This window comes from Scyliorhinus canicula, chromosome 20 (genome assembly GCF_902713615.1).
Source record: "Scyliorhinus canicula chromosome 20, sScyCan1.1, whole genome shotgun sequence".
NCBI lineage: Eukaryota > Metazoa > Chordata > Chondrichthyes > Carcharhiniformes > Scyliorhinidae > Scyliorhinus > Scyliorhinus canicula.
The window spans coordinates 28,514,954-28,587,042 of NC_052165.1; the positions used below are offsets into that span (position 1 = coordinate 28,514,954).

At 47.3% G+C, this 72,089-nt stretch overlaps 2 long non-coding RNA genes across 2 annotated transcripts; one reads left to right on the forward strand and one right to left on the reverse strand.

The window, feature by feature from the left end:
• Positions 1–36,888: 36,888 nt before the first annotated feature.
• Positions 36,889–38,787, reverse strand: LOC119955226. Its single transcript, XR_005458413.1, has 3 exons — positions 38,621–38,787; positions 38,006–38,119; positions 36,889–37,772 (listed from the first exon to the last, which is right to left on the reverse strand). It is a non-coding gene; the product is annotated as an uncharacterized LOC119955226 (long non-coding RNA).
• LOC119955225 lies at positions 38,675–40,886 on the forward strand. Its single transcript, XR_005458412.1, has 2 exons — positions 38,675–38,998; positions 39,397–40,886. It is a non-coding gene; the product is annotated as an uncharacterized LOC119955225 (long non-coding RNA).
• Positions 40,887–72,089: the final 31,203 nt, after the last annotated feature.

Sequence of the window (72,089 nt, forward strand, 5' to 3'; positions counted from 1 at the left end):
CCGCTCAGACACGGGGAGAACGTGCAGACTCCGCACAGACAGTAACCCAAGGTGGGAATCAAACCTGGGACCTTGGAGCTGTGAAGCCATAGTGCTAACCACTAGGCTACCATGCTCCCCACTTTTAAATTCAACATTTTAGATCCCCTCTATTTTTATGCCGTTGGGCCCATTTTGAGACCTCGGGGAGTCCTGATCCATGGTAGAACCCATGCCACAAGTGGAGAACCAAACAAAGAAATAATCACCTGCTCCTAGTATTCCTTCATTGAGGTGGCTTTGAAATAGTTGATAACTATTGATAGTTAGATGCTGTATTGTAAATTTGATGTGTTTTTAACCAAAGTAATTGATTATGGCTCTCAGCCCTCCAGAGGTAAATTGACAATACATTGTTCAACATTTTGTAAATGCTGTGATGTGTTAGAATATTTTCCCATTGTGCAAAGTGCTCTTATGTATTCAAAACTGAAGAAACTACTGGTTAAGATCTCGAGCATAATAACCAGGAGAAAGAGGCCAGTCAGCCCCTCGAACCTGCTCCGCCATTTAATAAGATCATGTCTGATGTGATAGTTACCTCAAATCTGCATCCCGCCTATCTCCTGATAACCTATCACCCTCTTGCTTACCATGAATCCATCTACCTCTGCCTTAAAAATATTTAAAGACTGCTTCCACTGCCTTTTCAGGAAGAGAGTTCCAAAGACTCTCTACCCTCAGAGGAAATGTTGCCTCATATCCATCTAAATGGCGACACCATTTTTTAAAAACAGTGACCCCTAGTTCTAGATTCTCTCATGAGAGGAAACATCCACTCCACATCCACCCTGTCAAGATCTTTAAGGTTTTGATCAAGCCTCCTCTTGCTATCTAAACTCTAGTAAATACTTTTAAAAAATAAATTTAGAGTACCCAATTATTATTTTTTTCAATTAAGGGCCATTTTAGCTTGACCAACCACCTAACCTGCACATCTTTGGATAGTGGGGGTGAAACTCACGGAGACACGGGGAGAATGTACACACTCCAATTCTAATAAATACAAACCTAACCTCTCCAACCTTTCCTCAAGGCAGGCGGCCCATTTCTGCCATTAGTGTATCTTCTCTGGACTGTTTCTGTCTTGATGAGTATAAGATAAAAAGCTTTGACAGTGTGTTATTCAGCAATACTAACTTAATTGCCCAGTCAATGAGCTGGTGCAGACATGATGGGCTGAATGGCCTTCTGTAATGATTCTGTGAAGGTGAGCAGCAGCCTTGCATGGTAAGGCAGGACCAGGATTTGACGAGTGCTGACTGGCTCGAACATATCTGTTTAAAAGAGATATTGCCAATAAAGGTATTTGGGTTCCATTGAAAACCAACAGCCTTGATGTTCACAATACAAGTCAGGCTCACCTGAAAATGTTTTGAAAATTCCATTCTGGTCCATTGCAAACCCTCTTCGCTTAAGCAGCTGTTAATTGGTGTTGGGCATCTTTCTCCCTGTGACACCCCACTCCCCCCTGCACCCCTCCCACCCCCCCCGCCTCAGCAGGATGTGAAGCGAAAAGAACATAATTAATGTATCAGATCAATTACCTGTCATGAGTTCTGTTGACTTGAAATGTTGGGTGCAATTCAGTGGACAGAACTTAAAGTGCATTTTTGGGCACATTTGGTGAGGTGTTTCCCGACTGCTGCAGTGCTGAGAATCACCCCACTATTCAACAGCACAATTCCTTTTCTTTGGCCTCGGCAGAGAGATTGCCTGCTGGCAAGCTGATCTCGCCAGCAGGAACGGCTGATCACAGATCGGAGCGCTATTTTGAGCAGCAGCCCAGATAGAACATAGAACATAGAACAGTACAGCACAGAACAGGCCCTTCGGCCCTCAATGTTGTGCCGAGCAAATGATCACCCTACTCAAACCCATATATCCACCCTATACCCGTACCCCAACAACCCCCCCCCCCTTACTTTTTTTAGGACACTGCGGGAAATTTAGCATGGCCAATCCACCTAACCCGCACATCTTTGGACTGTGGGAAGAAACAGGAGAACCCGGAGGAAACCCACGCACACACGGGGAGGACATACAAACTCCGCACAGACAGTGACCCAGCCGGGAACCGAACCTGGGACCCTGGAGCTGTGAAGCATTTATGCTAACCACCATGCTACCGTGCTGCCCGTTAACATACAACAAAGATTCATAATATACAGAACTGAGAACATTTAACACCCAGGAAAGGCTGGGGCTGCTTTTTTCTGGAAAAGAGAAGACTGATGGGTGACCTGATGGAAATCTTTCATTCACCCTTCCCCCTTTCAGGCCCCCACTGCTTTATTGACCCCCCCACTTCATGGCACGAAACATGTAGAGGCACCTAGGAACCATTCCTCACCCCCCCTCCAATTGGCATGGCCCCCGAGCCCAACACCTGGCAGTGCCAAGCTGGCACCAGGGCACCATGTTACTGCCATCCTGGCATCATGGTGCCCTGGCAGTGCCATTCAAGCACCCTGTCAATACCACTGTGGCACTGTCAGGGTCCCAGGGTGGCACTGCCACAGTGCCAGGCTGGCAGTGACAATGTGCCCAGATGCCGGGGTAGCACTAGGGTACAACCCTGCCCTGTCCTCGACCACCCAGTGGTGTTCAAAGGGCCCAAACCCCTCAATGTGCCATTATGCTTGGTCCACATTCATGTGGACTATTACTAAATGGCACCCTGGCGACGTCTCGCAGGCACGGCCATTGAGCCCCAGGCGCCCTGTGAATCCAGCGTCTGGGTATTTAAATAAGCCAAATGGATCATACCAGGTGGAGCGAGTCAGATGATTGGCAATCGGCCCAGCGTGGACCCCGATTTGGGGTTCTCGCGCGATTCATCCATTGCGCCCGGATCGGCCCCGTGTGCAATGGGGTCGCTGATTCACGTCCATTGACTCTGTTTAATTCTGCATAGATACTGGAAGACCTGAGTATTTCCAGCATTTTCTGATTTTATTTTTCTGTAGACCGCAGACCATCCTGGCTTGGAAATATATTGCTGTTCCTTTACTATCACTGGGTCAAAATCCAGGAATTCCTTCCTTAACAGAACTGTGGGTGTGCTGACACCACATGGACTGCAGTGGTTCAAGAAGGCAGCTCACCATCACCTCCTGAAGGGCAACTAGGGATTTTTACATCCCGTAAAAATAAATAAAAGAAATACAAGTCCTGTTGATATAAAGTGATCAGTAACAATCAAAGACAATTATTCAAATAACATGGGCGGCACAGTGGTAAAGTAGTTAGCACTGCTGTTTCACAGCACCAGGGTCTCGGGTTCAATTCCGACCTTGGGTAACTGTCTGTGTGGAGTGAGCATTTTCTCTCCATGTCTGTGTGTCTCCGGCTGCTCTGGTTTCCTCCCACAATCTAAAGATGTGCAGGTTAAGTGGATTTGCCATGCTCAATTGCCCCATAGTGTCCAAAGATGTGCAAGTTAGTTTTAAGAGGTTATTCGGATAGGGTGGAGGCGTGGGCTTTGGTTGAGTGCTCTTTCAGAGGGGTGGTGCAGACTTGATGAGCCGAATAGCCTCCTTCTGCACTGTAGGGATTCTATCTCCTCTCTATTCTGTCTAACATAAATAACATTACAACATTGCAATTTATTCGATTGCCCTGGTGTGTGAGCAGCTTAATAAAGGAGTAGCCCCAATAGCAGAATTATAGGATTGTTACAGCAGAGAAAAAGGTTAGGGGCTGGTTTAGCAAAGGGCTAAATCGTTGGCTTTGAAAGCAGACTAAGGCAAGCCAGCAGCACAGTTCAATTCCCATACCAGCCTCCCCGAACAGGCGCCGGAATGTGGCAACTAGAGGCGTTTCACAGTAACTTCATTTGAAGCCTACTTGTGAAAATAAGCAATTTGCATTTCATTTCATTCACTGGCTCCTTGAATGAGCTATTTACTTGGTGCCATTCCCTCATCTTGTACCCGTATCCTTGCACATTGTTTCTTTTCATAATAATCCAAAACCCTTTTAAATGCCTCTTTTGAAACTGCTTCCACAGGCAGTACATTTCAGACCTTAACCACTTGTTGTGTTAAAAATTCTTCTTACGCCTCCTTTACTTTTACCAAATATCTATGCCCCCTTATTCTTGATTCCTTCACCATGGGAACAGTTCTCCCTACCTGTTCTGACCAGACACTTCAAAATGTTGAACATCTTATCAAGTCCCCTCTCAACTTTCTCTTCACCAAGGAAAACATCCCAATTTATCCATGTAATTGAAGTTCCTCAGGCGCGATTCTCCGCACTCCCGATGGTGTGGAGAATAGCGTGGCTCGTAAAATTTTACGGCCACGCTGTTCCAACGCCCTCCCGCTATTCTCCCCCCCCCCCCCACGCCCGACTCCCGATACAAATCGCCGCCGCCGTTTTTTTACGGCCGGCAGCGATTCTCAGCTGATGGATGGGCCGAGTTCCCAGCCCTTTACGGCTGTTTTAATGAACGGCAAACACACCTGGTCTGGCCGGTCGTAAAAACGGCTGTAAACTGTCGATTTTTAAAACCATGGCACCGATTGGCACGGCAGTACCACGGCCGTGCCAAGGGTGCCATGGGCCCGCGATCGGTGGGCACCGATTGCGGGCAGCGGGCCCGATGCCCGCGCACTCTTTGTCCTTCCGCCGCCCCGCAGTATCCATTCGCGGGGCGGCTGAGGGGCATCCCGGCCTGCGCATACGCGGGTTTCGCGCAAATGCGCGATGACGTCATCCGCGCATGCGCGGGTTGGAGTCTTCCAATCCGCGCATGCGCGGCTGACATCATATGACGCGTCAGCCGGCGCTAACTCTGGCAAGCGGGCTTAACGAAATTCGTTAAGCCCGCGATGCCGGAGTTTACGGCGTCGGGATGCTAGCCCCGACCGGGGACCAGAATCGGTTCCCGGTCGGGAAGGGGGGGGCTGGCGTCAAACCCGCCCGGATTTGACGCCAGCCTTACGATTTCTCCCCATATGGGAGAATCGCGCCCCTCGTTCTTGGAACCATTCTACATTTTAATATTTATTCTATCTAATGATTAAAAGAAAATATAAATGTTTGTAAAAAAGAAAGATCGAGCAACTTATTCATTTTCACCACAACTGTGAGGAAAACTGATTTTTTTGTCTGCTTTTATCCTTTCATTTTATAATTTTATTATCGAACAGAATAGAATCCCTGCAGAGCAGAAGGAGGACATACGACCCATCGAGTCTCAACTAGTCCTCTGAAAGGGCACCCTACGTAGACCCTCTACCCCACAGCCCCATAACCCTACCTAACCTAACTTTGGACACTAAGGGACAATTTTAGCATGGTCAGTCCACCTAACCTGCACATCTTTGGACTGTGGGAGTAAACCGGAGCCTGGAGGGAACCCACGCAAACAAGTGGAGAATGTGCCAAACTCCACACAGTCACCCAAGTCCCTGCCGCTGTGAGGTGGCAATGCTAACCACTATGGTGACTGTCTTCTTGAACTGCTGTAATCGGTGGTGTAGGTTCACCAGTCTGACAGCTGGTGGTACCTGACAAGTGGTGGTGTTCCCACGCGTCTACTTTCCTTGTCCTTCTGGGTATTTAAGGTCACAGGTTTGGAAGGTGCTGTCGAAGGAGGCCTGGTGAGTTGTTACCGTGCTTCTTGCAAATGGTGAACAGTGCTGCCACTGTGCATCAGTGATGGAGGGGGTTACTGTTTAAAGTGATGGATGGGATGCCTATCAAGCAGGCTGTTTTGTCTTGGATGATACCGTGTTTCATGATGGGCAGCGCGGTAGCACAGTGGTTAGCACAGTGGTTAACACAGTTGCTTCACAGCTCCATGATCCCAGGTTCGATTCCTGGTTTGGGTCACTATCTGCGCGGAGTCTGCACATTATCCCCGTGCCTGCGTGGGTTTCCTCTGGGTGCTCCAGTTTCCTCCCACAGTCCAAAGACGTGCAGGTTAGGTGGATTGGCCATGATAAATTGCCGTTAGTGACCAAAAAAGGTTAGGAGGGGGTTACTGGGTTACGGGGATAGAGTGGAGGTGCGGGCTTAAGTGGCATGTTCTTTCCAGGAGCCGGTGCAGACTTGATGGGCCGAATAGCCTCCTTCTGCACTGTAAATTCTGTGATTCTATGAGTATTGTTGGAGCTGCAATCAGCAAGGCAAGTGGAGAGTATTCCATCACATTCCTCATTTGTTCTTTGTCGATGGTGGCCAGGCTTGTAGGCGTATGGAGTTACTTCTGCAGAATTCCCAGCCTTTGACCTATGCGATACACTGTCTACATATCTAATTTAAGAAGGAATATGATTCTAGGCTTCATCAAATGCTGAAAACAGGGGCTGGGCTTTTGACCCCTGCCTCCATGCCATTTCTGCAGGGGCGAATTAGGACTGGCAATGTTACACATCTCCATGCATTGTGTATCAATTTGGTTCAGCTAGGGCCTAATTATGTCCAACAAAAGGATACTGTGGTGGTATGATTAGCATAGCTGCCTGCCATTGGTGCAGAACACCGGTTTACCATTGGCCCAGGTCGGTCATGTGCCTCTCGACCGGTTGGTTGAGACCAGTCATGTGACGGCTCCCCGATTGGTCGAGAGGCTGAGTTAACCCCACCTCCAGGGCGGGGTATAAATACCCAGTACTCCCGACGGTCGTCCTTCTACTGTAATCAACCGCAGGGCTTAACATCTAGTATATTAAAGCCATACTTTTGTTCAGCAACTCATCTCACGTTCAATTGATGGTACATCAGATAGCAACTTGAATTACCAGTTGGTACCGGTGGGGACCAGCTTAGGTGGCTTGATGTGACCTACTGGTGGTGTGCTTGGGGGAGAAAACATTCGAGGCATGCTTAGAGGCCCCTCCTATCTGCCTGGTGTGAGAGCCGCCACAGCCCCCTCAAGAGGGGTTCCCTGCACTACTCCACACAGTGGTTGCTGCAGCTCTTTCTTCATTAAACATTCAAAAATGTTAGTGAGAAGTTAGTATTGTTGAAGCACTCCCTTCTTTACTTACCCTCTACTGCAGCCTGCTGTGCCTCTCAAGCTGGGAGGCCTCTGATTGGTCTTCCAGTTTTAAGTGTCCATTTGATTTGTGCAAGCAGATTAGAAATGAGAAGAAAATCCAAAAATAAGTTTTTAAAACAATGAATTAAAACTATGAAAAGCCTTTGACTTGTCTGGGAGGAGTCGATGATGAAATGTTGCAGACGTTTGAGATTCATGTTTCCAGTAGTGCTGACTTCAGCAGTTGAATAGTTGGTTTCGAGATTTCTGGGTCCTGCAGTTTAGCTGAGAGAAGTTGTCCTGCTTCCTTTTCAGCTGTGGCTTTTCTGACTTGACTTGCTCACATTTATATTGTCAATTTATGGAAACTGAAAACTGCGCCGCTATGACAGATGAATCCGCCATTCTACGTAAATATCATAACGACTGAATTTGTAGGTAAAGAAATGGATGTATATTCATAATGCTCCTCACACTTTTTTAAATCCCAGCTGGGCCACATTGGTCGACTCCAAAAAGAGGGTCTTTTCTCATGCGTATAATATCAGGTGTGGTCTCATTTAACCATGTCCTTTATCTCAGATGTCAGTATTGAATTTGGATTCAGTGCTGACGAATGGTGTTTACAGTACTTTGAAGAAAGATAATGATTTATGAACCTTGCATAGCAGTGATCGTTAATCATTTTGTCTTGGTCACAACTAATGACTGGATGCCATACGGAGTTGTTTGCTTTCCAACATGACTGTTATCTTTATCTCCTAGTTTTAGTGGTGTAACTCTGAACTTCATATTTTGCTGTACATTAACTCTCATTAGGTTCTTTTGTGCGCATAGGATATGAAAAGAGGAATGGAGGCGGTTCTCCAGTAATCAAGTGAGGAGCCACTCTGTCATTGTGCAGAAAGCAGTACAACTCCTGCTTCCATGACTTGCTTTAGGCTGTGGCTATAAGTGTGAATTTTTTCATTGGATGCATAAATCTCTTGATTTCTCCATTAACCAATTTTTCGATGAGTGAAACCTAGATTTACTGAACTCATTCCTGTGCAATGTGCCTTCATTCTCGCTTCGTACCATTTGAAGGACTCCAAACAACACAAAAAACAAGCTATGGAATCACTACTTTTGTCGAGGTTGGCGTAACTACTTCCAGTCGTCAGTGGCAACAAGCAAGTGCTCACCAGTAGACTAGTCTGCAAAGCCAACATGAACAACAATCCATGGTTCTGGAAGTGGTTCCAACATCTTGAGCAGATCATGAAGATTTGATATTGTGGTTGCTTGGTATGGTGAGCACTAACTGACATGTGGTCAATTTCTGGGAGCCATTCCTTTTCCCTAAGGACAATTTGGTTTTGGCAATCGCCTGGTGCCCTTTATGTGCTGTATTGACAAGACTCCTTTAACGATTGTGGAATACACTTGTGTAAGATGGGATCAGATATGGTTGTAACGATGAGTTCATTTTGAACATTACAAGGATGTTGTAGCGTGTGAATGATTTTGCTTGTACATGTTCTTTCAGTCACATCTTTCGAATTTCATGATTCCATAGCCATCGTGCACAGTTAAATGCTTCATCTTGTTTTGTTGCCACTTTGATGTTGGCTCGTTCTAGCAACTTTGGCACTACATTTAGGCTTGCATAGCTAAAATGTAGTTCTACAACATTTTCCACATGACTAGTAGGACTGGCGGTTGGAAATGGATGTCACAAAAGGCAGTCAGTTGAGCTCCCTGGCTAATCATCATAGAATTCACAATGCAGAAGGAGGCAATTCAGCCCATCGAATCTGCACCGCCCTTGGAAAGAGCACCCCACCTGAGCCCACATCTCTACCCCATCCCTGCGACCCAGCAACCCTAACCCAACCTTTTTGGACACTAAGGGCAATTTATCATGGGCAATCCACCTAAGCTGCACAACTGTGGAAGGAAGTCCAAAGATGTGCGGGTTAGGTGGATTGGCCATGCTAAATTGCCCGTAGTGTCCTAATAGTAAGGTTAAGGGGGGAGTTGTTGGGTTACGGGTATAGGGTGGATACGTGGGTTTGAGTGGGGTGATCATTGTTCGGCACAACATCGAGGGCCGAAGGGCCTGTTCTGTGCTGTACTGTTCTATGTTCTATGAAACCAGAGCACCCGAAGGAAACCCACGCAGGCACGGGGTGAATGTACAGACTCCGCACAGACAGTGACCCAAGCCGGGAACTGAACCTTGAGCTGTGAAGCAACAGTGCTACCCACTGTGCCACCGTACCGCCCAAAATCAAAATTACTCAAATCAAAACTAAAATCAAAAATACTCAAAATCAAAATGACTGAAAATCAAAACCAAAATCAAAAATATTCAAAATCAAACTCACATTCTTGTAGTTTGAGGATACAATGCTCTATCTGAGTAGGCAGTTTTCTATGTGGATTGTTGAACAAGCTTACTGATGGTTTGTGTTAGCTTATGACTTCAAACTCACCTCCATACAAATGGAGATAAAAATGTATTTGCCCCATGTGATTGAGAGCATTTCTCTTTCTGTTTGCAAATAATGTAGCTGTCCCGGTGTTAATGATCTGCCTGTTAACTCCAATCATTTTAAACTGTGAAGGAATATGCCTGAAGCTTGTCTTTTACCGTAGGCATGTTTATTCTCAGTACGGCCACTTAATTCTGTCCCCTCACACGCAGTTGTTCCAGTGGTGTCCATATAGTTGAACTAATGATCACCACCTGTCTTTAACAATGATTGGCCTATTGCCAAAGGACCCCATTGCTGATACATTCACACTGCTCGCCATCAAAACAATTGATGGGTTCTCTGCCCTGTCTTTTTGTACACCAACTGTACCTAAGCTAACAGGTCTTGCATCCATGACTAGCTGGATGGTTTTCTCAGGGTCGAAGTAGACATTTTGCTGACAACCACTGGTTAATTGGTATACAGTCTGTTTGTGTGACGAAGTCCACTCTCGTTGGTGGTCTCTTTTGTCAGATCTCTTGGGGGTAGGGTGGACGAATGGGCAGATGGCATAGAAAAGTCAGGAGTAAAGCAACTACAGTCACAGTTTAGTTCCAGCAGAGTCCAGTTATCCTACACATTTATTGGATCTACAGCATTTGCAATATGCATTCAACTTGCCATGGATCAGGTGCAATATTCCTTCACTGCTAATGCATATGACCAACTAATTTGATTCTGTTTTCATTTAAAAGCACTTTCTGGGGGCCAGTTTAACTCACTTGGCTAGACATCTGGTTCATGATGCAGAGCAAGGCCTGCAGCACGGATCGAATTCCCGTACCAGCTGAGATTAGTAATGAAGTTGCACCTTCTCAATCTTGCCCATCACCTGAGGTGTGGTGATCCTCAAGTTAAATCATCACCAGTCAGCTCTCCCTCTCAAAGGGGAAAACAGCCCATAGTCATCTGGGTCTATGGCAACTTTACCTTACCGTTACTTGTCTTTGTTTAAGGTGAGATTGCACTCTCCAAGAGGTTGTAGGCATGCCTGTAGATGTCTCTTGAATTCGCTTTCTGCGTGATCGCAGGTGAGAATGTCATCACTGATGATCAGTGTGCTTTCAAGTCTTTGAAGTGCAGAGTGAATCCTGAACTGAAATACCTCAGCTGCAGAATTAACTCCAAAGTTAAGCTTATTGCATTGAAAAAGTCTGAAGTGAGTGCAGAATACTGTTGGAAACCTCGATTCTTCTGCAAGTTCCATTTGATGGTGGCCTGAATTGAGGTCAAGTCTAGCTCCATGCGCTTTCTCTATGATGTCATTGATTATCAGTTTTGAGTGTTTTTCTCTCTGTGTGGCTTTTTTTAGTATCCAGATTCTCATCTGGTTCGAACTGTGAGTTTCTTGATGAATTGTATAGTTAAGACCCAAGGGTCTGGCTCATCCCCAACATTCTCAATATTGTAAAGGTCAAGCAAATGCTGAAATTCTTTTTCAGTCTACTTCCTGACACCAACTGTACTCACCGCTGCTGATACGTGACTGGGGAACATCAGGATCATTGTGTAACTTGCGTGTACAGCCAGTAGAAAATTCAAGAATGTTGTTTGTATGCCTCGGAATCACGTATATGACAGCAAATCATGTGCAGATTTATTGCTGTGTAGAAACTGAAGGGTAAGTCACACTCTTCAGGTATGACATAAAATATACACTTCATACATCCCCATGTCAGCATAAGTTTCCTCTGGGTGCTCCGATTTCCTCCCACAGTCCAAAGATGTACAGGTTAGGTGGATTGGCCATGATAAATTGTCCATTAGTGTTCAGGGGTGTGCAGCTTAGGTAATGGGGTGACAGGAATAGGGAGGAAATGAGTATGGGTAGAGTGCTCATTTGAAGGGTCACTGCAGACTCGATAGGCTGAGTGGCCTTCTTCTGCACTGCAGAGATTCTATGATTCATTCTGGTGTCTTTGAATGAGATTGGCGTTTCAAATGTCCTGAGAATTTTCAGTGATTTGTCACTGTTGTAAGGGGGAATTGCCACATTTCCTACTTTGTAGAAAATGGGGCAATCCTGTAATTTCTTGAATGTTTTCTATCCCATGGCTGACAGATGTCCTTGCATCTTTGAGAGCTTCTACATGTAAGGAGCCAATGGTTACTGTCGCACGTGGCTGGTTGCAATGTTTGACAGAGTACCAAAGTATGTTCAAGGTCATCTATCTCTACACTGGCTACAATCTCACACTTTTACATGTTGGTCTTAGCAATTAATTATGTGGGGCGCGATTCTCTGCTCCCCACGCCGGGTGGGAGAATCGCGGGAGGGCCGGGCGACTCACGACATGCCGCCCTGGCACACCCCGCGATTCTCCCACCCCCCCCCCCCCCCCCCCGCTTGGAGAATCGCCTCTCGCCGTTTTTCACGGCGACCGGTGATTCTCTGGCCTGGATGGGCCGAGCGGCCTGATGTTCCCGACCGGTTCACGCCGGCGGCAACCACACCTAGTCGCTGCCGTCGTGAACATGGCGTTTGTGGCTTGTGGGGGGCAGAGAGGGGAGTGAGCACCACGGCCATGCTCGGGAGGGGACTGGCCCGCGATCGGTGCGCTCCGCTGCCCCGCAAGATCAAGCCGCCACGTCTTGCAGGGCAGTAGAGGGGAAGACGGCAACCGCGCATGCGCAGTTTGGAGCCGGCCAACCTGCGCATGCGTGACTGACGTCACTTAGGCGCCGCCGTCGCGTCAATCACGGCACGCCGCCTTGACGCAAGCGTCAAGGCCCGGTGGCCGAGATTTACGGAGTGCCGCTCCTAGCCCCCTTGGGGGGGGGGGGGGGGGCGGGGGGTGAATAGGGTGCGAGGAGCGGCCTCCGAGGCCGTCGTGAAACTCGGCCGAGTTCACGCTGGCCTTCCCGATGCCGCGTGGGAGCAGAGAATTCCGCCCGTGATGTCTGGCGGCGGTCATGGTGTGAGTGGTTGCACACTGGGCATCCCTTGCTCGAAGGCATTGAAAAGAGCTCTTTTTACCCCAAAACAGGAAGAATTTCAATGGAAAAGGGTAGCTGAAGGAGAAGGTCTGCTGGTTACCAAACCCGATAGAAGGCGAAAGACCTGGCCAAGAGGTTGGAAGAAACCTGTGGTGCAGCAGCCAGTGGAAGGATGGCAGAGGGGGAAGGTCCGGTGCAGGGTGGAAAAACTCAGATGGAACAGTTGATGTTCATCAAGGAAGTGTTCCATCAACAAAGGAAAGAGATGTAGGCACACCGATCAAAGGCCATTGAATGGTCTGTGGCACCCCTGAAGGGCTAGAAGGAAAGGGTTGAAAAGTGACTGGAGGCACAGGGGTCGCAGATCCGAGAGATGGAGAGGGTGATGTCAGACCACAGCGATTGGGTGGTGACACTGGAGGCGGAGGCGGTGCTCTTAGGAGACCTTTGTAAGATACTGAGAACAAAGGTGGAAGAACACAAGAATAGGTCGAGAAGGTAGAACCTGCGCATCGTCAGCAGGCCTGAAGGAGCGGAAGGCACGAGTGCCACTAGGTATGTCTCGTTGGCAGGGTTGGTGGTGTAGGGTGTGCTGGACAAGGCACCAGAAGTGAATAGAGCACACAGGTCTCTGAGGTGGAAGCCAAGAGCAGGGGAGCCACCAGGGGCGGTGATTGTAAGACTCCACAGGTTCGTGGAAAAAGAGAAGATCCTGCAGTAGACCTGAGAGAAGCGGAATTGTGAATGGGAGGGGGACAAGGTCCGAATATACCAGGACATTGGAGCTGAACTGGCAAAATGGCGTGCCGGATTTAACAGGGCCAAAGTGGTGCTTTATCAATGGCAAATCAATTTCGGAGTGCTCTACCTGACAAAACTGTGGGTGCCTTATGAAGGCCGGGAATATTACTTTGAGACCCCAGAAATGGCCAATTACTTTATTAAAGAGCACAAACTTGGGGAGAACTGAACTTTATTGGGAGATTGAGGAGGTGGCATTTTGGAGTAACGGAAGAAATGGGTAGAGTGGGTGATGGAGGGTGTGTTTTTTTATTTTCCTCCGAGGTGGAGGGTTTTTTATTGGGTCGACAATGTGTAGTAGGGGTGAAAAATTCGTAAGGGGACAGCCACTCCCCTCTCCCACTATCTGTTGTGGTGTTTTTCCTTTTCTTTTGGAGGAGGTGACCTGTGGTTTGGGATGTGTCCTGGTTTGGGAGCAGGAGTAGGCTCTTTTCAAGGGCCGGTGCAGACTCGATGGGTCGAATGGCCTCCTTCTGCACTGTAAATTCTAAGATCCTATCTGGCTGCTTGAGCCTGCTCCGCCATTCAACAAGATCATACCAGATCTTTTTGTGGACTCAGCTCCACTTACCCGTCCACTCACCGTAACCTTTTATTCCTTTACTGTTCAAAACTCTATCTACCTTTGCCGTAAAAACATGTAACGAGGTAGCCTCAACTGTTTCACTGGGCAGGGAATTCCACATATTCACGATCCTTTGGGTGAAGAAGTTTCTCCTCAATTCAGTCCTAAATCTGCTCACCCTTATTTTGAGGCTATGCCCCCTAGTTCTAATTTCACCCCTACCAATGGAAACAACCTCCCTGCTTCCAACCTATCTATTCTTTTCATAATTTTATATGTTTCTATAAAATCCCCCCTCATTCTTCGAAATTCCATTGAGTATAGTCCCAGTCTACTTAGTCTCTCCTCATAGCTAATTCTCTCCACTCCGGAATCAACCTAGTGAATCTCCTCTGCACACCCTCCAGTGCCAATACAACCTTTCTCATGTAAGGAGACTAAAACTGTACACAGTACTCCAGGTGTGGCCTCACCAGCAACATAACCTCCTTGCTTTTAAACTTCATCCCACTGGCAATGAAGAGCAAAATTCCATTTGCCTTCTCAATTACTTGCTGTATCTGCAAACCAAATTTTTGCAATTCATGCACAAGGACACCCAGGTCCCTCTGCCCAGCATCATGCTCCAATTTTTTACCATTTAAGTAATAGTCTATTTTGCTATTATTCCTAATAAAATGGAAGACTTCACACTTATAAACATTGAACTCTATCTGCCAGAGCCTTGCCCACTCACTTAAACTATCGCTATCCCTCTGCAGTCTTTCAGTGTCCTCTGCACACTTCGCTCTACCACTCATCTTAGTGTCACCTGCGAACTTTGACGCATTACACTTTGTCCCCAACTCCAGATTATCTATGTAAATTATGAACAATTGGGGACCCAACACTGATCCCTGAGGCACACCACTAGCCACTGATCGCCAACTAGAAAAGCACCCATTTATACCCACTCTATGCTTCCTGCATTTTCCCCACTACAGAGGTTAAACTAACCAGCCTATAGTTACATGCCTTTTGTCTACCTCCTTTTTTAAAGTAAGAAGTCTTACAACACCAGGTTAAAGTCCAACAGGTTTGTTTCAAACATGAGCTTTCGGAGCACTGCTCCTTCCTCAGGTGAATGAAACATATATATAGACAAATTCAAAGATGCCAGACAATGCTTAGAATGCGAGCATTTGCAGGTAATCAAGTCTTTACAGATCCAAAGATAGGGGTAACCCCAGGTTAAAGAGGTGTGAATTGTCTCAAGCCAGGACAGTTGGTAGGATTTCACAAGCCCAGGCCAGATGGTGGGGGATGAATGTAATGCGACATGAATCCCAGGTCCCGGTTGAGGCCGCACTCATGTGTGCGGAACTTGGCTATAAGTTTCTGCTCGGCGATTCTGCGTTGTCGCACGTCCTGAAGGTTGCCCTTTTTAAACAGTAGTGTCACATTTGCTGTTTTCCAATCTGCCGGGACCGCCCCAGAGTCCAGTGAATTTTGGTAAATTACCATGAGTGCATTTGCTATTTGCCCCGCCGCCTCTTTTAGTACCCTGGGATGCATTGTTCAGGGCCAGGAGACTTGTCTACTTTTAACCCCATTACCTTGCCCAACACTACCTCTTTCATGATAATGATCGCTTCTAGGTCCTCACGTACCACAGCCTCCTTGTCAACAATTATTGGCATGTTATTTGTGTCTTCTACTGTGAAGCCCAACACAAAATATCTGTTCATGCCTCAACCATTTCCGCATTTTGCATTACTAAAACCCCCTTCTCATCCTCTAAAGGACCAATGTTTACCTTAGCTACTCCTTTTTGTTTTATATATTTGCAGAAACTTGCTATCTGTTTTTATAATCTGAGCTAGTTTACTCTCATGAGGTGGGTTTCTTCATTTTGCCGGCGCCCGGGGGTTTTCTGACGCCGTGGGGCTGCCCCACAATGGGAAACCCCATTGACCGGCCGGCGTAACGGAGAATCCCGCCGGCGGGTCGAGGCAGAAATGTGGCACGGCAGGGCGGAGAATCCAACCCATAAACAATCTTACTTTTCTTTATAGCTTTTTACATAGTTTTCTGTTAATATTTAAAGATTTCCCAATCCTCCAGTTTTTCACTAATCTTTGCCACTTTGTATGCTTTTTCTTTCAATTTGATACCTTCCTTTATTTCCTCAGATATCCTTGGCTGATTATCCTTTTTCCCACAGTCCTTCCTTTTCACTGGTATATACTTTTTCTGAGCACTGTGAAAAATTGCTTTGAAAGTCCTCCACTGTTCCTCAATTGTCCCATCACAAAGTCTTTGCTCCCAATCTACCCTAGCCAGCTCCTCCCTCATCCCATTGTAGTTTCCTTTGTCTGAGCACAAGGCACTGGTATTGGATTTTACTTACTCACTCTCCATCTGTATTTTAAATTTAACAAGATTGTGATCGCTCTTTCCGAGAGGATCCCTAACTATGAGATTATTAATTACTCCTGTCTCTTTACACAGGACCAGATCTGGGATAGCTTGCTCCCTCATAGATTCCATTACATACTGTTCGAGAAAACTATTGCGAATACATTCTATGAACTCATCCTCAAGGCTACCCTGACCAACCTAGTTTGACCAATCGACGTGTAGATTAAAATCCCCCATGATAATTGCCATACCATTTCTACATGCATTTACACCTTAATGATATTATTTGGTGGCCAATAGACTATGCCTATCAGTGACCTTTACTTCATACTATTTCTAATTTCCACCCAAATGGATTCAACCTTTTTCTTTATGGAACCTAAATCATCTTTCACTACCAACCCTGATATCATCTTTAAATATTGGAGCTACACCACCTCCCTACCTTCCTGTCTGTCCTTCCGAATTGTCTGATACCCCTGGATATTTAATTCCAAGTCGTGACCATCCTGCAACCATGTCTCTATAATGGCCACTAAATCATGCTCATTTGCGATGATTTGTACCGTCAACCCATTTATCTTGTTTCAAATGCTATGAGCATTCAGATAAAGTGCCTTTATGCTAGTTTTTACACCTTCTTTTTGAATCCTAACACCTCCATTAATAACATCTCCTGAGTTCTTCATCCCTTTATCTTTTTTCATAACTTTCCATGTGGGCAGCATGGTAGCACAGGTGGATAGCACTGAGGCTTCAGAGCGCCACGGTCCCAGGTTCAATTCCCCGCTGGGTCATTGTCTGTGCGGAGTCTGCATGTTCTGTCTGTGTCTGTGTGGGTTTCCTCTGGGTGCTCCCGCAGTCCAAAGATGTGCAGGTTAGGTGGATTGACCATGATAAATTGCCCTTAGCCACCAAAAAAAAAGGTTAGGAGGGGTTATTGGGTTACGGGGATAGAGTGGAAGTGAGGGCTTAAGTGGGTCGGTGTAAACTTGATGGGCCGAATGGCCCCCTTCTGCACTGTATGTTCCATGTTCTATGTAGTTGAACACATGTGCTAACCTGCTGCTTTGTTTCCCATCAACCACTATATTTCCCGTAGTGTTACCCTTCCATCCCTCCCCCCCACTTGCTAGTTTAAAGTCCTTGAGCCCACCCTATTTACCCTTTTCGCTAGAACATTGGTCCCAGGTCGGTTCAGGTGGAGACCATCCCAACGGTACAGATCCCTCCTTTTCCAATACTGATGCCAAGCCTCATGAAATGGAACCCCTCCTTCCCACACACTTCCTTTAGCCATGTGTTTACTTCCCTAATTTTCTCATTCCTATGCCAATTTGCACATGGCTCGGGTAGCAATCCAGAGATTATGACCCTTTAAGACCTGAGGCGGAATTCTCCGACACCCCGGGGTGTCGGAGAATTGCCCGGGGCCGGAGTCAATCAAGCCCCCGCCGTGTCCCGAATTCTCCGCCCCCGAGATTCGGCAGGGGTGGGAATTGCGCCGCGCCGGTTGGTGGGCCCCCGGCGGCGATTCTCCGGCCCGCGATGGACCGAAGTCCCGCCGCTGACAGGCCTTTCCTGCCGGCGTGGCGTGCCGGCAGAGGTACACCGCCTCTGGTACCGGCGAGATTGGCTGAACGGGCAGGCTCTGGGGTCCTGGGGGGGGGGAGGCACAGGGCGATCTGACCCCAGGGGTGCCCCCTCGGTGGCCTGGCCCACGATCGGGGCCCACCGATCGGCTGGCGGGCCTGTGCCGTGGGGGCACTCTTTTTCTTCCGCTTCGCCATGGCCCTCACCATGGCGGGGTGGAAGAGACCCCCCTCCACTGCACATGCGCCGGTATGACATCAGCAGTCGCTGATGCACCAGCGCATGCGTGGAGTTCCGCCAGCCGGCGAAGGCCTTTCGGCCCCCGCTGACGGGGCTCCAAAGGCCGTTCGTGCCGGCCGGCGGAGCGGGAGCCACACCGGCGCTGGCCTAGCCCCTAAAGGTGCGGAGAATTCCACACCTTTGGGGAGTCCCGATGCCGGAGTGGTGCATGCCACTGTCCCGCTGGGACCCCCCGCCCCACCGGGTAGAGGAGAATCCCGGCCCTGTTTTTAATTTAGTTCCGAGTGCCTGATAATCCCCCAACAGGTCTTCTTTCCTAGGCTTGCCGATGTTGTTTGTCCCAATGTGGACCACACCAGCTGTATCCTCCCCCTCTCACTCCAATATCCTTTCAAGCCGGTCAGAGATGTCCCTCATCCTGGCACTGGGCAGGCAACATACAATGCAGGACTCTCGATCCTGCTTGCAAAGGATGCCATCTATCCCCCTAATCATAGAATCCCCTACAACTACCACTTGTCTGCTTGCTCCCCCTACTTGAATGGCCTCCTGTACCATGGTGTAATGGTCGGCTAGCTCATCCTCCCTACAACCCTTTTCTTCTTCCACACAGGGAGCAATTACCTCATACCTATTAGACAAGGTCAAGAGCTGAGGCTCCTCCATTCCTGAATGCAGGATCCCTCGACCTGCCTCACTTGCAGTCACAGCCTGCTGTCCCTGACTGAATTTGAGGTACTTAACCTACGAGGTGTGACCATCTCCTGAAACAATGCGTCCAGGTAACTCTCCCCGTCCTGGATGTGCTGCAGTGTCTGAAGCTCAGACTCCAGCTCATCAACTCTGAGCCGAAGTTCCTCGGGCAACCACCACTTGCAGCAGATGAAGCCACTGCAGCTCGCTATGGAAGTTGCCAGCTCCCACATCATATAGCTATAGCACACCCTGCCGAGCCATTCTACTTAGTTAAGTTTAGTACTGTTCTATTTCAAATTTAACACAGTTTTCTTACCAGCCAATCAGATCACAGCTTTCATGTGACATCACCGTTTCATTTTTTTCAGCTCAGTGAAATCCCCGAGGTGCCTGACTGCTCCCTGGAAACAAGGCTGCAAATCCCCGAGGTAGAACATAGAACATAGAACAATACAGCGCAGTACAGGCCCTTCGGCCCTCAATGTTGCACCGACATGGAAAAAACTAAAGGCCATCTAACTACACTATGCCATTATCATCCATATGCTTATCCAATAAACTTTTAAATGCCCTCAATGTTGGCGAGTTCACTACTGTTGCAGGTAGGGCATTCCACGGCCTCACCACTCTTTGCGTAAAAAACCCACCTCTGACCTCTGTCCTATATCTATTACACCTCAATTTAAGGCTATGTCCCCTCGTGCTAGCCACCTCCATCCGCGGGAGAAGGCTCTCGCTGTCCATCCTATCTAACCCTCTGATCATTTTGTATGCCTCTATTAGGTCACCTCTTAACCTTCTTCTCTCTAACGAAAACAACCTCAAGTCCATCAGCCTTTCCTCATAAGATTTTCCCTCCACACCAGCCAACATCCTGGTAAATCTCCTCTGCACCCGTTCCAAAGCTTCCACGTCCTTCCTATAATGAGGCGACCAGAACTGTACGCAATACTCCAAATGCGGCCGTACTAGAGTTTTGTACAACTGCAACATGACCTCATGGCTCCGGAACTCAATCCCTCTACCAATAAAGGCCATCACACCATAGGCCTTCTTCACAACCCTATCAACCTGGGTGGCAACTTTCAGGGATCTATGTACATGGACACCGAGATCCCTCTGCTCATCCACACTACCAAGAATTTTACCATTAGCCAAATATTCCTTATTCCTGTTATTCTTTCCAAAGTGAATCATCTCACACTTCTCCACATTAAACTCCATTTGCCACCTCTCAGCCCAGCTCTGCAGCTTATCTATGTCCCTCTGTAACCTGCAACATCCTTCCGCACTGTCTACAACTCCACCGACTTTAGTGTCGTCTGCAAATTTACTTACCCATCCTTCTGCGCCCTCCTCTAGGTCATTTATAAAAATGACAAACAGCAACGGCCCCAGAACAGATCCTTGTGGTACGCCACTCGTAACTGAACTCCATTCTGAACATTTCCCATCAACCACCACTCTCTGTCTTCTTTCAACTAGCCAATTTCTGATCCACATCTCTAAATCACCCTCAATCCCCAGCCTCCGTATTTTCTGCAATAGCCGACCGTGGGGAACCTTATCAAACGCTTTACTGAAATCCATATACACCACATCAACTGCTCTACCCTCGTCCACCTGTTCAGTCACCTTCTCAAAGAACTCGATAAGGTTTGTGAGGCATGACCTACCCTTCACAAAACCATGCTGACTATCCCTAATCATATTATTCCTATCTAGATGATTATAAATCGTATCTTTTATAATCCTCTCCAAGACTTTACCCACCACAGACGTTAGGCTCACCGGCCTATAGTTACCGGGGTTATCTCTACTCCCCTTCTTGAACAAAGGGACCACATTTGCTATCCTCCAGTCCTCTGGCACTATTCCTGTAGCCAATGATGACCTAAAAATCAAAGCCAAAGGCTCAGCAATCTCTTCCCTGGCTTCTCAGAGAATCCTAGGATAAATCCCATCAGGCCCCGGGGACTTATCTATTTTCACCTTGTCCAGAATTGCCAACACTTCTTCCCTACGCACCTCAATGCCATCTATTCTAATAGCCTGGGTCTCAGCATTCTCCTCCACAATATTATCTTTTTCCTGAGTGAATACTGATGAAAAGTATTCATTTAGTATCTCGCTTATCTCCTCAGCCTCCACACACAACTTCCCACCACTGTCCTTGACTGGCCCTACTCTTACCCTAGTCATTCTTTTATTCCTGACATACCTATAGAAAGCTTTTGGGTTTTCCTTGATCCTACCTGCCAAAGACTTCTCATGTCCCCTCCTTGCTCGTCTTAGCTCTCTCTTTAGATCCTTCCTCGCTTCCCTGTAACTATCAAGCACCCCAACTGAAACTTCACGCCTCATCTTCACATAGGCCTCCTTCTTCCTCTTAACAAGAGATTCCACTTCTTTGGTAAACCACGGTTCCCTTGCTCTACCCTTTCCTCCCTGTCTGACTGGTACATACTGATCAAGAACACGCAATAGCTGTTCCTTGAACAAGCTCCACATATCCAGTGTGCCCAACCCTTGCTGCCTACTTCTCCAACCTACACATCCTAAGTCATGTCTAATGGCATCATAATTGCCCTCCCCCCAGCTATAACTCTTGCCCTGCGGGCTATACTTATCCCTTTCCATCACTAATGTAAAGGTCACCGAATTGTGGTCACTGTCTCCAAAGTGTTCACCTATCTCCAGATCTAACACCTGGTCTGGTTCATTACCCAAAACCAAATCCAAAGTGGCCTCACCTCTTGTTGGCCTGTCAACATATTGTGTCAGAAAACCCTCCTGCACACATTGTACAAAGAACGACCCATCCAATGTACTCGAACTATATCTTTTCCAGTCAATATTAGGAAAGTTAAAGTGTCCCATAACAACTACCCTGTTACTTTCGCTCTTTTCCAGATTCATCTTCGCCATCCTTTCCTCTACATCTCTAGAACTACAGTAGTCCCCCGTTATACCGCGCTCCGCAATACCGCGGTTTGCGATATACCGCGGGGGGGCTGATGGACCCCAACTGTCAGTTGTGTCAATTTCAGCGGCCGGCTCGGGAGAAGGAAGCTGCTCTCACTGAAATAATCAGCCCGCCGCTGAAATTGACACTGCCCGCTGCTCTCTCCCTCCAATCCAACTTTTAAGTTTTAATGTTTCTGATTAGAGGGAGAGAGCAGCAGGCAGTGTCAATTTCAGCGGCCAGCTGATTGTTTCAGTGAGAGAGCAGTTTCCCTCTCCGGATCAAAGTGAGCCGTCCGCTGAAATTGACACTGCCGGCTGCTCTCCCCTCCAATCAGAAACATTAAAACTTAAAAGTTGGATTGGAGGGAGAGAGCAGCGGGCAGTGTCAATTTCAGCGGCCGGCTCACGTTGATCCAGAGAGGGAAGCTGCTCTCACTGAAACAATCAGCTGGCCGCTGAAATTGACACTGCCGAGGGGGGGGGGGGTGTTGGGGGGGGGGAGAAGGGAGGGGGGGGGTGTTGGGGGGGGGAGAAGGGAGGGGGGCGGGTGTTGGGGGGGGAGAAGGGGGGGGAGAAGGGGGGGGAGAAGGGGGGGGAGAAGGGGGGGGGAGAAGGGAGGGGGCGGGGTGTTGGGGGGGGGGAGAAGGGAGGGGGCGGGTGTTGGGGGGGGGAGAAGGGAGGGGGCGGGTGTTGGGGGGGGGAGAAGGGAGGGGGCGGGTGTTGGGGGGGGAGAAGGGAGGGGGCGGGTGTTGGGGGGGGAGAAGGGAGGGGGCGGGTGTTGGGGGGGAAGAAGGGAGGGGGGCGGGTGTTGGGGGGGGAGAAGGGAGGGGGCGGGTGTTGGGGGGGAGAAGAGAAGAGGGGGGGCGGGTGTTGGGGGGGAGAAGAGGGGGGAGAAGAGAGGGGAGGGGAGAAGAGGGGGGGAGAAGAGGGGGGGAGAAGGGGGGGAGAAGGGGGGGGGGAGAAGAAGGGAAAAGGGGGGGAGAAGAGAGGGGGAGAGGAGGGGGGGAGAGGAGGGGGGGAGAGGAGGGGGGGGAGGGGGGGGGGAGGAGGGGGGGAGAGGAGGGGGGGAGAAAGGGGGGAGAAGAGAGGGGGAGAGGAGGGGGGGGGTGAGGAGGGGGGGAGAGGAGGGGGGGAGAGGAGGGGGGGAGAGGAGGGGGGTGTTGGGGGGCGGGTGTTGGGGGGGAGAAGAGGGGGGCGGGTGTTGGGGGGGGAGAAGAGGGGGGGGGGTGTTGGGGGGGAGAAGAGGGGGGGGGGTGTTGGGGGGGGAGAAGAGGGGGGGGGGGTGTTGGGGGGGGAGAAGAGGGGGGCGGGTGTTGGGGGGAGAAGAGGGGGGGCGGGTGTTGGAGGGGGGTGTTGGAGGGGGGTCGGGTGTTGGGGGGGTGTTGGGGGGGTGGGGTGTTGGGGGGGCGGGTGTTGGGGGGGAGAGGAGGGGGGGCGGGGTGTTGGGGAGGAGAGGGGGGGGCGGGTGTTGGGGGGGAGAGGAGGGGGGGGGCGGGTGTTGGGGGGGAGAGGAGGGGGGGCGGGGTGTTGGGGGGGGAGAGGAGGGGAGGCGGGTGTTGGGGGGGAGAGGAGGGGGGGGCGGGTGTTGGGGGGGAGAGGAGGGGGGGCGGGTGTTGGAGGGGGGGTGTTGGGGGGGTGTTGGGGGGGGTCGGGTGTTGGGGGGGGGGTGTTGGGGGGGGTCGGGTGTTGGGGGGAGAGGAGGGGGGGCGGGTGTTGGGGGGAGAGGAGGGGGGGCGGGTGTTGGGGGGGGAGAGGAGGGGGGGCGGGTGTTGGGGGGGGAGAGGAGGGGGGGCGGGTGTTGGGGGGGGAGAGGAGGGGAGGCGGGTGTTTGGGGGGGAGAGGAGGGGGGGCGGGTGTTGGGGGGGAGAGGAGGGGAGGCGGGTGTTGGGGGGGAGAGGAGGGCGGCGGGTGTTGGGGGAGAGGAGGGGGGGCGGGTGTGGGGGGGAGAGGAGGGGGGGCGGGTGTTGGGGGGCGGAGAGGAGGGGGGCGGGTGTGGGGGGACCCCCCCTGCGGGTGTGGGGGGGGACCCCCCTGCGGGTGTGGGGGAGGACCCCCCTGCGGGTGTGGGGGAGACCCCCCTGCGGGTGTGGGGGAGACCCCCCTGCGGGTGTGGGGGAGACCCCCCTGCGGGGGCGAGCCGGAGGGTGTTGGGGGGGTAGAGGGGGCGAGCCGGAGGGTGTGGGGCGAGAGGGGTCTAGTTGGAGGATGTGGGGGGAGAGGGGGCAAGCCGGACGGAAAAAAAAGAAATTGACACTGCCGGCTGCTCTCTCCCTCCAATCAGAAACATTAAAACTTAAAAGTTGGATTGGAGGGAGAGAGCAGCGGGCAGTGTCAATTTCAGCGGCCGGCTGATTATTTCACTGAGAGCAGCTTCTCTCCGGATCAAAGTGAGCCGGCCGCTGAAATTTTAATTGGATCCACGATGGGGGTTTTAAATTTATTTAAAAATCTATGCTAGCGCTTCCCATTGTGAGTCTACGGGGGTCTGACCTCTCCCCCGTCCCCCCCCCCCCCCCCCCCCCCCCCCCCCCCCCCCCCCTAGACACTCAATGGGAAGCGCTAGCATAGATTTTTAAATAAATTTAAAACCCCCATCATGGATATCCGCGGCTCGGTTACAACGCGGGTGGTGGTCTTGGACCCCAACACCCGCGTTATAAAGGGGGACTACTGTATTAGGTGGCCTATAGAAAACTCCCAGCAGTGTGACCTCTCCTTTCCTGTTTCTAACCTCAGCCCATACTACCTCGGAAGAAGTGTCCCCATCTTGCATCCTTTCTGCCACCGTAATACTGTCCTTGACTAGCAGCGCCACACCTCCCCCTCTTTTGCCCCCTTCTCTGACCTTACTAAAGCACCTAAACCCCGGAACCTGCAACAACCATTCCTGTCCCTGCTCTATCCATGTCTCTGAAATGGCCACAACATCGAAGTCCCAGGTACCAACCCATGCTGCCAGTTCCCCTACCTTATTTCGTATACTCCTGGCATTGAAATAGACACACTTCAAACCACCGACCTGAACACTGCCGCCCTCCTGCGAAGTCAAATCTGTGCTCTTGACCTCTCTACTCTCAATCTCTCGCACCCCAAAACTACAATCCAGGTTCCCATGCCCCTGCTGAATTAGTTTAAACCCCCCCAAAGAGTATTTGAGTAGGTTTATATACTCACCGCTCCGATGCTTCGCCCTCCGAGACGGCTCCCTGGAAAAGATGTGTGGGTTAGGTGGATTGGCCATGATGAAAAAATTGCCCTTTCGTGTCCAAAATGTTAGGTGGGTTACTGGGTTACAGGGATAGGGTGGAGGAGTGGGCTGAAGTAGGCTGCTCTTTCCAAGGGCCAGTGCAGACTCGATGGGCTGAATGGTGTCCTTCTGCACTGTAAATTCTATGATTCTTCAGGCTAAAACAGACAGACAGCCTAGAATTAAAAGTGTACAAACATAATGGCTTAATTTATTAAAACAGCTTCTTCAGGTTCTGCTTCTTTTTGCTTTTATTTTTTCATTGCATCACTGGCAAAGCCACCATTTGTTGCCCATTTCAAATATCCCTTGAACAGAGGGGCTTTCTGGGTCCTGTTAGAGGCCAGGGCAGTTAAGAACCAACTACACTGCTGCGTGTCTGTGTCTGGAGTCACATTTGATCCAGACCAGATAAGAATGGAAGATTCCCTTCACTGAAAGGGGTTTTTAAAACAATCAATGTTGGTTTCACGGTCACAAACTAGCTTTATACATCATGGGCAAAATTCTCTGACCCCCAGCAGGGTCGGAGAATCGCCTGGGGGCAGCGCCGGCTCTAGGGTTGCTGGCGCCCCGGGCAAGCTGAACTTCGGCGCCCTTGGGGGGGGGGGGGGCTGAGGGGGGCGGGGGGCGGGGCCGGGGGGGGGCGGGGCCGGGGGGGGGCGGGGCGGGGCCGAGGGGGGGGGGGCCGAGGGGGGTGGGGCCGAGGGGGGGGCCGAGGGGGGGGGGCAGGGGGGGGGGCGAGGGGGGGACGCGGGGTCGAGGGGGGGGCGGGGTCGAGGGGGGGCGGGGCCGAGGCGGGGCGGGGCCGGGGAGGGGCGGGGGGCGAGGCCGAGGAGGGGCGGGGGGGGCGAGGCCGAGGGGTGGCGCACCCGAGGGGGGGGCGGACCCGAGGGGGGGCGGGGGGGGGCGGACCCGAAGGGGGGGCGGACCCGGGGGGGCGGGGGGGGCGGACCCGAGGGGGGGGGCGGGGGGGGGGGAGGACCCGAAGGGGGGGCGGACCCGAGGGCGGGGCGCGGGGGGCGGACCCGAGAGGGGGGCGGACACGCGGGGGGGCGGACCCGAGGGCGGGGCGGGGGGGGCAGACCCGAGGGCGGGGCGGGGGGGGCGGACCTGAGGGCGGGGCGGGGGGGCGGACCCGAGGGCGGGGCTGGGGGACTGAGCGGGGGGGCGGACCGAGCCGGGGGGCCGCCCTGGGGGCGGGCGGCCACCGCGCATGCGCTGGTTGGCACCGGCCCAACTGCGCATGCGCGGGACCCGAGTCTCTGGCGCCCCCGAGCACATGGCGCCCCGGGCAGTCGCCCGAGTTGCCGGTGCCTTGAGCCGGCCCTGCCTGGGGGGCACCTAAAATCCCGCCCCCGCCGTGGCAGAGATTCTCCGCCACCCGGGAAGTGGCGGAGGCAGGAATCTCGCCACTCCGATCGGAGAGGCCCCTGCGGTGATTCTCCGGCCCGGATGGGCCGAAGTCCCGCCGCTGGGAGGTCTCTCCCGCCGCTGAGGTTTAAATCACCTCTGGAACGGCGGGATCAGCGGCGCGAGCGGGCCCCGGGATCGAACCCGGGATCGAACCTCGGGGGGTGCCCCCACGGTGGCCTGGCCCGCGACTGGGGCCCCCCGCTCAGACTCCGGTCCAGTGCATTGGCTGCACTATTTTCCTCCGCGCCCGCAACAGCCTTCGCCATGGCGGAAGCGGAAGAGAACCCCACATCGCGCATGCGCCGACAGTGAGGTCAGCGGCCAGCTGCCGCTGACCTCTCTGCCGGCGCATGCGCCGACTGGCGAAAGCCTTTCGGCCAGCCCCGCTGCCGGGGGCGCCGATTTTTTGCGCCAGTCTTCTGGTGGCAACCGCTCCGGCGCGGGGCTGGCCCCCAAAGGTGCGGAGAATTCCCCACCTTTGGGGAGGTGCGACCCCTGAGTGGTTGGCGCCACTCCCCTACTCCGGGACCCTCCGTCACGCCGGGTAGGGGAGAATGCCGCCCCATGTTTTTAAAAATAAATTTAGAGTATCTATTTATTTTTTTTCCAATTAAGGGGCAATTTAGCGTGGCCAATCCACCTAATCTGCACATCTTTGGGTTGTGGGGGTGAAACCCACGCAGACACGGGGAGAATGTAAAAACACCACATGGACAGTGACCCAGATCCGGGTATTCGAAAGCCAGGTTCTCAGCGCCGTATTCCCCTGGCTAACCACTGCGCCACGTGCTGCCCTCCACCATGTTTTGTTTGTTGAATTTAAATTCTACCAGCTTTCATGGTGGGATCATGACCCATTTCCCCAGAGAAGTCAGCTGGGCCTCTGGATTACTAGCCCAGTGATTTTACCACTGCACCACCATCTTCTGCTTGCACACCCTCTGCTGGTACAACTCTCTATGGTAGCTTCAATTGAACAAGCTATACATTGCGGATTCCGGCATTGAGTGACTGTGTAGAATTTGAATCTTCTCCCTATGTCTATGTGGGTTTCCTGCGGGTGCTCTGGTTTTCTCCCACAGGTCAAAGGTGAATAGGTTAGGTGGATTGGCCATGGTAAATTGCCCCTTAGTATGCAAAGATGAGCAGGTTAGGTGGGGTTACGAGGATAGGGCGAGGGCATGAGCCTAGGCAGAGTGCTCTTTTGGGGGTCGGTGCAGACTTGAGGGGCTGATTGGCCTCCTTCTGTAACGATTTTATGATTCCATAATTGCAAAACACCAATACAGCACAAATACTAGATTTTAAGTTTTAACCAACCAAATACCACAGTATTTGGTAGAATCTTTAACCCAGAAATTCCAGCTGGCAATATTTGCAGAAAAATACTTTGAATAGTTGCAATGCATGCTTTTTTGCATTATTTTTGTGGAGAACAATCCATTTAAAGTAAATAAAGAACATCTGTGTTAAACTAATGGACAAAGACATCTCATAATAATGAGTTAAGTGTTTAATTGCTCATTTTAGTAATAAGTGACTAAGAGTAATTACTACTGGTATTTTAGAAGACTTCAAGGGAGTTAAGATCAACTTACAAAACTGGGTGAAATGTAAGGTTGATATTTGATGAGCAGGTGATACAGATTTATTACTGAACGAACTGTAGCCTATGGTTGAATTGCAATATTAATTCAAAATTTAATGATTCTTCCTGCAAATTTTTGACTATTTGAAACAGCAAACTTGATCCAATTTTTCTTACAGAGCAAAAGAGCGTAAAATCTTGGTTATGGCAGAATGGCTATCTGTCATCAATAAACATTGGGGCACCACTAACTGGAAGAAACTGGTGGCTACTACTCAATGATCAGAAACCACTATTAATTAAACTGATTGACTAGAGGAGCATTTAATTTTCCATAGTGATGGTTTCTATACAAAATATTGATGATATTGGCTATCAACAGAATCGTGATAACATAATTCTGCTATTACACAGTGGCGTGGTAACATAAACGAGTAATTCTTAACAAAAGAGATTTGATCAAAGCTTTCAAGATATTAAGAGGAACAGATAAAGTAGATAGGGTGAAACAATTTCCACAGGTTGGGTAGCTTTTGACTAGAGTACAGTCTAAAATAAGAACCAGATCCTTCGCGAGTGAAAATTGGAAACACTTCTTCAAACAAAGGGTGATAGAAGTTTGGAACTCTCTTTTGCAAACAACAATTAATGTCAGATCAATTGTTAACTTAAAACCGAGGTAGATATATTTCCGTCAGTCAATGGTATTAAGGAATTTAGGGTAAAGGCAGGCAGAGGAGTAAGGTTACAGATCAACCATGATCCCATTGAATAGTGGAACAGACACAAAGGGTTGAATAGCCTCCTTCTGTTCCTATGTTTCTTTGCTACCTATTCAACAAGTAAAATTCTGTGAATTCCATGACTTTTCCCAGTAGTTCAGGTGCCATTTAGTGTGTGTGTGTATATAATGTGTGTGTGTGACTTGAATAGAGCTTGTTCAAGTGGAAAATCCCATGATGGAGCAATCTCTGCAGTACATTGTGTTCTGTCACTTGCTGAGGATGGAAGAAACAAACAAAAACTATTCATCTAAATGTGTGTTAAGAACAATAGAAATCCTACAAAGAAATAAGAGGATCAAAACAACCCAGAACAACAACAGCCAATCTTGTCAGTGCAGACTCAATTCGAACAAAGAGTCGACAAACGGTACAGTATAATGCTGCTAGTATTTCATCAGGCTCTTCTTCCATTAAGCAAGAAACACCTAAAAACATTTTACATTAAAATTGTTCAGCAGAATACTTATAGCTTAAAAAATGGTGAGAGATTTGAGTCTCCTGTTGTTTTTAAATGAAATTTACTTAAAATGATCGCAAGGTGAAATTTTTACAAAAGCACATTCAAATAATAATTCATAAGAACATAAGAACTAGGAGCAGGAGTAGGCCATCTGGCCCCTTGAGCCTGCTCCACCATTCAATGAGATCATGGCTGATCTTTTGTGGACTCAGCTCCACTTTCCGGCCCGAACACCATAACCCTTAATCCCTTTATTCTTCAAAAAACTATCTATCTTTACCTTAAAAACATTTAATGAAGGAGACTCAACTGCTTCACTGGGCAAGGAATTCCATAGATTCACAACCCTTTGGGTGAAGAGGTTCCTCCTAAACTCAGACCTAAATCTACTTCCCCTTATTTTGAGGCTATGTCCCCTAGTTCTGCTTTCACCCGCCAGTGGAAACAACCTGCCCGCATCTATCCTATCTATTCCGTTCATAATTTTATATGTTTCTATAAGATCCCCCCGCACCCTTCTAAATTCCAATGAGTACCATCATAGTTTATCATAGAATTTACAGTGCAGAAGGAGGCCATTTGGCCCATCGAGTCTCCACCGGCTCTTGGAAAGAGCACCCTACCCAAGGTCAACACCTCCACCCAATCCCCATAACCCAGTAACCCCACCCAACACTAAGGGCAATTTTGGACACTAAGGGCAATTTATCATGGCCAATCCACCTAACCTGCACATCTTTGGACTGTGGGAGGAAACCAGAGCTCCCAGAGGAAACCCACGCACACACAGGGAGGATGTGCAGACCCGTGCAGACAGTGACCCAAGCCGGAATCGAACTGGGGACCCTGGAGCTGTGAAGCAATTGTGCTATCCACAATGCTACCGTGCTGCCCCAGTCTACTCAACCTCTCCTCGTAATCCAACTCCTTCAGCTCTGGGATTAACCTAGTGAATCTCCTCTGCACACCCTCCAGTGCCAATATGTCCTTTCTCAAGTAAGGAGACCAAAACTGAACACAATACTCCAGGTGTGGCCTCATTAACACCTTATACAATTGCAGCATAGCCTCCCTAGTCGTAAACTCCATCCCTCTAGCAATGAAGGACAAAATTCCATTTGCCTTCTTAATCTCCTGTTGCACCTGTAAACCAACTTTCTGTGACTCATGCACTAGCACACCCAGGTCCCTCTGCACAGCAGCATGCTTTAATATTTTATCATTTAAATAATAATCCCGTTTGCTGTTATTCCTACCAAAATGGATAACCTCACATTTGTCAACATTGTATTCCATCTGCCAGCCCCTAGCCCATTCACTTAACCTATACAAATCCCTCTGCAGACTTCCAGTATCTTCTGCACTTTTCGCTTTACCACTCATCTTAGTGTCATCTGCAAACTTGGACACTAGCTACTGATTGCCAACCAGAGAAACACCCATTAATCCCCACTCTTTGCTTTCTATTAATTAACCAATCCTCTATCCATGCTACTACTTTACCCTTAATGCCATGCATCTTTATCTTATGCAGCAACCTTTTGTGTGGCAACTTGTCAAAGGCTTTCTGGAAATCCAGATATACCACATCCATTGGCTCCCCGTTATCTACTGCACTGGTAATGTCCTCAAAAAATTCCACTAAATTAGTTAGGCACGACCTGACCTTTATGAACCCATGCTGCGTCTGCCCAATGGGACAATTTCTGTCCAGATGCCTCGCTATTTCTTCCTTGATGATAGATTCCAGCACCTTCCCTACTACTGAAGTTAAGCTCACTGGCCTATAATTACCCGTTCTCTGCCTACCTCCTTTTTTAAACAGTGGTGTCACGTTTGCTAATTTCCAATCCACCAGGACCACCCCAGAGTCTAGTGAATTCTGGTAAATTTTCACTAGTGCATTTGCAATTTCCCTAGCCATCTCTTTTAGCACTCTGGGCCAGGAGACTTGTCCACCTTTAGCCCCATTAGCTTGCCCATCACTACCTCCTTAGTGATAACAATCCTCTCAAGGCCCTCACCTGTCATAGCCTCATTTATATCAGTCACTGGCATGTTATTTGTGTCTTCCACTGTGAAGACCGACCCAAAAAACCTGTTCAGTTCCTCAGCCATTTTCTCATCTCCCATTATTAAAACTCCCTTTTCATCCTCTAAAGGACCAATATTTACCTTAGCCACTCTTTTTTGTTTTATATATTTGTAGAAACTTTTACTGTCTGTTTTTATATTCTGAGCAAGTTTACTCTCATACTCTATCTTACTCTTCTTTATAGCTTTTTTAGTAGCTTTCTGTTGCCCCCTAAAGATTTCCCAGTCCTCTAGTCTCCCACTAATCTTTGCCACTTTGTATGCTTGTTCCTTCAATTTGATACTCTCCCTTATTTCCTTAGATATCCCCGGTCGATTTTCCCTCTTTCTACCGTCCTTCCTTTTTCTTGGTATAAACCTTTGCTGAGCACTGTGAAAAATCGCTTGGAAGGTTCTCCACCGTTCCTTAACTGTTTCACCATAAAGTCTTTGCTCCCAGTCTACCTTAGCTAGTTTCTTGTATTAATGGGGTTGGTTTAGCACACTGGGCTAAATCGCTGGCTTTTAAAGCAGACCAAGCAGGCCAGCAGCATGGTTCAATTCCCGTACCAGCCTCCCCGGACAGGCGCCGGAATGTGGCAACTAGGGGCTTTTCACAGTAACTTCATTGAAGCCTACTCGTGACAATAAGCGATTTTCATTTCATTTCATTTCCTTCCGAGAGGATCCCTAACTATGAGATCATGAATCAATCCTGTCTCATTACACAGGACAAGATCTAGGACCGCGTGTTCCCTCGTAGGTTCCATTACATACTGTTCTAGGAAACTATCGCGGATACATTCTATAAACTCTTCCTCAAGGCTGCCTTGACCGACCTGGTTAAACCAATCGACATGTAGATTAAAATCCCCCATGAGAACTGCTGTACCATTTCTACATGCATCAGTTATTTCTTTGTTTATTGCCTGCCCCACCATAATGTTACTATTTGGTGGCCGATAGACTACTCCTATCAGTGACTTTTCCGCCTTACTATCCCTGATTTCCACCCAAATAGATTCAACCTTATCCTCCATAGTACCGATGTCATCCCTTACTATTGCCCGGATGTCATCCTTAAATAACAGAGCTACACCACCTCCCTTACCATCCACTCTGTCCTTCCGAATAGTTTGATACCCTTGGATATTTAACTTCCAGTCGTGACCATCCTTTAACCATGTTTCAGTAATGGCCACTAAATCATAGTCCTTCACGATGATTTGCACCATTAACTCATTTACTTTATTCCGAATACTACGAGCATTCTGGTAAAGTACACTTATGTTGTCTTTTTTACCTCTGTTTTTAATCTTAACATCTCCAGTTTTATTCCTTTTAATATTACAGGGCCTATTCACTGAGCTCCCCTCAGTCATTATACCTTGTACTGTCGCCCTTTTTGATTTTTGACTTTGGCCTCTCTGCCTTACACTTTCCCCCTTACTTCCTTTTGCTTCTGTCCCTGTTTTACTACCTTCCAACTTCCTGCATCTAAAACTGTAAGGCTGTCAGTTATTTTTACTTAACAAACTGCTCGAAGATATTTTTTGCATTAGGATTGCATGCGAGTATAAATCACGTGACGTCTAACAATTATTAATGCAATAACTTCAGACAGAGAAAACCTTGAGAGTCCATCGACAGGTTTTATGTTTATAGTAATCCTGTCTATTGTTAATAACTTTGGAATTCTTTGAAGTTCTTTGAGGATGTAACACGCAAGGTGAATAAAGGGAACCAGTAGATATATTGTATTTAGATTTCCAAGAGACATTCAGTGAGGAACCACATAAAAAGTTATGACACAGGGCAATTGAGGGATATATCAGCCTGGATAGACGCTGGAGATGTTGTCTTATGAGGAAATGTTGAGCAAATTGGGCCAATACCCATTAGAGTTTAGAAGAATGAAAGGTTCTTATTAAAATAAGTAAGATTCTGAGTGAGCTTGACAGCTTTGGTGCAAAGATAACGTTTCTCTTATGGGAAATAGATCTAAGGGACCACAGGTTAAAAATAAGAAGTATTCCATTTCAAACAGAGATGAGGAGGAATTTCTTCTCACAGGGGGTCAGTATTCTTTGAAATTCTCTTCTTTATAGACAGTGGAGGCTGGGTCATTGAATATATCCAAGGTTAAGTTCAACAGATTTTTAACCTGGAAGGGGTCAAGGATCACAGGGAGCAGGCAGGAGAGTGGAGTTAAGGCCACAATCAGATCAACCATGATCTTATTAAGAATCGGATTAATGGGTCAAATATTATTCTTGTTCCTATTTCTTATGAACTTAATGATACCATGTTGTGTTGTCTTCAGCCACTGTGATTTCATGTTGCCTGACAACTTGCTTGTATATCAGGTAATGAGGATTCAATTAAGTTTCTTTTTTTAATAAACATTTTATTGAGGCATTTTTTGGTATTATAACAACAACACAATAAGCAATGTACATGAAACTATAAACATAGTGCAAAAGCCGTCTCCCTCCCTTACAGGTCCCCCCTTTATTAACCCCCTACTCAAGCTAAACTAACCCCCCCCCCTTCTGCTGACGATTAATTTTCCGCGAAGAAGTCGACAAATGGTTGCCACCTCCGGGCGATCCCTAACAGTGACCCTCTCAAGGCGAACTTGATTTTCTCCAAACAGAGATAGCCAGGTCTCCGACTTCGGGGGCTTTGAGTTCCTCCAAGCTAATAGTATTCGTCTCCGGGCTACCAGGGAAGCAAAGGCCAGAACGTCTGCCTCTTTCTCCTCCTGGATTCCCGGGTCTTCCGACACCCCGAAAATCGCCACCTCTGGACTCAGCGCCACCCTTGTTTTTAACACTGTGGACATGACATCTGCAAACCCCTGCCAAAATCCCGTAAGATTCGGACATGCCCAGGACATGTGGACATGGTTCGCTGGTCTTCCCCCACATTTTGCACACCTGTCTTCCACCCTAAAGAATCTGCTCATCCAGGCCATGTCATGTGAGCCCAGTGAATGACCTTAAATTGTATCAGGCTGAGCCTGGCACATGTTGTGGACGCGTTGACTCAACTCAATGCGTCCGCCCATAGACTATCCTCCATCTCTCCTCCTAGCTCCTCCTCCCACTTGCGCTTCAGCTCCTCGGTCTGCGTCTCCTCTGACCCCATAAGTTCCTTGTAAATGTCCGAGATGCTCCCTTCTCCTCCCCACTCTCTGGAAACTACCCTGTCCTGAATCCCCCTTAGCGGTAGGAGCTGGAAGGTTGACACCTGGGGCGAAATTCTCCGACCCCACGCAGGGTCGGAGAATCGGCCGGCAGCGGCGTTAATCCCGCTCCCGCAGGGTTTTTTATTCTCTGACCGGCCAAAAACCGGCGTTGTGCAAATCCCGCCGGCAGCCTTTGAAAACAGCTGGCGCCGGCGGTATTTCATTATATTTTTGTTTCAACAAATCTCCGGCCCGGATGGGCCGAAGTCCCGCCGACGTGGCCACGGGTCACGTCGGCGAAAAACAGAGTAGCTTTAAAACGGCGTCAACCATTGATGATGGTTGACGCCGTTCAGTGTCCGAGTGTGGGGCGGGGGGCGAGTGGGGGGGGGGGGGGGCGAGTGGGGGGGGGGGGGCGAGTGTGGGGGGGGGCGAGTGTGGGGGGGGCGAGTGTGGGGGGGGCGAGTGCGGGGGGGGGGGCGAGTGCGGGGGGGGGCGAGTGCGGGGGGGGGGGCGAGTGCGGGGGGGGGGCGAGTGCGGGGGGGGGGGCGAGTGCGGGAGGGAGGGAGAGAGGGGAGGGAGGGAGGGATGGATTGCGGCATTGAGAGGAGAGGAGAGGAGAGGGGGGTTACGGCGTTGAGTTGAGAGGGAGGGAGGGGGTTGCGGCGTTGAGTTGAGAGGAGAGGAGAGGGGGGGTACCGGCGTTGAGAGAGGGGGGCGGCGTTGGAGGGGGTAGGGGTGGTATGGGGGGTTGAGGTAGGGGGCAGCGGCGTGCAGAGGGGGGGGGCGACGGATGGCCGGGACCAACGCACCGTCGCCCCCTCTGCACGCCGCTGCCCCTACCGCAACCCCCCCTCACAACCCCTACCCCCTCCAACGCCCCTACCCCCTCACCACCCCTACCCCCTCACCACCCCTACCCCCTCACCACCCCTACCCCCTCCCCACCACCACTACCCCCCTCCCCACCACCCCTACCCCCCTCTCAATGCCGCAACCCCCCCCCCTCTCAACGCCGCAACCCCCCACCCTCCACTAACGGAGGAAGGAAAGGGGAGGAGGAAGGAATGGGGGGAGGACGAGAGAGGGTGGGTGTGTGGGTACCGGCTTTCAGACGCAGGGTTCCCCCCCCTCAACGCAGGGTCCCCCCCCCCCTCCTCCGGTACACTCACACACCCCCCCCTCTCAACGCCGGTACCCACAACCCCTCCCCCTCCCTCTGAAGGCCGGTACCCCCCCCCTCCCTCTGAAGGCCGGTACCCCCCCTCCCTCTGAAGGCCGGTTTCCCCCCTCCCTCTGAAGGCCGGTACCCCCTCCCTCTGAAGGCCGGTACCCCCCCCTCCCTCTGAAGGCCGGTACCCCCCCCTCCCTCTGAAGGCCGGTACCCCCCCCCCCTCCCTCTGAAGGCCGGTACCCCCCCCTCTGAAGGTCGGTACCCACACACCCCCCTCCCTCTGAAAGCCAGTACCCACACACCCACCCTCTCTCCTCCTCCCCCATTCCTTCCTCCTCCCCCCTTTCCTTCCTCCGTTAGTGGGTGGGGGGGGGGGTGCGGCGTTGGAAGGGGGTAGCGGCGTTGGAGGGGGGTAGGGGTGGTGGGGGGGTAGGGGTGGTGAGGGGGTATAGCGGCGTTGGAGGGGGGTAGGGGTGGTGGGGGGGTAGGGGTGGTGAGGGGGTAGGGGTGGTGAGGGGGTAGGGGCGTTGGAGGGGGTAGGGGTGGTGAGGGGGGGTTGCGGTAGGGGCAGCGGCGTGCAGAGGGGGCGACGGTGCGTTGGTCCCGGCCATCCGTCGCCCCCCCCCTCTGCACGCCGCTGCCCCCTACCTCAACCCCCCATACCACCCCTACCCCCTCCAACGCCGCCCCCCCTCTCTCAACGCCGGTACCCCCCCTCTCCTCTCCTCTCAACTCAACGCCGCAACCCCCTCCCTCCCTCTCAACTCAACGCCGTAACCCCCCTCTCCTCTCCTCTCCTCTCAATGCCGCAATCCATCCCTCCCTCCCTCCCCTCTCTCCCTCCCTCCCTCTCTCTCCCTCCCAACTCCGCGACCCCCCCCCCAAACGCCGGGTCGCTCTTCTTTCCCCCCCCCCCCCCCAATGCCGGGTCGCTCTTCTTTCCCCCCCCCCCCCCCCCAATGCCGGGTCACTCTTCTCCCCCCCCCCCCCCCCCAATGCCAGGTCGCTCTTCTTTCCCCCACCCCCCACCCCACTGGGTCTCTTTCTGTCCCCACCACACAAACGCCGGGACTCGCCACTTCCGCAGCTGGTGAAACTGACGCCTATCGCGTCAGTCCGCTGCTGGCCCTTCCGGGAACGGAGATTGCCAGCTTAAAAGAAGGCCCGGACGCCGGAGTCATGCGCACCGCTTTTTCCCGCCGGAAATGGGCGTCACGTCGGTCCGCGGAGAATTTCGCCCCTGTTTACGTAGGAAGTCACACACATGGAGTAACCTGAATTTCAATTAAGTTTCTTGAACGTTGATAATAATTGGTTTGTTTCAAATGCTGGTTGCAGAATTACAATTGTATGCTGCATTTAGAAATCACACATTACTAGTTTTACCAATTGGCAAAGCTAATACAATGAAAGAAAGACTTGCATTTATACAGCACTTTTCATGACTACTGGATACCTCAAAATACATTACAGCCAATAAAATACTTTTTCAAATGTAGTCATTTTTTGTAATCATAGGATCCCTACAGTGCCATTTTTCCCATCGAGTCTGCACCAATTCTTCGTAGAAGCACTCTACCCAAGCCCAATCCCTTGCCTTAAACCTGTAACCACACCTAACCCCTGGGCATCAAGGGGCAAATCATCTACCTAACGTGCACACCTTTGGACTGTGGGAGGAAACCGGAGCACCCGGAGGAAACCCACGCAGACATGGAGAGAACGTGCAAACTCCACGCAGACAGTAACCCGAGTCCGGAATTGAACACGGGTCCCTGGAGCTGTGAGGCAGCAGTGCTAACCACTGTGCCGCCTTGCCGCCATGTAAGAATGAAGGTAGCCAATCTGCATACTACAAACTCCCACGAACAGAAATGTGTTAATGACCCGATAATCTGCTTTTGTAATGTTTTTTGCGGGATAAATATTGGCTCAGTCAGCAGGGATGACTTCCCCGGATCTCCTTTGAAATAGTGATGTGAGGTCTTTTGCATCCACCCGAGCAGGCAGATGGGACACCACCTCCGGCAGCACAGCTCTCCCTCAGGTCTACGGTGGAGTGTCAGCCTTGATTTTTGTGCTTCAGGCCTGAAGTGAATCAGAAGCAAGACTGCTAGCAATTGAGAAAGAGATCATCGATATGCATAAACCAAGAATAAGGCAATTTGAACATTTTAAAGGGCTTATGTTTACTGCTTAACTTCTAAATTTGAATTAGTTTTCATTTTGGTGTTGAAAATGTAACATTTAAATGTTATGATAAATGGACAATCTGTATTCTTTCAGCATTAAAATCACAATTTACTGGCATCACAATTTACCTGCTCCATGTGGGTGATTGATAATTGTCCTCCATCAGGGTTTAGCTTGAACATTCTTTGTTAAGTTGTTGAGGATAAGATGCAGGTTACAGAGGATTTGGATAGATTTCTCCACTAGAAATAGATGCAAAATAATTTGGTGGCATTAACACGTTGATGTCTCAAATCAAAGAGGCATCTTGTTTTAACTGAAACAAGTCAGGAACAATAAGCTATGAAAAACGATAATTGACAATATGGTCACTGCAGCCACTCTAAGCAATGTTATGTAAGTATCTGGTATTGCAGCCTGCTGATGCTTTGTTCATTTTTCCTTTTTAAAATAATTACTGCACTTACTTTGAAGGGAAGAAGTGTGTGTCATGAACAGGCATAAATTTGCTTTTGTGCCAGATGAAGTATTGGGCCACCCAAGACTGCTTCTTCTAGCGAGCCCTTCATATCAGAGGCTGTTATTTTAAGCATGTTCTTGCTACAGCTAGCAAATGAAATATATGTGACAATTCTAATCAAAAACTATAATTTCATAATATTCCTCTTTGATCGGTTGCATGATACCTCAGTTATTGGTATATTATTCCATTATAAAGCAAGGCTTACATGACTGTCTCTCACCTAGAACCTTTCCTTTCAAAGAGAAACAGCACCAACTCTTAACTGACAGTTCTGTTTTTTTCTAGATTCACAAATCTGAGCCCCTTAGGCAGTGAATAGGAGACGAAAAGCGCAGAGTCTAGCTGTCAGCAAAGGTCAATATATTCTGTAAACAGGCATCTGAAGGCATCCTGTTGCCTCCACTATTGGATTAACAGGAAAAGCAGGAGGGCTTTTATTATGTGTGCACTGATTCAACAGCCAGCCTGTCTCCCAGATGACCCGAATTTGGCAAGTTCAGTGAAAAATTCCACAGCATTCAAACGAGCCTGAGTTCTATGCACTGCCCTGTCGCTTACCTCCTAACAGAACATCGAAAAATTCAGCATAAGATTTCATGTGAGTATTACAAAGTAAACGATTCTCAAAAAAGGTTTAAATATTTTTTATATGAAGAGCAGAAGTAATCCTATACTCTGCTGAATCTTTAGTTTTAGATATACTTTGTTAGTGTATTTGTAGATGAAAGAACTCATTTACTTGGCAAGAGCTCAGAAAAAGTGATAACCCTAGTCTCGTGGAAAAGGCAATTACTAATTAATGGTAAGATAAGCATTGGTAAATTACTGGAAACATATTTGCTTTGCATTTGCTAATATGTACTTACATCTATTTAGAACGTCATGAATCACTATTTGGTATGCAGTGGCTTTTTCTATGTAAGCAAGTGTGGCAACAATTTTATATCCAATTTCCAACAAACTATAACATTCTGTTCATCTATTTTCTTTTGGTAGTCCTGCAAGATGGAGGAATGTTGTCCAAGAATTTGGTAAAAATTATTTTGAACAAGAGCAATATCAAGGATCTTTCATCTCTCTATAATTGAAATGAAGAGACTGTTGAACGACTCATCAAAAGACTGACCTCTACTTATTTTTCTTAACCCTGCAGCATTGGACAAGGCCATCCATTCCTCTACCTCCAGGGCCCTCTTCTGCTTGGTTCCATTCCTATCTGTGCCAACATAGCCTAGTATATCTCTAGCAATGAGTTGCACTCTTGATTCACACAAACACTTTCCAATGACCTGAAAATTTGACCCTTGACTCATTTGTCCACAATTGTCCACATTCCTATCCTGCCCCATGGAGACAACTAGCAAGGTGTGCATTTTCACATTTTGGCAATAACTTCAGGCATTGCATGTGTGCCACAATACATTCCATGGCCCCTTCTATGTTTTCAGACTATCTGCCCTGCAGCAAGCTGCGACTTAGCCATACATTTTTCTAATTGGATGCTCAGGAAATCTAAACTGTGCAGGTCATGTGACACATTTAAGTCATATGATAAGCTCGTTTTGAGCTACCAGACTGAAATATTTTATTCTTTGGGATCACTTGCTGCAGGCAGCCTCTTTTGCAGTTACTTTTCCTCACCAGATGCTGCCTCAACCACAACTGGATGTATCTATGCTGCTGCTTGTAACTTTACAAATTAATGATGCAAGAGCGCTGTAGGCTTGAGAGTGTATATTGGACTTGATTATTTGTCCTTCTTGAATACAAGAATACACTGTGCAACCAATAAGTCTCAGGCCTTTTTGGTCCCATTGAAAATGATACAACATCCAAAATCCTAATCAAGGGTATTTTTAACTTTGTGGTATCCTGGAGCTCTCATGAAACTGGAATCAACAGAATCAGGAGGAAAGCTCTCTGCTGGTTGGAGTCATACCTAGCACAAAGGAAGACGGTTGTGATAACAAAAACAGAAAATACTGGAAAGTCTCAGCAGGTCTGACAGCATCTCTGGAGAGTGAACAAAGCTAACGCTGCGAGCACGGATGACTCTGTCAAAACTGCTCTGACGAAGAGTCATTCAAACTTTAAACATTCGCTTTGTTCTCAAACCACAGGGTGCCTGGGTGACGCTGCCAAGCACATGGCAGTGCCAAGGTGTCTAGTTGCCAGGTTGCCCTTGCCAGAGATCAAGCCTGGGAGTGTCCTGCCGTTATGAAATGCGATGAGTGGAGGGCTCAAGGATCCCCTAACAGGTAAGTTGGGATGTTGGAGTTCCAGAGGCCGGGGTGCGGAGCCTGAGGGGGGTCGAGATCGGGTGACGTATTGTATTTTAATAGCCTTACTTGCTCAAAAGTAATAAAGTCAACTTTTAAAATTCCTTCTGCAATTTGTTGTCAAATATGGATGCTAGAATTCGTGCATCTCACTGAACCATGTACTTTTACTGTAATAAATGCCACTTTTCTGAGTGGGAAATGAAACAGTTAGTTGTATTCTCCTCCACTTACTTCCTGTTCATAAATACAGAGAAATATTAGAAATAGGAGCACAGTAGGCCATTTGGCCCCTTGGGCCTGCTCTGCCATTCATTCCGATTGTCACTGATCTTCTGTAGCAACTTCACTTCCCCACCTGCTACCCATTTCCCGAGATTCCCTGAGAGATCAAAAATCTGTCTATCGCAGCATTGCGTATACTCAATGATGTAACAGACTGGAGCAGACAATTCCAAATATTCACACCCCTCTGACTGAAGAAATCTTTCCTCATCACAGTCCTAAAGTCCCGAGGCTGTGCGGAAAAAACCTGAGTGTTGATCTTGTTAAACCTCTTCAGAGTGTTGTATGTTTCAATGAGACAGTTGATCTGTGCCATGAAAAGATATAAACATTGAAACAAATTATATCTTTTCACACTCTCAAGACCTCAAGCAGCAATGAATTACTTTTGAAACACACTGTATAGTCATAATTTGTTTGTGGGAGCTTCTGCAGCAAATTGGCTGCCATGTTTCCAAAGTTACAGCAGTTTGGCGTCACATTTCAGAATATCCCTCAGTTAGTGTAAGGGGAGTTTCTAGCATAGTGGTGATATCATTGGACTCATAATCCAAAGGACCATGGGTTCAAATCCAACCGTGGCAGTTTTTGATATTTTGTTATGGCCAGAGTTTAGAAAACTCCAAAGCATATCATGGGGCTCACCTGACCTACAACTGCTTATAGATATTGGTTATGAGCAGCACAAGAGCCTACCTTTCAGGTGTTATTCAACAGAGGCCTTAAGCACTTTTAATCAAAAACAAAGTTTATTCTATGAATTTAGTTACCATTTTTATAAACACACACGGTATAAGCATTTTATCATCTAGAAACATAGGGCTGTATTCTCCCCTAGCTGGCGGCGCGGGAGGGCCCTGGCGGGACGGAGTGGCGTGAACCACTCTGGCGTCAGGCCGCCCCAAAGGTTTGGATTTCTCTGCACTTTAGGGGCCAAGCCCTCACCTTGAGGGGGTAGGCCCGCACCTGAGTGGTTCCCATTCCTGCCTTAGGCGCCATGCCAGCCGGGGCCGAAGGGACTTCGCTGGCCGGCGGAAGTCCATGCAAAAGCGGGAGCGTCAGCGGCTGCTGATGTCATCCCCGGGCAAGGGCAGGGAAGGGGGTCACTTCCGCGTTGGCCATTGCGGAGACTATGGCCGATGCGGAAGGAAAAGAGTGCCCCCATGGCACAGGCCCGCCCGTGGATCGGTGGGCCCTGATCACGCGCCAGGCCACCGTGGGGGCACCCCCCAGGGCCAGATCGCCCCACGCCCCACCACCCCCCCCCACCGGAGCCCGCCCGCACCGCCAGTCCCACCGCTAAGGGAGGTGGTTTAATTCACGCCGGCGGGACAGGCATTACAGCAGCGGGACTTCGGCCCATTGTAGGCCGGAGAATCGCCGGGGGGGGCACCAAATGGCACGGTGCGATTCCTGCCCCCCCCGGAGAATTCGGCAGCCGGCGGGGGCGGGATTCACGCCGCTTCCCGGCGATTCTCTGTCCCGGCATGGGGGGGGGGGGGTCAGAGAATCCAGCCCATAAATACCCCACACAGCCACAGTACTCTATATATAACCCTTAATAACTTCCCTTAACTGTTTTAATTTAATAACAACATCCCATGTACCAGAAAACCCTTTTACCAAAACAGTAGGTTTGAATTCCTTCCAGAACACAGTTAGCACTTTTAAATTAAAGTGGAGACACTTTTTAACATGCAGAGAGAGAGCGACAAGGAAATACTTCTCTGTCTGAATCCAGCTTCCAAATGTGAAAACGAAAGCAAAGAAACTCAGAGCCACAAAACAGCTCAAAACCAAAATAATGACATCACTGAAGCCATTTGATAAGACAAAACATTTCTTAAAGGATCACTCCCATGACTATTTAAATCGAATTTAAAAATCTGAAATTCAAAGGTAGACTTGATAAGAGTGACCATGAAACCATTGATTTTTGTTTATAAATTTAGATTAGCCAATTATTTTTTCCAATTAAGGGGCAATTTAATGTGGCCAATCCACCTACTCTGCACATTTTTGGGTTGTGGGGGCGAAACCCACGCAAACACGGGGAGAATGTGCAAACTCCACACGGACAGTGACCCAGAGCCGGGATCGAACCTGGGACCTAGTGCCGTGAGGCGGTTGTGCTAACCACTAGGCCACCGTGCTGCCCCCATGAAACCATTGATGATTATAACCCATCCAGCTCACCCGTGCCTTTCAGGGAAGGAAATCTGCTATCCTTACCTGGTCCGACCTACATGTGACTCCAGAGCAAAAACAATGTAATGAAATGAAATTAAATAAAATGATTGACTCTTAACTGGCCTCTGAGATGGTCTAGTTAGCCACTCAGTTGAAGGGTAATTAGGAATGGGCATCAAATACGAGCCTGGTCCCATCAAGGGATAAAGAAAATAACTGTAAAACATTTTAGGATGAAAGTAGATTGTGGGAAATACCAAGAAATGCTAGTTATTTTGTTCTGCTGCTATGTTATGTATTTAAGCAAGAAATTTAGGCTCAGCAATGTTCCACAAACAGAACAGGGCATGAATAATATGTTTTTAGTGCTGTTGGTTGAGAGAGAAATGTTGCCATGGAGAACAATCCCTGCTCTTGTTCACGTAGTGCATGACCCCCTCCACCCCACTCCCAAGACCACTCATTCCCCATCTCTATCAAGGCATACACAAGGGTATGGGCCAAGTAATGGAAAATTAGATTAGAATTGTTAGGTGGTTGTTTTTGACCAGCACAGACTCAATGGCCTTTTCTATGCTATTTCTATGCTTTTCTATGACTCTACGATTACTTACTTGACGGCTGGATGCATTCCTGTGATCCTCTTGCTCCACTTGTCCAGCAACCAGCTCAAGTCATTCCTGCCAGGTTAGTGCAAAAATCCAGCCAACACTAATTTTGACCACTCAAGGCCCAGGAAATAAAAGGCCCCAGGGCAAGTCAGAGCCGGATGACTTCTCACCGCTGGTTAAAATTTGGGTTTTTATCGCACAAAACCCCTCCAAACATTATTACAATTTGCCTGACCGCAATGTTAATGCAATTCATTGAAGAAAGCATGCCTGCCCATGTCTGAGAAAGAACAGCAAATTTTCTTGGTGCGTTGGTCAATGTTTCTCCTTCAAATGAAATGAGCTGATCAAGAATATCTGGTCAATTAACTGAATGCTGTTTATTGGAAATTTCATATGGTTCTTCTAATGCAAAGTGCATTTTCAAGCTTCTGAGACTCAGAATAATATGCTTGTTAGAAGCAAGTTTGTTCTTTCTTTGCTAAAATGTCCATGAATTATTCAAATATATTTGTTGATTGTATATTAATGAACTGAAATAATGGTCAATTTTACAAATGGTTGCTCCTCGAGTGGAGCCTCAGCTGTAGGGAGTAAACGTCTCGAATGTTGTGGAGGATTGGGTACACTGGAATTTCCACTATGCAGTGATGAGTTGCCAAAGCAGTGGTGGGCTATCCCCTGATATTTACGTGAGTGGCCAGGGTCCCGCTGCACCCGGGAGTCCCGCACCACCCCCTTAAAATCCTGCCCAAGATCTGAGTATTGTGTTCCCATTACCAGCTGCTGCCTTTGCTGTGCTCAGCTGGTCTCTCAAAGATGGGGCAGCACGGTAGCATAGTGGTTAGCACAATTGCTTCACAGCTCCAGGGTCCCAGGTTTGATTCCTAGCTTGGGTCACTGTGTGTGCGGAGTCTGTACGTTCTCCTCGTGTCTGCGTGGGTTACCTCCGGGTGCTCCAGTTTCCTCCCACAGTCCAAAGATGTGCAGGTTAGGTGGATTGGCCATGCAAAATTGCACTTAGTGTCCAAAACTGCCCTTAGTGTTGGGTGGGGTTACTGGGTTTTGGGGAGAGGGTGATGTGAGCTTGGGTAGGGTGCTCTTTCCAAGAGCGGATGCAGACCCGATGGGCCGAATGGCCGCCTTCTGCACTGTAAATTCTATGATCTATGATCTATGTCCCAAAACCTAACGCCGTCCTTTTATTTCTTCAGCAAAGCCGGAAGAGTTACCATTCCCTGAACTGCTCGTGCCCTGAGCCACTCTCCCGCAATCTGTGTACATGCGATGGCAACTGTGTGCCCCTCTCAGCTGTGATCCATTTTAAGGGCTCATCTGTGTTGATGGTTCGGCTATAACTAGCCCACTGTTTTGCTGCTGCCTCCGTGCACCTCGTCTGCTCCTGATCCAGCGTTAACCTGTGCGCCCTCTCCCAAATTCCTAACTGCCACGCAACGAGCTGCCAATGATCAAGTGACCTCATGTCCACATCGCTGGCAGCAGGGAAGGTCAGGGTAAATCAGCACGCTGGCTGACGTACCTACTTTTAGCACATTTGCTTCCTGCCCTGCTCCCAACAGGCTCCAAAAACTCAACCTATGGTTCATATGATCATCTGGCTTAGTTTCAATTGCCTGAAGGGTTTGGAGAGGAATTTTCAAATGTTACTCCGCCACCCCCACACCCCCCATCCCCTTATTGGCTCTGAGTTTTTCCTTTTTTTTGCATTTCTTAGGAGATTAGATGGTGGTAGATGAGAAGATGTGGTAATGTTCCAGGCATGGCAGCACAGTGGTTAGCACTGTTTCTTCACAGCGCCACGGTCCCAGGTTCGATTGCTGGCTTGGGTCGCTGTCTGTGCTGAGTCTGCATGTTCTCACTGTGTCTGCGTGGGTTTCCTCCGGGTGCTCCGGTTTCCTCCCACAAGTCTGTCAGGTGCTGTCAGGTGAATTGGATATTCTGAATTCACCCTCAGTGTAGCAGAACAGGCTCTGGAATGTGACAACTAGGGGCTTTTTACAGTAACTTCCTTGCAGTGTTAATGTCAGCCTACTTGTGACAATAAAGATTATTATATTATATTATTGTGTTTGGCAGGATTCTGGTCATTTCTCACCTGTCATTTCCGTCCGTTCGTACGATAAATAAATCAGGATTCTTCGTTTACCACTGTTTACGATGTATATTTATGTTTATGAAAGGACAAATTTCCTCTGCTTGAGTTCTGTTCTTTTAAAAATTTGGCTCTCACGGAAGCAGCACAATATCTGAAAGTATGCATATTAACTCTGGAATATTCAATTGCTGCTGATTTCTAAATCTATTGGATTTATCTAGTGACATATTTTGATGATCATCAGGTAAATAATCCTCGTCAATTGAACTGCTTACCTTTAAGATTCTAACAGGGAATCAATTCCACATCAAACTCACGCTCGGGGTTCAATTGACTGAGCAAGTCATCGTCACAGTCGCTATTCACTCCGTGATAAACTCAAGAGTAATTTTCAGCAGCAATTTTTGTCTAAAATTCACAACCCTCACTGCACTCAACTGCCCAGTTGTTATGAATGGAAATTGATGAGCATGGCGCCTGTGCTTTTCTGGTATGAGCACCCAGAGGTGAGATTCTCTTGACTGGTGGCACAATGTCAGAAAACAACCCCTTCATTATTTGTTTCAGCAGTGGTTCAGTTTGTAGCACTCTTAACAAACTCAGAAGGTTGTGGGTTTAAGTCCCACTCCAAGAAAACAAAATGCTAAATTCTAGTGCAGCACACGCAGAGGGGCTAGATGTTAGACTGAGGCCCCATCTGCCCTCTCAAATGGACGTAAAAGATCCTACAGACCTATTTTGAAGATAAACAGTAGAGTTTTCCATGATATCCGAGTGAATATTTATCTCACAATCAACATGATTAAAAACATCGCAGGCGTGATTCTCCAATCGCTGATGCCAAAATCGCGTTTGACGATCGGCGCTGGAATCAGGGCAGCGTCATTTTTGCGATGGTCCGCCCCCCAGAAACGGCGTACGTGGGAAGTATGTCACACGCCGTATGGACGGTCTCAGGATGTCACCTGAGGCCCTCCCCCGATTCTCCACCCACCCGATGGTCCGAGTCCCTCAAGGTGTGGGGCGCGTGTCTTCACAACATTCAGGGTCGCGTGGTGGCTGTGGACTGTGTCCAGCACTGCCACAGTCTGGGGGATGGGCTGTTTCGCTGGCAGGGGGCTCGGTGGGGCTGGGGGCACTGGTGGGGGGTGGTCTGGAAGTGGCGAGTGGCGTTACATCGGGGCAGTTTTTGACAGGCCAGGTCCGCACACACCCAGCACCATGTTGCACGGCGTGGCCGCCGCAGTGCGCATGCGTGGCCATGGACCCAGCCATTCTGCGGCCGTATCCACAGGTACTGCCAGGGGCTTTATGCTACCTGGCTGCCAACCCCCACCGTACAGAGGGTTGGTGCAGGGGCGCCGCCGATTTTCTGGTCGTAAGACTTGACGGATCCTGCGGACATAGCCGCAGGATCGGCGAATCCAGCCCCATATTTTTGTCTGTGGGATTTTGCTCTGCCTGAGTTGGCTATTGTGTTCCTCCAGCAGTGACTATACTTCAAATGTACTGAATTGACGGTAGTAATGTTGGCTGGGGTATTGTGCGCTTGTGATAAGTGCTATATGAACACAAGTAGTTCCTCTTTTACAGTGTTCAGTTCATCTCCAAAATGGGCAATTGGAGAAAGGAAAAATACTGAGTTATTTAGATTACATTAGAATTAAGTGATACACATAAATTGTGGGATTGCATAAAAGTAGAAATAAGGAGGCAGAAGATATAATAAAAGCACTTGGTAAACTGAATTCAACTGTAATTTTTATTTTTATGCATTTTTCTTGCACTGGGTTCATATTTCCACTACAAAAGAGGCTGCCGTCTGTTATGAGTCCAATATTAGTGCTGGCTTCAACATTGAAAGTATGAAAACTTTTACAACAGAAAATAGCAATTTCATTATGCACACTGACTGTCTAAGGATTGAATATGTTCCACTACCTGGATTCATATCACAGAATTAGGACATATCACCACTGTGCTCTTGCATATCAGAAGTCACTCCACACTGCAAAGGTTTTAGGAATGTGGAGTTTTTGCAGTCTAACCTATTTACATTAATATATCACCTTCAAAGTTGTAAAGTTTTCCAAGGTGAATTATTGAGACACTGAGAAAAATACATTAGGGTAGGAAAGAAAAAGATTGGTTAAAGAGGTAGGCTTTAAAGAATGTGTTCAAAGGAAGAAAAGGGTGTTAGAGAAGTTTAGGAAGAGAATTCCTGTGCTTGTGGCCCAGGCAGCTGGAGGCAAAGGTACCAAAGGTACAAGAGGCCAAAATTGGAGGAGCACGGGACTCTTGGAGGGTACAAGCACGGTGGCACAGTGGTTGGCCCTGTTGCCTCACAGCTGAAGGGACCCGGGTTCAATTCCTGCCTCGGGTGACTATGTGGAGTTTGCACTTCCTCCCCGTGTCTGCGTGTATTACCTCCGAGTGTTCTGGTTTCCTCTCACAGCCACAAAGGTGTGCTGGTTGGCTGGGTTGGCATGCTAAATTTCCCCTTAGTGTTCAAAATGTTAGGTGGAGTTACTGGGATCGGGTGGAGGCATGGGCTTAAGGAGGATGCTCTTTCCAAGGGTTGGTGCAGACTCAATGGGCCGAATGGCCTCCTTCTGCACTGTAAATTCTATGATTCTACGAGGGAATTTTCCCACGAAGCTGCATCCACACATGGTCACGCAGTAATTTGGGAAGTTACCACTCAGCCCACTCATACATGTTTCCCTGTAAGATAAAATATGTGTGTGACCGTGCAAAAAATGGAAAGTTGCTGCATATTGGAATAAAGAACAAAGAACAGAGCATTACGACACAGGTACAGGCCCTTCGGCCCTCCAGGCCTGCGCCGATCACGTATCCTATCTAGACCAACCGCCTGTATCCTTCTATACCCAGTCTGTTCATGGTAAGTCTTAAAAGTCGCTAATGTATCGACCTCAACCACCTCACTTGGCAGTGCATTCCAGGCCACCACCACCCTCTGTGTAAGAAACCTCCCCCGCACATTGCCACTCAATCTTTACCCCCTCACCTTGAACCTGTGCCCCCTTGTAATTGTCATTTCTGCCCTGGGCAAAAACCTCCAACTGTTCACCCTATCTATACCCCAAATAATTTTATAAACTTTTATCAGGTCGCCCCTCAGCCTCCGTCTCTCTAGGGAGCACAATCCTAGTTTATTTAACCTTTCCTCATAGCTAATATCCTCCATACCAGGCAACCTCCTGGTAAACCTTTTCTGTACTCTCTCCAAATCCTCCACGTCCTTCTGGTAGTGTGGTGACCAGAATTGGACACAGTATTCCAAATGTGGCCTAACCAAAGTTCTATATAATTGCAACATAAATTTAGAGCTTTTATACTCGATATCCCGTCCTCTGAAGGCAAGCATGCCATATGCTTTCTTCACTGCCATTTCCACCTGTGCTGCCACTTTTAAGGATCTGTGGACCTGCACGCCCAGATCTTTCTGTGTCTCTATGCTCCTGATGATCCTGCCATTTATTTTATAGCTCCCATCTGAATTGGACCTGACAAAATGCATCACCTCGCATTTGCCCAGGTTAAATTCTATCTGCCATTTCTCTGCCCAATTTTGCAGCTTATCTATATCCTGTTATATTCTCTGACAACCTTCATCACTATCCGCAACTCCTGTCATCTTAGCATCATCCGCAAACTTGCTAATCAGGCTTTCTTCCAAGTCATTTATGATTGATGAGGGAAGGGCTGTGGATGACTTTCTTCCACGTCATTTATATATATAACAAAGAGCAGAGGTCCCAGAACTGATCACTGGGGAACACCACTAGCTACAGACCTCCATTCTGAAATACACCCTTCCACTGCTACCCTCTGTCTTCTATGCCAAGCCAGTTCTGGATCCATCCAGCCAGTTCACCCCTGCCCCATGTGATCTAATCTTTTGCACCATGCTGCTATGAGGGCCTAATCAAATGCTCTACTAAAGTCCATGTAGACAACATCCACAGCCCTTCCCTCATCAATCATTTTTGTCACCTCCTCAAAAAATTCAATCAAATTAGTGATGGAAAAATAGATGGACTACGGACAACAAAGACAATTTGGAGGCAACATTGATCGTAGGGTTGGAGGAGGTTATTAAGATGGTGAGGGGTGAGGCCATGGGGAAAGGGGATAACTGATAAATCTTACTTATTCTCGTGGAATTTTCTAATATGAAAATCACCTATTGTCATGAGTAGGCTTCAATGAAGTTACTGTGAAAAGCCCCTAGTCACCACATTTTGGCACCTGTCCGGGGAGGCTGGTATGGGAATTGAACTGTGCTTCTGGCCTGCTTGGTCTGCTTTAAAAGCCAGCGATTTAGCCGAGAGAGCTAAACCAGCCCCTGAGAGAGCTAAACCAGCCCCTGAGAGAGCTAAACCAGCCTCTAGAGAGCTAAACCAGCCCCTGAGAGCTAAACCAGCCCCTAGAGAGCTAAACCAGCCCCTAGAGAGCTAAACCAGCCCCTAGAGAGCTAAACCAGCCCCTAGAGAGCTAAACCAGCCCATAGAGAGCTAAACCAGCCCCTGAGAGCTAAACCAGCCCCTAGAGAGCTAAACCAGCCCCTAGAGAGCTAAACCAGCCCCTGAGAGAGCTAAACCAGCCCCTAGAGAGCTAAACCAGCCCCTGAGAGAGCTAAACCAGCCCCCGAGAGAGCTAAACCAGCCCCTAGAGAGCTAAACCAGCCCCTAGAGAGCTAAACCAGCCCCTGAGAGAGCTAAACCAGCCCCTGAGAGCTAAACCAGCCCCTATAGCTACCTGAGCTGAGATATTGGACTTTGAATTACAGCTGGGCTTGGAATTACAGCTCAAGCACTAAACCACAGTGACTTATTGTTTTTATTGTAATTCAGCTAAAGCTTTAATCAATGTCTTTGATTACTGAAGTGCAATCATTTCAACAAACGGCAAGTTATCTGTCAGCATCATTCAACAGAGAGAACTTGCCCTTGATTTCAATATTGCTTTGGTTGGGCTCATCGACATCCATAAAGGGGTTCAGTTTGAAGTAACAAGTGGAATTAAATATGCCACCCTTGGTGAATGTTGAGTGGAGACAGAGAGCCACCATGATTCATTCATGCTGTGCAACTCCACTCCATGAGCTCTTCAGACCTCAGCACAGACTTACTAGCTGGTTTCAGAGACACGAGCTTTGCAGCGAAACCATGGCAGATGACAGCTGTAAAGTACCCAACCCATGAGGCCTACAAACATTATCATATGACGATAAAATAGGCTATTGAGTAAGCAATCGAGTTGAAGATGTGCTTTTGTTGCCTGGATGGAACTTGACCTGCCAGTCAACAAACATCAGCCAGTGGTGCCAGAATGATCATTGTGCATTGTTCACAATACTTTGCAGGAGTGAGATTTGGAGTTGCATTGGTGGGAGTGGGGGGTGGGGATGAGATGAGGAGCACGTTGCCTTTTCACTGGAGGTGAAGAAGCATGAGAAGGGGAACAGAAGGAAGAGGAGGAACATTGATGTGGTCAGTGGTGACCTTGCTTTCCTGGATGTTATCAGATTGACATGATTTAGTTAGATTGTCCCAGTGAACCCAACTGGCAGCCACATGCTGGATCCACTTGGTGGCCACATCTCCCCCCAACTTTCCAACATAAGGCAGTCAAGCAGTCCTGCAAGCAACAAAAGATCCCTTTCACAGCCCCCTTTCCTCAGCTTCAAGTTTTGTCCCATTCATCACAAATGAGAAGGCCACTTGCCAGGAAGCTGGCAAAAAAAAATATGATTCAAAAAATAAACAGAAAATTAACAATCTAACATGGTGTTATGTAGACATGGATAATTCTGAGCAATTCCAGATCTTTACTGGTGCAACTTCTGTGTCTTCCGCAGAGGTAGAGATAGGTTGTTCACATCTCTTCTCTGACTATTGAGATACCCTCTGGGATTTGGACCCTGACAAAGAAGGTTGCTCCTGCACTCCTGCAAGGCCGGATTTGGGCATCGGGGCAAGGCCATTTTACGACAATAAACAATAGTCATCATTAAACTTTAATTCCAGATTTATTGATTTAAAATTTCACCATCTGTAGTGGTGGGATTTGAACCTGGGCCCCCAGAGCATTACTTTGGATCACTAGTCCAATGACAATACCACTACACCACCGTCTCCAGCCAGCTACAGTCATCAGATATCCAAAAGCCATTTATATGCCATTTATATGTTAATGTGTCAAAATATTCCTGAGATGAAAGCAAAATGGACTAGATGCAAGACATGCCTATTTCTACCCCTCTCGGGAATATATAGAGAAATTAATTTAAAACTGGTTGTGATCAACGTTTGGGAGACAGAAGCAAGATATTTTTGAAGTCGCCACTGCAGAGGTAACCAGGTGATCTCCATCTGTCACTCTCTGTCTTGTGGAAAACAAGTGCCTTTACGAAAAACCGGGAAGCAAAAAACAAGACTGCTTTCTAAGACTGCTAGACAGGCAGGATCTCTATCTCTACATCTCTCACTGGAGACAAGTATTGTAATAGGGTGTCCTCAGCAGAGTGAACAATTGAATTGAGCAAACAAGTATCTCTTAACCGATTGGAGCTGACTTTGGCAGCTTTGCAGAGTTCTACTGAAATCACCCAACTAATGGACGCAATGTACCACCATCAGTGCCTCACGGACAAGCCAAGGACTGATTACTATGTTCTGTTTAACTTGTATTTGAACTCTAAAATGTCTTATTTCTGATCTGTATGTGGGTATATATATATGATGTCTTTTATTATTTTTCCTTGGGTTGTTCGCATATAATAAATTTACTCTTTCCTTGATTCAAGAGAACCTGGTGATTGCCTCCTTATTACAAAATAAATACATTTTGTGGTATTTTTTAAAGGGTAGGCTTGCAGACCACAGAAGTACTAACAAACAAGAGTTTTATTGGAAAGGTGTTTTCACACAGGTTGCAAGACTAGATTGACTGTTAGGTGCTGCCCAAACTGCCGATGATGTCATCAATATGTCACATGATTGAACTCCTGTGAGTGATCTTGTTCCAACAAAGAACAAACATGAATACACAACAATCTCCTCCCCCTTTACATTAGGGCTCCTGCAATGAAACACATTATAACGTTAACAATCAAAATTTACAATATGAACAGTTGACAAGCACAGCGGTCAATAAGTTAGGTGCTTCAGAAGAAGCCGATTTCTGTGGTTATTGGTGAATCTTAGGCATCTGCTTTTTCTTGTTGATTGTAACTGCTGGTGTTTTTGGTTGAGTTTGGACATCGCCCATTGTTGCCTCAGCCGGAGAAGGCATAGGATTTGGAGTTGACCCGGTGTTGAAATGGCTTCAACTGAGATCCACAGTTGTTTCAGGTACTGTGAGGTCTTCACTTGGCAGTTTGTTATAGATTCTCGGTTGACTCTGTCTCTGGAGACTTTGTTCTAGCTGCTAAAAGTTGGTATTAATGTCTTCTCCACACTACATCGCCGCAAGTTTGAATGTGTAGGTGATCTGTCTGTCTATGGCAAGACAATGGTAGGTATCCACTTCTCATTGGTTCCTTGCCAGATGGCGTTTAGCCCTGTTCTCACATCGTAAAACCTGACTTTGCATTTCTACTCAACAATTTCTCTTGTCTTTGGCAGCTTCAGCAGATCAAAAGCTGTGCATAACTGATCTTTTATCATTGATAATGCCAGAGAATGTTGGGTTGTCGAATGTGTTGTGCGCTCTTGTGTTACCTTCAATGAATGCTTCATTGGTTGAACAAACCTTTCGGACAGCCCATTTGTGGCAGGATGATAAGGAGCAGATCAGGTGTGTTGGATTCCGTTCTTCTTTAGATAATTTGTAAATTTTTGCGAAAGGAATCGTGGCTCATTATCGCCAACCAGTTGTTCTGGGTAACTGAATCATTCAAAAATCTCACCCAGTCTTTTTATTGCTCTCTCCAAAGACATAGGGCTGGATTCTATGCTCCCCGACGGCGAAATCGTATTCATGGAATGGCATAGCCTGGCAGGCCCTGAAAAGCGTCATAATCTCGGACTACACCGTGCCAATTATCCACGAGGCCCGCCCCCTGATGCTCCGACCCCGACCAGCCGAGTTCCCAACGACGTGGGCTACGTGCGCTCACACCATCCGGGAACCTTGCGTGGCGGCTGCGGACTCAGTCCGGCGGTGCAATAGTCGGAAGGGGGCTGGTCCACGGCGCTGGAAGCACTGTGGAACGCGAATGGACAAAGGGGGCACTGCTTTCACGGTCCGGGTCCGTGGGCTGAGTTTGCCTTGAAGCACGGTGCAGCCGCTGGAGGCCGCCGCTGTATGCATACGCGGCCATGGAACTGGAAATGCTTAGGGCCATATCTCTATGCTCAGGGCTGTGAGCTCTATGCTGCCTCCCTGCTAGCCCCCAACAAAATGGTGAATTGGTGTACGTTTTGCGCCAGTTTTTCTGGCGAAAATATCGCCGTTTTCACACCGGCGTGGGGACTTAGTCTCCAAAACGAAGAATCCAGCCCATTGTCTTCAAAATGGTGACTTCAGACCATTTCGCGCGTATGTGTATACCACAATTAAAAACATTCATCCTTCAAATGGTCCAGAATATATTAACTCTTTGTCATGGCTCTTTTGGCCATTCCCGCTGTAATGGCGCTAGTGGCGGCAGGTTTTAGACCGTTGCACAAGCCAAACACATACCCACCTTATCCTCAATTTCACTATCGAGCCCTGACCACAAAATAGCTTCTAGCTATCTTTTTTGTCCTTACAATCCCACAATGATCTTCATGAAGTTTGTTTGGGACACGTTTCCTTAAAAATGGCAGAATGATAATCCTTATTCCCCAGAGGAGACAAGAAGCTTGTAAGGATAGGTTAAGTCCTCAGGTAACATATGTCTTCAACACCGGGTTTGATCTCACAGTCTTGCCACAATGTTCCATGTCCATAACTTCTGACAGGAGTGGATCTTTTCTGGTATACTTCTAATCTTGTCCTGTGGTTACAGGAGTGTTATCGACTTCTTCGGAAGAGAAAATATTACCACTTGTACCATTCAGTGGTGACTCGTTAGGTAAAGGTAATCAAGAAAGTCCATCTGCGTTCCCATGGAGATTTGGTTGATGATATTTTATCAGGTACGTTTATGCTGCCAACAGCAAAGCCCTTATCTGCATCCGGCTCACTGCAATTAATGGAATCTCGGTTTGCTGCCTGACTATCGTCGTCAATGGTCAATGATTCATCAGTAAAGTGAATTTCCTTCGATATAGGTATTGGTAAAAACATTTGATTCTGAAAATGATGACGAGAGAGTCCGCCTCTGTTTGAGCATATCTAATTTCTACTTTGTTCAAGGATCTTGATGCAAATTCTTCACCATTGGTCATTATCTGAGAAAGCACCGCTCCCACACCATACGGTGATACGTCACACACCGGTTGTAATGGTAACTTTGGATCAAAGTGTGTCAGGACTTCTGACTTTAATAGTTCCACTTTAACTTGCTCCGAAGGTATTCTCACACTGGTGCTCCAATTTCCATTCCTTTTTTAACACAATAAGTTGTGTAATGGCTTGAGAAAAGTTGCTAGATAAGGGACAAACCCTTCATAATCGTTCAACAAACAAGAAAAACAAAGTTGATTTATTGTTTGAGGTGCAGGAGGCTCAGTTTTGGCTTTTACTTTTGAAGGTCATTTGTGTAGTCGCTTTGTATCTATGACGTGCCCCAGGTATTCAATAGACGATTTGAAGAATTCACATTTATCTTTTCGTACTCGTAGTCCATAATCTTCCAGTCAGGAGGGCAGCATCTAAATTTTGAAGATGCTCTTCTTCATTCTTTCCAGCAACTAAAATATTATCTAAGTAGCACTGGACCTGTTCTAATCCGTGAGGGTTTGATCCATGGCAGGTTGGAATAACCCATTATGCCAAATGGAAGTATTTTATATTTGAAAATCCCTTTGTGTGTCGCGATTGTCAAATATTGTTGTGAATCTGGATCCTCATTTGTCTGTGATAAGCCTGATAAAGGTCAATTTTACTGAAAAGCTGGTCTCCAAATAAATGATTAATTGAAGGCAGAGGGTACTGCTCTGTACTGGAATTATAGTGACTTTTAAATCAGCACATATTCGTACAGAACCATCTTTCTTCAACAAGAGTTCTATGGGCGTGACTCAATCACTTACGTTAATGGGTTTGAGGACCCCCATCTTGACCAACTAATATATTAAAAGTAGCTACGAATTGTGTGATTGATTTATGTTCATGCTGGTTACATTTGTGGAACTTGAACCTCTCGGCGATGACCAATGGTTTAAGTGAGAAGTGGGACTGCAATTTCTCCACTATTTCACCGTAAGGTTCCGAGCCTGTTTCTTCTGGTTGGATCAGAATTTACAGGAGATTGAAAGATTCCCCTACCCCCCCCCCCCCCCCCCCCCCCCCCCCCCCCCAATAATGCTCAGGTAGATCAGGACTGCTATGTCTGTCACAATTTTGTTCACCTGAACAAAGTATTTGAATGTTTCAGTGTATGAGCTCCAACACTTGGTGCTTTCGCCATATGGTCCCATGGTGCCAAAAACTCCCCAATTTTTACTATTGGAAGACATGTAAGCGCAAGGTGCCATGAAACTTTTAGCTGCACTCTGCTTCTTTTTTTCCATTCAAACAAGAGAACCCTGAGCACAGCTTATTCCTTTCCGAGTTTTGCATGAGGTGTTTCAAAACTCCCCTTCACTCTCAATTAATTGTTGTGGGGTACTTGTTACTTTGGTCCCTCTACTGTTGGTACTGTTCCAGAACTTTCCAGGCAGAGCACATGGCAAGCTTGTTTTGGTGCTGTTTTCACCTAAATCTTTATGCAGCACCCCTCCATTGACAACTTTGGTGTAATGATGTTTTTATCATCTTAATCCTTTTTTAGTAGCTACAGTTTGGATCAGCGATTTTTCTTACCCCACCGGATTCTGCAGTGCTTTTTTCGGATGTTTCCAGTGTGGATCAATCACTTCATTGCCAGCTTCATTGTGGCATTTTTAAAGGATAGGCTAGCAGACCATCAAGATACAAACAAAAGAGAGCTTTATTGTAAAGGAGTCTACACTACAGACTGCCGGACTAAACCCACCCAAACCGCTGATGATGCAATTAATATGTTACGTGATTGAACTCTTAAAGTGACCTTGTTGGAACCAGGATTAAACATGAGAAAAGGTATCCTCAGGGAAGGAATTTTAAACAAACCTTTGGTGCAACCAACCAAGGCAGTTGATTAAAGAGGGTGGCCAGATAATCAATAGTAACACTCTCCAAGTGTACACAGTACAGTTGGAATGCCTGCCAGTACCTCATCCATTTGTTGCTGCTGCAACAGTTATAGCCATGCCATTAGCCCTCTTGATCCTGTATCTTTGTTCAGGTGAACATTGCTTGGAGCATCCTGTGCCCTCTGATGGGAACTCTCCACTATTGTCCCTATCTCCACAATCGGCTATTGCTCACTTATGATGTGTGAGACATATGGTTACAAACTCAATATCTGCCTTACTGCTCCCACCGAGATGTGTTTCTGAGCTGGTGGACAGTGTTCACGAGTCCTGAGAAAAGGTATGCTCGGAGTGAGTGACCTATGAGTATGACTCTATGATCTCTTCTTAAGACTCTTCGTCCTCCTGCACTATCTCTTTTTGGACAATTGAAGGGCCTGTAGGAGATTAAGGACATGAATCAGAACTGTCAATGTAGGAAAGTTTTAAGACATCACCAAGCACATGATCATATTTCTCTGGCTGCTGACATCGAGTCAACATGAGTGAGTGTTGTATGTCTTGTGGCTGTCTGCTATGGTAGCTGTTAAATCCCCATCTCATCACCTCCAACAACTAGGCATGCTGAAACTCCACTCATCCCCAGCACTGTCTCCTCTACAGCTGCTCATATCAATATGGTTAGAGGACCATCTCTGGTTCTCTGCCTGTTCCTGGTATTCCATACGTCTGAAACAAGTGTTATTCCACCCTGGGCAAGTGCATAGTCAATTCCAGCCCCACGTGCCCCGGAGTCACAACACAAGTGAATTAAACAATAATTCTTATAAAAATTTCTGAAGCTTTTGGCCCCTGGATGCCCAATAATTACTGTCACCAGGTTTGTAAGTTGAAATACCATTACTATTTATTTATAGCAAGAACCATCATGAAATATGCAATAAAAACAGCTGGTTAACAACAAGTTAACTGCCTCCTTTAACTGTCTCGCCCTCTAAAAGATAAGGGGCTGGATTCTCCGCTGGCTGGATTCTCTGTTGTGCCGGCAGCACAGCCATGCCCGGGAATTTCCCGACGGCACAATGGTAAACCCTATTGGCCGGCTGGTGGGAAGGAGAATTCCGCTGTCAGCGGGGGCCTGCCATGCCAGAATTTTGGTTATTGCTTCAAATTGTGGTTCTTTGGCATGGTTGCTGATTAAAGCCTCTGGCTTGTAACCAGTAATGGTCTTCCGTGTAGAGTCAGTAATTTGGGGTCCTTGTAGTTTAGTAAGATAACGCAGTACTCACAGGCAGCAACTTTTCTGGAGAAACACAGTTCTCATCAAACTGGACATTAAACTTTCACATGAAACCTTGCTTCCAGCTCGTGGTTTGACTTCAGGCCTCTGCAATCTGAAGAAAATAGCACCTCAACTTACTGGTGTGTTAGTCAGCCCTCACATAAGGAGAGAGTTTAGCAGGATATTTTGGGAGAGAATTCATTTGATCACTCCATCAGGTTGCCAGAATCAAAACTGATACCAAACTGGAACCCTCGTGACTCTGAAAACATTTCAGTTGGATCAGACCCAATCACCACCTGTTACTGGGCAGAGCACAGCCTTTTGGGCCAATCCATTGACCACCAGCCAAATTAATAAAACTGAGCCCCAGCCAAAATCTGTCACTGGCATCTGACAGTCCACAGCCCCGGTTTGAACCAGCACAGCCTAACACAGTGGTCCTCCTGTTGCTGAAATACTTTGCTTAAATTAAAGGCACAGGCCACTGCTTACTTCTGCTTGCCATGATGTGGAGGTGCAGGCGTTGGACTGGGATGAGCACAGTAAGAAGTCTTACAACACCAGGTTAAAGTCCAACAGGTTTGTTTCAAGTCACTAACTTTTGGAGCACTGCTCCTTCCTCTGGTTCCTCACCTGTATTTCTGCTTGAATTAAAGATTCAGGCTGCCTTAAAGACACATGTCCATAAATCATCCATAGATCAAAAACGTAACAGCAAAAATAAAAGAAAGAGGAAGAAAGGGACTAAACAGGGAGTAAACAGGAATCACTCTTACACAAGGAAAATAAAAGAAAATTAGCTAGAATGATGGTATGTGCCAAACAGATGGATGGACAATAGTTGTTGAGGGTGACTATGAGGGATATTGCACTAAGATGAGGGTGAGCATCAATGGTGTATGGTCAGATGGGAATGTTGGAAATGCAGAGAGAGGGATGGATGGATCTTCCAGATAAGTTAGTATGAGGAACAATGAGCGGGGGTAGTTTGGAAAGGCAGAATGAGGGGTTTTGGGATGATAGACAAATCAGGATGTAGTTGAAAGTGCCACCATACTCACCTTGCCTGCCCACATTAGGTCATTAGATGCTTCAAGCATTTATCTCCAGGAATGTGGCACAATCTCCAGCCGCATCTTCTTGCTCTTCCCTCTTTCATCCTATTAGCAGGGAAGAGTATTTCCGTGAATGCCCTTCTTTGAACTTTAGGCTTCGGAAGGCACCTGTCATCCAAGACACAGCTTTACAACATCGGAAATGCAATAGTACAGTTTCTTCCCATGTGCCCCCACATGTGCTGTCCTTCGACTATCAGTTTCACAGCTCACCTTTAACAAGCTCAGCTGAACTAGACACAGACGGGTCACCTTCATGCCCATTTGCTGGTTGCTCGGGAAACTCGGGTGTCAGATGTAAATGAGGGCTCGCCGAGCCCTATCAGGCTCCTCCCAGCACCATTTTCTGTTTATATTTCACTTTTCCAACATTCACAGTATTTTGCCTTTGCAACAGAATTTAATTATCTTGGCTATGTTGTCAGAGCTTGAGGTCATGGATTGGGCAACCCTGGCTTTCGCTACACTGACTGCTCTCTGTAATTGCTCACATTTTTTTGTCAGTATTTAATAGCGACACAAAGTGGTATGTTAGAAAATGTGGCCTTTTTCCTTTATCTTGCACAGCTGTGTCACTCAAAAGGTGTCATGACATTACACAAGGTAATTGCTTCTTGATGGTTCATAGAACCAGGTTTTGCTTAAAGAAAAACAACTAAAGCTTGGGTTTTTCACTTGCATTGAGGGAACAATTGCAGGAAATCTTGTACAGAATAACACAAAATGCCATGAGGATTATTTACTGTAGTTAAACAGAAGTAGTCAGATGATAAGAATTACTTTAAAAAGATGATCAAGGCCATGCTGGTCTCTTAAATACCCTTTTTTTTTCCCCTTCAGGTTTCCTTTCCTGTACTACCAGCCAGACATTTAACAGTTGCTCGGGCATCTGGCACCATTATCTGTAACCAGCTGTTTCAAGGTGTCCGTCTCTTTCTTTGGAGAGTTATCCAACATGGAGTCATGCATGACTGCTTTAATATGCATTGTTCTACAATGCCAGAATAAGTTACAGTTTTCCAAACCGCACCCCCCCCCCCCCCCCCCCCCCCCCCAACCTTCCTACCTTGTTGTCAACAAGACCTTATAGGCTGAATTCTCTGTCCTGCAGCACCATATTTCTGTTTCAGCATGCCAGTGGGATGCTCCATTACGCCTGCTGGTCAATGGGGATTCCCATTGTGGGGCAGTCCCACGACATCGGGAAACTTCTGGCTGCTGGCAAAACGGAGAATCCAGCGATATATGTCAGTTTGTATACTCTGAGAATCATGGGTAGTGAACCTGTAATTTTGCAAAATATGATGGTTGGATGTGGCCCATGCCATTGAAAAAGGTGTCCCAGTATGCTTCCTGTGTGATTTGACTGTAACTCCTGTGTGATAGTGCTACCACTAAGCCAAGCTGACACCTCCATACCATAAAACTAGAAATTAATGTTTGCATAATGATTGTACAAATGCTCAATTAAAATAATGTAGGAAAATGTCATTCAAAGAATGCATTAATTCATTGAGTTTAACATCTCACAATATTACATGAATCATTTATCTACCAAATTTGCAAATAATAGAATCATTGAATCATGGAGCACAGAACCCATTTGGCCTATTGCCCTTTTGCTGGCTTTTTGAAAGAGCTATCCAATCGTTCTGGTCCCCCACTCTTGTTAATGTGCAAATGTTGTGATAGTTGATTGCAAGCTGTAGTTGCGATTAAGAGCATTTGCTACTAATTGGGGAAGGGTTGGGTCAGATATATAAGAACCAGTTTTCAACTGTGTGTGGGGGAGTTATATAGAAGGGAAAAGCAGTTAGTATTTAAGTTTATTCAGCAGACCCAGTATAACTAATGTTGAAGAAAGATTGGCTCCAGATTCTTCATTTGCCATGATGAATGTTCACCAAATTAACACTCTAACCCTACAGCCCTTGTTACGATCCCAGCTGATGGTACTACTCGGACGTCAGGTCCCAGAGCAGATTCCCGGCTTGATAGATCATAACTTTTATTTTTATTTTTATTTAGAGATGCAGATGAACAGAGTCGCAGGACTGTTGATTAACTTCTAACAAAAGAATAAAACCTTTATTAAATAAGCAAAGGTGAGCTATAATACACTACAAATGTACATAGATTGGTCAGGATAACGCAAGTCACAAAATATATCTTGGATTCTAATGTTCTCAGTAAGTACACAGTACATGTAAACTAACAGACCAACTGTGGTCAGACACACCACTCTGAAACCAAATGGCAAATGCCACTCAAAACAGCTTCTGTGATTTCTCATCAAATTACCCCAGATGCTTGCCACATTGTGAGCTAAGTGGTCTCACTGGAACTCTGTCTTCCACACGAATGTTTCCAAATTCCACTCTCAAAGAAACATGCTTTGGAATCGTCTCCAAATGATGTTTTCATCGAATATCTTCTCCAAGGATCCACTTCCAGGATTTCAGTCTCTCCTTTCAGTATTCCTCTGTCTTGGATTTTCTTCCTGAAAAGGTGTTTGAAGGGGAGTCTTTGAACATTTTTGAGGCAAAGGTGGCTAGAGTTTTGGTAAACAAGGCTTAGGTTATTGGGGGTGGAAGGAATACAGATTTGAGGTTACTATCAGACCAGCCATGATCTTATTAAATGGTAGAACAGGCTGAGGGACCGAATGGCCTACTCTTGCTCCTTGTTTGTATAGAACCATCGAAAAGTTATGGTGTAGAATGAGGAATGGGTTTCATATAACAACAGTAAAATACTGTGGATGCTGGAAATCTGGGGCCCTCTCAGCCAAGTATACATAATGAGGCTTGCACAGACATCCATTAAGCTTGTTGAAACACCTGAGCCCCAAACAATTCATTGATGGCTCAGGCTCTCTGGACTCTGCTGTCAATTTCACAATGTTTCTTTACCCAACCTTAAGTCGTTTCAAGTGTTTGTGATTTTTGATATTGATATTTTAAAGGGTCTGGCTGATTAACACATTAGATTGTAGTGAAATAACATATTTTTCAACACAGGTGAATGTTATGAATGAATTACCTCTTTCAACTTTTTAAAAATACACTACAAGATTCATTGGTTCTAGACAGTGTATAATGGATGGATGGAACTGTCATAATTTGGCATAATGGACATGATGGGCCACGGGGATAAGTGGAAGAGCAGAGTTTGGCATAAGGAATACAAGGAGAACCTTTTGAACTTACTTTTTAAAATGTCCTCTCAAGGAGGACATGACTGAAGGGCAGTAGACTCTTGAAAAACCTGGCCCGACTCCATAACACGTGTTCTAGGGCATGCCTATCTCTGTAATGAAGACGGACAATTTGATAGTGCTCGATACAGGCGTTTGACAGGAATCAGCCTTCATCCTTTAAAGGCATTCCTGAAAATTAGACAGTTGGGAATACCACAATGGGGATCTTCCTGCCATTCTTAGCGGGCTCCCGAGCCATCCTGTCTTGGTGAAAATCGAGGCTCTTGTCCCCTCAGTAGCCTATCAGACAATGCTGCCATCGCTCAGTATTGCAACCGAGTGTCAGCTATTTTATATTCGCAAGTCTCCAGAGTGGGACTTGGACTCCAAAGCCTCTGACTCAGAGGTGACAGTGTGACCAATTGAGCCACCACTGATGCTTGAGAATGAGTGGAATGGGAGTGTGATGCTTCACGTGACTGGGGACTGACACTGTGCTGTTTTGGATACAGCTTGTGGAAAACTGAGAAAAAAATGTTCTACCGATGGTTCAGCTGATCAAGAAGAAAAGTATTTAACCAGATAAATCATAAAATCTGAGGTTAGATTTCCAGTTGTGAGTTGATCCCAGCGGCATGTTAATAGGTATGCTATGAATGGCTTCAGTTCCACAATGCAAGAAGAGGGAATACCATTGAATGTTCTCATAGCACAGTACTATCAGTGTAAATACTGTTCGAGGTCAAGATTAGATCCAGCTCTGACGTCCCCACTCACGACTAAAAGAAAATCCAACTTTTTAATCTTACAAATGGTGAAAAGCTCACTTGGGTGAACACCTGATGGATAGGGGCTGGTTTAGCACATTGGGCTAAAGAGCTGTCTTGTAATGCAGAACAATGCCAGCAGCGCGGGTTCAATTCCTGAATAGGCGCCGGAATGTGGCGACTAGGGACTTTTTACAGTAACTTCATTGGAGCCTACTTGTGGCAATAAGCTATTATTATTACCAGGGGTCCATGAAATCAATTTCCAGCATGAACCAATAACTTGAGAAAGGTAGGGAAAGACAACTGGAGTAGAAGGTAAATGCATCTTTAGCTGTTGAATAATTTAACACCAACAGACAGATATTAGTTTGGTGATGATTATGGTACCGGACTAGTAATTTAAGAGTTCAAATCTCACTATAGCATGAATTCAATAAATGTTGCAAATTAATGTCACAAAATATACTATACTGTTAAAGCTACAGTTTTGCGATGACAAGTTAACTGATTTGTTTTTCACGGAAAGAAAACAAACTTGGTTTGACCTATACATTCCTGCCCTAAATTAAGTTGCTGGTTCTTCATGCTGTCGGAATGACCAGTTCAGTTATTAGCTAGAGAAGAAATAAATGAAAGCCCATCGCCTTCTCAGGGCAACTAGTCATAAGCAATGACTGTGATCTTGCCAACCTTACCCTCATTCTAAGAAACATTAAACAAAAAAGATTTTCTACCTCGCTGCTCTCAATTAAATTGTGCAAACCCAGCCAAATTAATCCATTAGTTTTAATAGGGAAAATCATTGACTGACGATGATAATCTCCGGATCTGTGGACATTCTCTTCTATACAATTAGCACCAATGGGAACTTGCAGCATTAAAGTTACCTGAAGTTAGTTTGTAAAACAGATGCATCAGCAATGACAACGGATTAAACTGGATAAGACAAAAAATATATCTTGTGACTTTGATTATTAATTCTAATTGAGAAGCTTGCATGAAAACACCGTCTTCTAAGAAATGTTATGTAACAGCTCTCTGTCTAATTAGCGCTCACTTATAATGTGATCTGCAAAGAATTATTTGTCATTTATTTGACGTCACGCAAAATGCTCCAAGGCCATTAACTGGAGCAATTAGGAGCAATCATGTCAAAACCTTCAGAGAATTGTAAAGTTTGGAAAACAATCACACCCCAACTGGAGTACAAGCAGTGGTATTGAAGGTTATGTACTTTGAAGGACAAACTTCCCTGGTGAGACAATCTTTCTTTTGAGTTTGAAAAGTTTCACAGTGGCATCACTGTTAGACCTCATTATATAGCGCCAAACTGTTATATCCAATTCCTGCCCCCCATTACGTAAATCAAATCCAGTTTGTTTTCGATCAATGCCAGAGTGATTGCAATTATGCGCTTTGTTCTAATGGGACTAAAAGGCAGTGTTGTGTTACTCAAATGTGTGTTCATTTTAATCTGGTGCCATTTGGATTACAATCAAATTCACTTCAACTGGGATTGAAAGATTATTCCAGGACTGAGTGGTGTTGCCAGGGCACCAGTATGTATTACCCTGGAGTGTGTTATCCTTCACACTTTATCATTCATTACGGGACTCCTTACCTTTTTATTTTTACTTATTTTACGCCTTTTACATTTTCCCTGATTAGATCATGTGGCAAATAACACCAGAATATGTACAATTTTAACCTAACTTGCCTGTCAAAAAACTGATGGAACCAGGTGCAACTCTGATTTTACACCCCACTCATTTTTACACTTCAGTGAGGTCCCGGAGATTTCCCTCCTGGCGACTTCAGTTAAACTCCAGGTTCCTAAGGTTCCACATGTCTCCCACTCAAGGAGGAGGAAGTGGAAGAAAATCGAAGTGCAGACTGGGACTGAATGCTCCCCTGGAGTGGTATTCAGGTGGCAGGCCTGCACACCGCCTCACGTGAAGGAAAATGAAATTGATCTTGGCAGAATAAATGTTTTATTCGAATGCAGCACATTCAGATGATCCAGCTACTGGCAAGTTTTATCCTGCAACCAGTAGTAATTATTAGCACAGAATGTTCAGTACATACCATTAAAATACCACTAAAGTATTCATCCCTGATACTAGTTTCTGTAAAAATTCAAATATACCACGGGATTATCCCAGGCATGGTTCTACTGGTAGGAACATTTCTTTATGATGCTTAATAATCATTCATGATAGTCAATACATTTAATTAAACATTAATGTCAAGCACTCAGATTTATTAAGCAAAGAGATAATCATACAATACTTACAATCACGCTGAGTGGTGACTGGGAAATCAAACATGCTTCTGGGCTCAGTATTCAGATTAATGAAACCTGCATATACAAATTCTCATTATCGTCAATGGTTCTCATTTACATTTTTCTAATTCCTGATACATGAGAATTAGCATGTTTTTTCACTATAGAGTTATACTTTGAAGTTGAAAGCAGTTCCGTATAAAGACTGGGACTGTTAAGAATTGGGAGAAATTAAGATTGAAAACATGAAATTGAGATAAAATAAAATAAAACAGGGAGTCGATAAGGGCAGCTCTCTGAAGAGATTTTGAGATGCGGCTGTGAGAAAAGCAACTTTTTACCTATGTGAATTGAGGAAAACAATGGGGTATAGAAGAGGTAACTTCAAAGTGGAGAGACAAGGGCCCAGAAGCTCTGGGACCGCTCGCTCATGGCAGACTTTGCGATGGCCCGCTGAATCACACATCGGGCCAAAAGCGGGATTCATGCGGGCACATCCAGTGCGAGTCTCCTGGCCTGCGCCACTGGCCAGAACCCGTTTCCTGACCTCCCCGATGGACTAACCCCTCCCCCCCCGAACCCGATGGGAACATGAAAATAGCTCATTCGAGATGTTTTGCATTTAGTCGATGGGCAGGACGCGAGATTCACCTGCCTCATGGGATGCTCCAGCCCCCCCTCCCTCCCCCAGCTGACAGTCCCGCTGGCATGAATTAGTGCAAGTCCTGTAAAATGTGGACCTGGCAGCTTTCAGTCCAAGGGGTGGCAAAGGAGTGAGTACTCTCCCTGCCAAAGCCTCTCTGTTCGCAAGTGCTTCTAAGAAAGAACATGTGGGGGGGGGGGGGGGGGGGGGGCATGGCCTCGCTTTCCAGGAAGCACTTGAGAACAAAGAGACAACCTCCTTAAACAAAACTATGGTTAGAAAACCAGCTAAACCCTGAGTTAATGGATCTATGCAGAGCTATATAAACAGAAATCTTCATCCCCCTTTGAAAATGCTCTGACCTGTCAATCAAAAAGCATTTAAGAGGGCGTGGTGTCTAAAATTGAATGTACGCAATGCAGTTCAAGGCTTTTAGCCTTCTCAACATACAAATAGACTTCAATACTTCAAAATGCAATGAAATTGACTGTGGGAAAATCACTTCAAATGTTTCCACCACATTAATGGGGTTACTTTTCCCCTTCATTTTACAGATCATTGAACTTTGCATACTGACAGACTGTTTAAAGGGTTTAGGGGTACAGATGGGAACATATGTACCGCTATTTTGAGATAACTGTATTTTTGAGATATTGACCTCACACAGAATATCCTGTCCCCTTCCCTCTCACCTCTTTCCTCTCCCTGAGTCCTTCACTCCATCTTTCCCCCCTAGCTTTCCGCCTCTTCCCACCAACATAGCTCCTCCTCCCCCCTCCGAGGGTAAAGCCAACCTCACCACAGGGTGTTGGCCCTGGGTTGGCAGTGTCAGCTGGTCTAAACCACAGGGTGGTTGATGATAATGTGCTGTCAGATGAGCTCTGGTGCTCCTCATTGTCAGACAAAGTCTGACTCCTCCTGATGTGTTGCAACATGCATGTGGATCTCACCAGAGGGTGACCCAGAAGCCTGATCGCTAATAGTACCCACCGTGGTGATAGTCTCTGCGATGGTGGATGGTGCTGGTGAAAGCACTGTTGAAACCTCAGTGTCTTCCCAGCTTCGGGGTGAGCTGGGGATCTGGCTTTGGGGCATGTGACCCGGGAGGCCCTAGGCTCTTTGGATGGTGTGCCTGCAAGATAAAAGACATCGGGTAAGATCTTGGAAGGGTTGGGATGTGGGAGAGGGGTGACTCATTGCTAAAGGACCATCTGCGTTACATTGGACTCTCACTTGTTTGGTGAATGCCGACCTCCATCGCAGCAACTGCCCTCTCTTCGGCCTCCCCCGCGAGTTGCAGGACCCTCTCTTCAGTGGGGGTGTGGACTCAAATGTCTGGAATTTCCCTTCCCGTCTTCTGGTGCTCGGGCCGATAATGGGCTGCCTTTTCCATGGAGACACAGAAAGGTCATAGTGAGATGCTGGGAAGCGCGTTCTCAGGGGGTCAGTAGCTGGTTTGGTGGAGGGAGGGTTGTGAGGGAGATGCAGGCAGGTGGGGTGTTGTTGGCCTCTCGCGGATTGGGGGCAGATGTGAGGAGTGAGGGAATGGATTGATGCCGGGGCACAGAGGTGGTGACTCACCCGAATTGCACTAAGGGGGCCGTTCATCTTCTTTCTGCATTGCGTGCACGTTCTTCTGGTGATACTACCAGCACTGACAGCCTCTGCCATTTCTTACCAGGTGCTGTTGAGTAGGGTGGGCTTGAGTCTCCGCCCCACCCTGGGGAAGAGGGTATCCCTCCTTTCCTCAATGGCATCCAGCAGACGGTCAATCTCGGACTGCCAGAATCGAGGGGGTGGAAGGGGGGGGGGCAGTCTTCGTGCATCCATCTTCTTAGCTGGAATGACTGTCTGTGGTGAGTGGAGCGCTTATAAGCCGCTGCAGCTTGTCAGGCACTTTAACGTCAATCCTGTCCCCAGTGAATCAGATGCCAAAGGGAACCGGAATTGTTTGGGCCACATGTGGATAGTCTGCCGTCCCTGAATTTTAACTGCATGGTGCTCCCAGCGAGAGCTGTATTTCACTCTATCCACTTCTGGTGGGAGTACATAGTCTCCCAAACAGAGAATCTAGCCCCTAGATTCTAGCCTTGTGAATATACATCCAGTGTCCAACATCGAGAGGGTATGTCACATAACCTGCACCCAAGCTGCACTGTGAACATATCTGTTGGAACTTAACTCCAGCAGTTCCTGTTTGACTTCTGTAGCCATCTAAGATGGCCACTAACAAACACAAAATGGAAGACTGCAAAGAGTGCAGGGAAAACGGACATGTTAAAGAGCAAACAGCTTGCAGAAGCAATTATGCATTGAGACAATTGCAGAAACTGGTTTCCTGACAGCTGCAGAGTTCAGGCAGCGCTGTAAATGGAAAAGCCGTTGGCATATTAATGAGGTGATACCGGGCCAGTCCCAGGTACAATGGATACAATTAAGTATCAATCGATACTTTTAATAGCAGACCAGACACGATGGAGCCAGAGAAGCCCAGGACAATAAGTCCTAAGAACCACCCCAGCGATCAAGGAACGGCCCTAGGATTGGGGGGTTCAAACCATATCGATTGGGAAGTGGCCCAATCAATCCCCAGCAGGTGAGGAAGCCTGCCCCAAGGGGTGCGGACCCCCTGGGAACTATAAAAGAAGGTCCCGCACATGGTTCAGTCTCCTGTCTCCGGCCTCCGACTCCAGCCTCCAGACCCCTGTCTTTTACATCAGCCGTCGAGCAGCAGCCACCAAACCGTAAGTGGCTAAACAACGACCGCTACCTGAAACAGGCATTACTGACACCCTTGCAAACTGATAGCGATCCGAAGCCTGTAGACCAGACCAGAACAAAGGCCTTGTTCCCTGACCTGGCAGTTCCTTCTTAGCTAAGTATTAGTTGTGTAGTGGTAGAAGTAAGTTTAATCTTTAGTGTGTGCATGAGTGTTATTATAATTGTGTTATAATAAACTCTAATTGTTTTGGACTTACTAATTGGTGTACAGCTTTATTGCTTTGAACTTGACCTTGATACTTGTGACGGTGTCTTTCCGGCACCTGGCGACTCCAGAGCTTAGAACGTGAAACAGAGCCAAGTGAGTGTTAAGCACACTTACTCAAAACGAGCAACACTTCCAAAATGAACAAAAGTCCAGGAAACAACCTGTGCTGTCCACCCACAGGTTAGTACTGGCAGGATACCTCGGACCTTCATCAAACCTGCCAACTGATAGAACTCAGGCACTTATGACTCAGTCTACATGTCTTTTGTTGGGGTGGCCTCACTCCTGGAAGATGAAGCATTCTACTGCACTCGTAAGGAGAATTTCATGATTCTGGTCTCTGGACACATCTAAAACCGATACTTGTATTTTTATTGTGGTTGTGCCCTGAACCCTCTTCCTTTTTCCTTATCCGCCATATATCGTGTGAACATTGCAAACCCTCTTGCATGTTTGTGCGTAAAAATAAACAAACCCGTTTATTTATCTTCTTACTTTGAGTTTGCTATACAAGTTTTTAAAAAAAAAATCTTTATTCTCCTCCTTTTTCACATTTTCATTTAATTTACACCCACCAATAAATACTCAACAATAACAAATACAACAGAATCCCCTGGTCAACAATCCCTTTAGGAAGTTGTTCACAGAGGATTGGAACATTTCTAAATTTAAAGGTTGGGGAAATACGTCACCATTTTTAAAGGGGGAAATCAGAAAAGAAAATCCTTTCTCTTTAGGGCTGGGTAAAAAGTGGAAAAATCGGAGCAGTTTAAATTGGCCCACCTCCTGTCTGTGATACAGTGCACAGTATTCCAAGTGTGGTCTGGGCAGAGCTCTGTACAACTGTAGCAAGACATCTTCACTCTTGTACCCCAATTCTCTTACAATACTGGCCAATGTTCCATTTGTCTTCATTTGGTTGAATAAACTCGGTTTGTTCTCACTGGAATGAAGGAGGTTGAGTGGCGACCTGATAGAGGGGCATAGACAGAGTGGATAGTCAGAGACTTTTTTTCCCAGGGTAGAGGGGTCAGTTAATAGGGGGCATAGGTTTAAGGTGCGAGGGGCAAGGTTTAGAGGAGATGTACGAGGTAAGTTTTTTACACAGAGGGTAGTGGGTGCCTGGAACTCGCTGCCGGAGGAGGTGGTGGAAGCAGGGACTATAGTGGCGTTTAAGGGGCATCTTGACAAATACATGAATAGGATGGGAATAGAGGGATACGGACCCTGGAAGTGTAGAAGATTTTAGTTTAGACGGGCAGCATAGTCGGCGCAGGCTTGGAGGGCCGAAGGGCCTGTTCCTGTGCTGTACTTTTCTTTGTTCTTTGCTCTTAAAGCTTGCTATGCCTGCAGGCTAGATATCTATGTTCCTTTTATGAGTACACATAGGTCCCGTTGAACAGAAACATTTACAAATTTCACACCTTTTAAAAATATTTTGCTTTATTATTCTCGCTACAAAAATAAATAACCTCATACTTCCCCGCATTATGTTCCATTTGCCACCTCGCTCCCCACTCATTTAACCTGCCTATTTGCGACCTCTCTGTGTCCTCACAGCTTACATTGCCATCTAGGGGTGGCAAGGTAGTCAGCGTTGCTACCTCACAGCATCAGGGATCTGGGTTCAATTCCAGCCTTGGATGACGGTCTGTGTGGATTTAGCATGCGTGGTTTCCTCCGGTTTTCTCCCACAGTCCAAAAATATGGGGTTTAGACGGATTGTCCATGCTAAATTGCTCCTTGGTGTCCACAAAGTTTAGGTGGGGTTATTGAATTACGAGGATAGGGTGGGGGCATGGGCTCTTTTAGAGGGTTGGTGGAGCCTCAATGGACCGAATGGCCTTCTTCAAGTGATTCAATGATTCTATCTCTGTACCATCAGTAAACTTAGATAATGGCACTCTGTATCTTTGTCCGATGCATCAATACAGATTGTAAATATGTTGAGACCCCAACACTGATCCTTGCGGAATTCCATTAGTGGCAGCCTTCCAAATTAAAATTGCCCTTTAGCCCTACTCTTTGCTTCCAGTCCATTAACCAATTTTCTATTTATTCTAATATATTACCCCCGACTCTATGAGCTTTTGTCTTGCATATAAACCTTTTGTGTAGCAGCTTATCAAATGCCTTTTTGAAATCCAAGTACCACATCTACGAGTTCTACACCTTTAGTTAGATCATAAAAATGAGCTCAAAAATAATTTTTAAAGACAGGATTTTTGTAAAACAAGGTTGACGTTGTCTGAGTTTCGAGGTGCATGGATTGTTAAACTTCCTTAATAATAGATTCCAACGGGCAGCACGGTCGCCCAGTGGTTAGCACTGCTGCCTATGTCGCTGAGAACTGGGTTCGTTCCCGGCCCCGGGTCACTGTCCGTGTGGAGATTGCACATTCTCCCCGTGTCAGCGTGGGTTCCCCCCCCCCCCCCCCCCAACCGCCCCGAATCCAAAGATGTGCAGGCTAGGTGGATTGGCCACACCAAATTGCCCCTTAATTGGAAAAAAATAATTGGATACTCTAAATTAAAAAAAATGAGAAAAAAATAGATTCCAGGGTGGCACGGTGGCACAGTGGTTAGCACTGCTTCTCATGGCGCCAAGGATCCAGGTTCGATCCCGG